The sequence below is a fragment of the Furipterus horrens genome, unplaced genomic scaffold (genome assembly GCF_987537825.1).
Source record: "Furipterus horrens unplaced genomic scaffold, mFurHor1.1.pri manual_scaffold_4, whole genome shotgun sequence".
NCBI classification, from domain to species: Eukaryota; Metazoa; Chordata; class Mammalia; order Chiroptera; family Furipteridae; genus Furipterus; species Furipterus horrens.
In genome coordinates, this window is record NW_028327174.1 from 104,568,806 (window position 1) to 104,640,894 (window position 72,089).

Sequence of the window (72,089 nt, forward strand, 5' to 3'; positions counted from 1 at the left end):
AGCTGATAACCCTCCAATTGATCCCCATACCTATGATTCTGTTTCTATTCTGGTTTGCTTAGTTGGATTCTGTTTTTATTCTTTAGGTTCAATTGTTGACACTTGTGAGTTTGTTGTCATTTTAGTGTTCATAGTTTTGATCTTCTTTTTCTTAAGTAAGTCGCTTTGACATTTCATATAATAGTGGCTTGGTGATAATGAACTTCTTTAGCTTCATCTTGTCTGAGAAGCACTTCATCTGCCCCTTCATACCAAATGATAGCTTTGCTGGATAGAGTAATCTTGGTTGTAGGTTGCTTTTCATCACATTGAATACTGCTTGCCAGTCCCTTCCTGCCTGCAAACTGTTCTCTGAGAAATCAGCTGATAGTCCTATAGGCACTCCCCGGCAGGCAACTCTCTGCCTCTCTCTTCCTGCCCGCAGAACTCTGTCTTTATCTTTCACCTTTGGCATCTCAATCATGATGCATCCTTGTATGGTCCCCTCTGGGTCCAGCTCACCCGGGACGTTCCATGCTTCCTAGACCTGTATATTCATCTCCTTTGCAAAATTTGGGGAGTTTTCCTCATTTTTTCTCAATTCTCGCTTCCCCCTTCTGTACTGGTTGATGGTTTTTTTCTTCCTTATGTTCCAAATCATTGATTTGAACCCTGGTTTCTTTCCCTTCACCATTGGTTTTGTGTGGATTTTCCTTTGTTTCACTTAGCATAGCCTTCACTTCTTCTCTTACGCGTTTGCCATACTCCAGCATATATGTCAAGCCTGTGAGCATCTTTATCAATAGTGTTTGAATTCTGTGTCTCTTAGGTTGGCTATCTCCTCATCGCTTAGTTTTCCCACTGGAACCTTGATCCATTCCCCCTTTTGGGCCATACTTCTCTGTCTTCTTATTCTGACAGGCTTCTGTGTTTGTTTGCCTATGCATCCCAGGTAGAGCTGTCGCTCTTGTTACATTGTAAGGGCGGAGCCTTAGGGATTCGTCTGTACAGGGTGACCTGTTTAACCACGTTGTGGTGTTGTATGTGGGGGAAGGTCCGAGAGGGAACAATGCCACCAGTCCAGCACTTGCTCCTTTTCCAATCACCTCTCCCTCTTCCGCACTGGACTGGCGCCCCTCTAGCTGCTGTCCTGGCCATCATTTCCAGAGCAGGTGGGTCTGCGGACATTCTAGGACTGTGGGGGCCCTTTAAACAAGTGGACTCTGCTAGACCTGAAGTTTCCGCCTCCACCCCAATCCCCACTGGTCTGCACAGTCAGAAGCAATGAGGCTTGATTTTCCCAGGTGCTGGGACTTTGAGTTGTGAGGACTGTTGAGGAGCTGGGATCGCTCTCCAGGTGTCCCTCCTTTTTAAAGCATGTGACTGTGCTTTCTGCTGGCCTGCCGCTGTTGCTGCCACAGCTGCCACCGCCACACCACGTCTTCTCCACCCTGGCTCTGCCCCTCCTACCTGTCTGGATGAGTATTTCTTCTTTATATCTTTGTTCGCTAGACTTCCGTGTATTTTGATTTTCTGGAACTTCTGGTTACTTCTAGTTTTGAGGTAGTTTTATTCCTTCTTAGTTGTGGAGGAAGATGCATCATGTCTGTTTACGCCTCCATCTTGGCCGGAAGTCCTATTTTTTTTTTTTCTTAATGAGTCTGGTTAAACGTTTGTCAATCTTTTTTATCTTTCCAGTGAACTATCTCTTAAATTTATTGATCTTTTGTATTGTTTTATTTTTTAGACTCTACTTTGTTTATTTCTGCTCTGACTTTTATTATTTTTTTCTAATGCTAACTCTGGGTTTTGTTTGTTGTTCTCTTTCTAGTTCCTTTACATGTCAATTTAGGTTATTTATTTAGGTTTTTCTTGTTTCTTGAAGTAGGCTTGTACTGCTATAAAATTCCCTCTTAAAAATCCTTATTATTATTTTTTTGTTTGTTTCATGGATATTGGGTTGCATTTTCATTTCTTTCAAAACATGTTTTGATTTCTTCCTTGATCTCATTGTTAAACTCTTCAGTGTTTAGTATCATGCTATTTAGCCTTCATATCTTTGTTTGTTTTTCAGGTTGTGTGTGTGTGTGTGATTGATATATTGTTTCATATCATTATGGTCAGAGAAGATGTTTGATATGATTTCAGTCTTCTTAAGTTTATTGAGGCTTATCCTAACATGTGGTCTATCCTAAAAAAATAATTCATATACACTTGAAATGAATGTATATTCTTCTGCTTTGAATGAAATATTCTGAAGAAATCAATTAAATCCCTCTGATCTAGCATGTCATTTAAGGTTGCAATTTCTTTGTGGATTTTCTGCCTAAAAATATATATATATATTCATTGGTGTCAATGGGGTGTTAAATCTCCCACTATGACTATATTACTCTCAATCTCTCCCCTTACATTCATCAAGATTTGCTTTATTTATTTAGGTGTTCCTATATTGGGTACATACATGACTAAAAGGGTTATGTCCACTTGTTGGATTGCTCCCTTTATCATTATGTAGTGTCCTTCTTCATCTTACATCAGAGCCTTTGTTGGAAAATCTATTCTGTCTGATATAGGTATTGCTACCTCAGTTGTTTTTTTCATTTCTAGTTTCATTAAATATCTTTTTCCAATTTTTTAACTTTTAGTCTGTGTGTGTCTTTCATTCTGAGGTGGATCTCTTGTACATTACATATAGATGGGTGTTATTTTCTTCTCTTGAGCTACTCCATGTGCTTTGATTGGAGTATTGAAGCTATTTATCTTTAAGGTGATTTTTGATAGGTGTATATTTATTGCCATTTTATTCTTTAAAATTGTATTCCTCTTTTTTTTTCTTACTTTTTCTAAAAAAGCCCTTGTAACATTCCTTGTAATATAGGTTTTGTCATAATTAACATCTTTAGATTTTTCTTGTTGAAGAGCTTTTTATCTCCCCTTCAATTTTAAGTGATAATCTTGCTGGATAGAGTAGCCTTGGTTGTATGTCCATGCTATTCATCACTTTGAATGTTTCAAGCCAATTTTTTCTGGCCTAAAATGTTTCTTTTGAGAAATCAGATGAAAAGTCTTATGCAAGCAACCTTCTAGGTAACTGTCTTTCTCTTGCTACTTTAACCTTTGCCATTTTAATTATGATGTGTCTGGGTGTGGGCCCCTGTAGGTTCATCGAATTTGGGTCTCTATGCACTCCCTGGACTGGTATGTCATTTCCCTTCACTAGGTTAGGGACATTTTCAGTCATTTTTTATTTAAATAGTTTTCTGATTTCTTATTCTCTTCTCTTTCTGGAACCCTTTTGATGCAGATATTTTTATACTTCTTGTTGTTCCAAAGGTCCCTTAACTATCCTCACTATTTTTTTAAATGTGTTTTATTGATTATACTGTTACAGTTGTCCCAATTTCTTTTCCCTCTGCTCGCCTCCACCCAGTGACATCCCTCTCTCCAGTTGTCCTCCCCTTTTAGTCCATGTCCATTGGTTGTGTATATAGTTATTCTCAACCTCTTCCTTTGCACTCCATTCCCTCCTACTATGCTTCCTAATTCCTGTACCATCTCCCTCCCTTTCACCCTTCCCCCTCCCTGCTGACCTTCCCCCAATATCTTCCCCATACCTATAATTCTTTTTCCCACTCTTGTTACCTACTTAGTTTGCCTTTGTTTTGATCCCCTATCGTCTGTTGTTGGTTGTTGCGATCCTGTTTTCATTTTAATGTTCATAATTTTGATCCCCCTTCTTCTAAACCAGTCCCTTTAACATATCATATAATAGTGGTTTGAATCTAATGAACTCCTTCAGTTTTACTTTGTCCTGGAAGCACTTTCTCTGCCCTTCTATTCTGAATGACAGCTTCACTGGATAGAGTATTCATGGGTGTAGGTTTTTGATTTTCATTCCTTTGAATATTTCTTGCCAGTCCCTTCTTGCCTGCAGGGTCTCCTTTGAGAAATCAGCTGACAGTCTAATTGGGACCCCTTTGTACATAATTCTTTACTTCTCTCTTGCTGCTTTTAAGATTCTCTCTTTATCTTTAATTTTTGACAATTTGATTATAATGTGTCTTGGAGTGTTTCTCCCTGGGTCCAGTTTTTCTGGAACTCTCTGTGCTTCCTGGACCTGTAAGTCTATTTCCTTCCCCAAGTTCAGGAAGTTCTGCTTCATTATTTTTCCACATAATTTTTCAATTTCTAGTTCTTCTTCTTCGTCCTCTGGTAATCCTCTAATTCGAATGTTCATTTGCTTATAGCTGTGCCAGAGGTTTCTGAGACTCTCCTCGTATTTCTCACTTTTCATTTCCTCTTTCTGCACTGGTTGACTGTTTGTTCCTTCCCTATGTTCTGATTTGTTGATTTGATCTCTGGTTTTCATTTCCTCACCACTTGTCTCATATATTTTTCGTTCATTTCAGTATGACTAGCTTTCTTTCCTTCTCCATCTTGTTCCAAATCTTTTGTTAATTCTGTAAGCTGCCTTATGACTATAGCTCTGAAATGAGCCTCAGAAAGTTTTCCTATTTGCTCATCAGCTAGGTCCCTCATCTGCTGCCTGGTGAGCTGCATCACTGGTCTGCTTCATCCTGACATTTTTCTGTTTACCTTTGCTTTCTGGGAGGGCTGTAGTGAGCAGAGCCACATGCAATCGTCACTACCCGATGACCGGCAACCAGCGACCTATTTCACTGGTCTGTGGCGCTTTGTGTGGGGGCAGGGGTCCAAGATGGATTCCTGCTGTTACTCTCTGCTACCAGGAGTCTCTTCCTCCATCTCTACACCCTCTGGGCCTCTCCGTCCGAGGCAATAGAGGTTTGCTTCTTCCGCATTGGAATCGCGAGCTGACGGGTCTCGACTGCAGCCAGGATTGCTCCCGTGGTGTTCCTCACAGACCCACAGCTATCCCTTCTGCTAGCACAGACAGCACCGCCCAACTCTTTTGCTCCAGTCACCCCTCCTACCCGTCCAGACGAGCACTGCTGGTTTATAACTTCATACATTGGGCTTCCATGTAGTTTTATTTTCTGGAATTTCTAGTTATGTTTGGTTTTGAGGTAGTTTTATTCTTTCTTAGTTGTTGAGGGAGACAGAGTGTGTCAGTCTAAGCCTCCATCTTGGCCGGAAGTCTATCCTCACTTTTTTAAAGATTTTTTTTTTTCTTTCTGCTGCTCTGATTGTGTGTTCTCTGCTACCTTGTCTTCCAAATATTTGGCTCGGTCCTCTGCTTCATCTAACTTAGTCTTTATTCCTTCTAGTATATTCTTCACTTCAGATATTGTATTGTTCATTTCTGATTGGTTATTTTTTTATGGTTTCCATGTCCTTTTTCATGCTTACTATCTCTTTGTTTAAGTTCTCACTGATTTTATCTATTCTTCCCTTAAGTTCCTTGGGCATTATTATAATCACTGTTTTGAACTCTATAGATTGTTTGTCTCCATTTTACTGAAGTCTTTTTTCCTAAAGATTTACCTAGAGTTACTTTAATTTAGGGCTTCTTTCTTTTACTCCCATTTGGGCTACCTCTCTGTGTTTGTTTCTGCTACATCTTTCTAGCTTCATAGGGTGACCTTATGTAGTAGGTGTCCTGTGTGGCTCAATGGTACAGTCTGCCTGATCGCTTGAGCTAGGTGCTGCAGGAATGTTCTTTGTGTGGGTTATGTGAGTCCCTTTGTTGTGGTTTTATCCTTCAAAAAAGTGGCAGCTACTTTCTCTCTGTTTCCCTCTCCTCCCCCCACTTTTCCTCTCTCTCAAGAATTTTTTGAATGGAACACAGAAAAGAGGTTGGGTGAAAAAGGGGGAGGGCTTAAGAAGTGTAAATTGAGAGTTCCAAAATAACCACAGGAATGTAAAGTACAGCAATGGAATGTCGTCAATAATATTATAATATCTATGTATGGTGCTAGGTGGATACTTGAATTATCAGGAAGATTACTTTGTAAATTATATAGTTGTCTAATCACTGTGATGTGCACCTGAGACTAATATAAAATAATATATGTCAACTGAAATTAAAAAATAACAATTTAAAATACAATATACAGATGATGTATCATCGAATGTACACTTGAAGCGTACCTATATTTTTATTTGCTAATATTGCCCCAGAAAATTTAACTAAAAATAAATGAATAAAAATAAAATTAAAAAATATGCTGACTTCTGGGACTACGATAATCTAAAAATGTATTATCCTTCTGCTTACTCCAATATTCTCTTTATAAGTATAAACACATTTTTTACTTTGCGATGTTTATTTCTTCCATGTCAAATGATAAAATTTAATGATAAATCAATGGGGAAAAAGTCATGGATGATTCCAAATCTTCAGTTGAAGAATTACAATAACATAAAATGCTGACTTGAGAGAAAATGAAATGGCTATGGAATAAAAGAGTTAAAAATATCAACTACAACTTCATAGCCATTTATAGAAAAAGGATTGTAGCAGCTATCCATATCATCTTCTTTACTTGTTACACATTTATATTTGTGTCCATTAACTAATTTCCTTTTTACTTTATTTTATTTTTATTTTTTGGTGTGGTTTAAATATTTTATTATTTATACTATTACAGTTGTTCCAATTTTCGCCTTTGTGCCCACCTACCCAGCCCACCTCCCACTTCCATAGCCAATCCTCATGCTGTTGTTCGTGTCCAGAGGTCCTTCATGTATGTTCTTTGACTAACACCTTTACCTTCTTTCAGTTAGCCACTGCCTTCCCCTCCCTTCTTACAGCTGTCAGTCTGTTTTATGTTTCAATGCCTCTGTTTTTATTTTGTTCATTAGATTCCTCTTACAAGTGAGATCATATGGTATTTGTCTTTCACTAACTGGCTTATTTCACTTAGTAAATATTATCCAGTTCCACCCATGCTGCCACAAACAGTAGGAGTTCCTTCTTTCTTCTGCTGTGCCATATTCAATTGTGTAAATGTACCACACCTTCTATACCCACTCATGTGCTGATGGACATTTAGGCTGTTTCCAGCACTTGGCTATTGTAAATACTGCTGCTATGAACATAGGGGTGCATAAATTCTTTTGGATTGGGATTTTCGGATTCTTAGGGTACATTCCCAGCAGGGAATCCCTGGGTCACTGGATCAAAAGGCAGTTCCACCTTTTTTTTTTTTAAAGAGATCCTTATTGTTTTATAAGTGGCTGCACCAGTCTAAATTCCCACCAACAGTGCATTTGGGTTCCCTTTCCTTCATATGCTCACTAGCACTTGTTGTTTGCTGATTTATTGATAATATTATTTTTGGGGGTGTGAGGTGACATCTCTTTGTGGTTTTCATCTGCATCTCTTTAATGGTTAGCGAAGTTGAGATTTTTTTTTTTCATTTTTAACTTGAATTAAAAAATATAGCGTTAGAATCTGGAAAATGGTAATATATATAGTCAATATGTTCCCTAAACTGAAATGTGAGGGAATTATACCTGGAAAAGTAGGTAAAAGGGGAATGTTATTCACCTGTGTCAGAAGAAGAATAGACTTTGGACCCTAGGGAAACAGAAGTTTATCAATTTCTACATTCATCATGAGAATCAAAACTTCAATTATTTCCAGCTTGGATTTCATCACGTTAGGGCAGAACAGTGCTACTCTGTGACTCCTAATCAGAGCCTAGTAAAGATTTGGATACTGTCTCACATAAATCCTGGGTAAACTAATTGAGGAAAAAATCTCTTGGTAAAAAGCTAAAGATGCCTCCATGACTGTTTCAAACTTTGATTTGATTTTTGTTTTCACACTTCACCTATTACTTGATATGTGACATAAAAAAATTACAAAAGAAATCCAAATTATTTTCTTTTAACACTGTTTTAGTTTTATAGATTCAGGGAGGAATTTTATAATATCTGAAAGCAGCTACTTTAATTTTCTGTTTTGGAACCGGTCCCTCTGTAGGGATAATTTACAGAGAATATTATACTATACAAAAAGTATTCCATAAAATATTTTTAAAAATGCCCTGAATAGCATGGCTTAGTTTGTTGAGTTGGTTGGGTGTTGCACTGCAAAGTGAACAGTGTCCAGTTTGATTCCTAGTCAGGGCGTATGCCTGGGTTGCAGGCTTGCTTCATAGTTGGGGGCATGGGAGACGCAACCCATTGATGTTTCTGTCTCACGTGGATGTTTCTTTCCATCACTTCTCTCACCCTTCTCTTCCCTCTATATAAATAAACAGGATCTTTTAAAAAAGATATTGCATTTCAAAGGTAAAATGTAAAGCAGGGGTTGGCATATTGTTTCTGTAAATATTTTACTTTGTTGGTCAGAGGTTTCTGTTGTAATTACTCAACTCTGCCTTTGTGACATACAGAATACTATAAACAATATGTAAATAAATGGGTACAGCTGTTTTCCAATAAAACTTTATTTATAAAAATGGGACATAGACAAAATGGTAGATTATAATGAAATGAAAACATAAATGGCAAATCTAAAATTACAGTGCAGTTGGTGAACACATTTTTGCATATTCCAGAAAATTAAATACATATAATTTTTAATAGATAAAACAATAACACAAAATGATGGTAAAAATCAGGAAAAATCACATTACACTTACTTTTTTGAAGGGAACATAAAATGCATCATTACTGTGGAAATGTCTTCATAAGTCATAGTACTATCATACGACCTAGCAATAGGAGTCCTGAGCATTTATCCCAAAGAATGCTGAAATTTTCATGACAAAAAATGCTTACAACAGCATTATTCATTGTACAAAAAAATAAATAAATAAAATAAAATCTGGAAACAATTTAGCTGTCTTCCGACTTTAAATAGTTAAACAAACTGTAGCATGTCTATACTATGAATTACTATTTAGAGTTGATACAGACAACAGCCTGGAGTAAATTCCAGAATATTTTGGTGTAGAAAAAAGGCCACCTTAAAGAAGTTTTCAAAAGATTAAATATTGAGTAATTCCACGTAAGCTTGAAATTACAAGCTTATAAAACGGTTAGTGTTTGTAAGATTTTAATGAGGAGGCGAGGAAAAATTATGGTGTAAAAATTCATCTGTGTCTTGACTATATCAATATCAGCATCTAATTTTGATATTGTACTATAGTTTTGTAAGATGCAGTCATTGGGAAAAACTTGGTAAAGGGAACACAAAAACTTCCTGTATAATTTCTTACAACTACATATAAACTTTCACTTCTCTCAAAATAAAAATGAAGGAAAGTACCAACATTACTGGATTTTGAGAATAAGAGATTGTTTCTAGCAGAATTGCTTTACAAAATATATTAAAGAAACTTCTTTAGGCCAAAATCTAGTGATAACAGAAAGTAATTTAAACCCACATGAAAATGAAAAGCACTTGTAAAAGTAATGAGAAGGTGATTTAAAAAGACAGTATAATTGCATGTTTCTTCTTTTTTTTCTCAATTAATTTAAAAACAATTGTATAAAATAGTGTGTATATAAATATATAAAAGCACAAAGGAGGTAGGTGGGAACAAAGCTATATTAGAGTAAGGAAGTGACACCAGATAATTAGCTTGAATTCACAGAAACATTGTTAAAGAACTAGAAATGTTAAATAAGAAATTAGTATTATCAAATCTGCAAATATTTATTTTCTAACTTTTTCCTCTGAGCTTCTTCAAAAGATGTAACATTACACAAGGTAATAATTATGGCAGAGTTTTGGGGGTTTGTAATATATATAGATGTAAATGTATAACAAAATTAGCACAAAAAGGAGAAAAGGGAATAAATCTGTAAATGAATAAAATTTATATAGCCTGTTGGAATTAATTTATTATAATTTGATAAGTTAAGGTAAATATTGTGTGCTCTAGAGCAGCGGTTCCCAACCTTTTAGGCACCAGGGACTGAATTTCAGTTGGAAGAGGAAGGCGGGGTGCGGGAGGGAGACAGGAGGCAGAGGTCTTGCTTAGGGTCTGGTACTTAACAGGCCGCAGACCAGTACAGGTCCTCAACCCCAGAAGTTTGTGGACCTCTGCTCTAGAGCAATCACTAAAAAATTAATACAAACAATATTGGGAGAAATCATGAAATGAACTAAAATGCTACACTAAGAAGTATTGTTTCAATGAAATAAAAAACAATAAAAAAAGAAGTGAGGAAGATAAAAGACGAGAAATAAAAAAATGTCAAATAGAAGATATAAATCTGATTGTATCAATAATAGCATGAAATGTGAGTGAATTAAACAATGTAATCAAAGGTGGAGACTGACAGACTGGATGGAAAAGCAAGGTCCAATTATATTTTGTCTGCTAGGGACATATTTTAGATTTAAAGACACAAGGAAGTTGAAAGAAAAGAAATGGGGAAAATGTTCATGCAAACAATGACCATATCAAAGTTGGAGCAGCTATACTAATATCACTCTAAATAGATATCAAATAAAAAATGTATTTCTAGAAATTAAGAAGGACATTTTATGATAGTATACATGTCAATTCATGAGATATGTACAATAATAAGAAACATACATAAACTAAAAAAATAGCTCCCCGCACATATACATGAAGCAAAACTGAGAAAATGAAAGCAGAAATATCCAGATAAACAACAGAAATCTTTACTAACCCACTTTCAATAGCACATATAACAGAGAAGATGAGTAAGTTATAGAAAAATTGGCAATACTAAAGAAACAAACATAAAACACTTCACCCCAAAGCAAGACAAAACACTCTTCTCAAGAGTACGAACATTTGGAACATTTTCCATTAGATACCATATTTTAAGTAATAGATAAGCCTTAATACATTTAAAATAAAAAAAAATTAGAGAAGTATGTACTTCAAACAAATAAAATTAATTAGAAACAAAGAACAGAAGAAACACTGGAACATTCACAGAAGAGTTAAAATTCAACAACCAAAAGATCAAAAAATAATAGAATTTAAAAAATACTCTCAGGTGATTGAAAACAAACATATGACAAACCAAACCTCTGAGATACAGAAGTGTTGAGAGAGAAATTCATATTATTAAACATCTACATTTGAAAAAAATCATTTCAAGTCTATAAACTTTTATCTTTTATCTTAAGAAACTAAATTCAAAACAGAGAAAGAAGAAAATATTTTTAAAAGTAAGACATAAATAAATATGAGAGATATTAGAAGAGCAATTAAACAAATTAAAAAAAAACCCATAAAAATTTAGAAGGAGTAAAATCTTTTTGTATATGACATGATCTTGAACATAGAAAATCCTTGCAAATCCAATAACTATTAGAACTAATAAGTTCAGAAAGCTGTCGGTATATGAGTATGCAAAAACCAATCATATTTCTATACACTATCAATAAATAATCTAAAAATAAAATTAAGAAATCAATCCCTTTTACAATAGCATAAACATAAAATGTTTACAAATAAATTAAGCAAAAAAGAAAAAAATTTTCACACTGGAAACAGTGAAATATTACTGAAGATATTAAATACTACTTAAATATAATAAAAGATATTAAATGTTCATTATTCAGAAGATAATATTCTTAAGATGGCAATAGTCCTGAAATTCAACTATAGATTTGAGACAATGCCTATCAAATTTTATATGATTTATTTTTTTAGAATTGACAATATGATTCTGAATTTTATGTCAAAATCCAAAGGACAAAGAATAGTGGAACATTCCTGAGAACAGAGAACAATTTTGGGGGACTCACATCTACCGATTTTAAAATTTACTCTAAAAATACAGTACTATAAAGAACAAGTGACAATAAAGAAGATAATTTTTACTTCACCATAATGAAAAACATTTTGCTTTAAATTAGAAAATAAAGAAAATGAAACACAGCCTAGTTAATGGTAGAAAACATTTGCAAATAATATATATGACAAAGAACTTGTAGCCAAAATAAATAAATTTTACAACTCAGCCATAACAATACAAATAACCCAAAAAAAGTGGGCAAACATATAGTCATTTTTCCAAAGAAGATAAAAGAATGGCAAGTAAGTACATACAAATATAATTAAACATCATTAGCGAATAGAGTAATGTAAACCGTCACCACAATGAGATATTGCTTCACACCCAAATAGGAAGTCTGTCATAAAAAACACACATAGTGATAAGTATTGAAAATCATATGGAGAATTTAGAACTTCATTCATTGTTGATGGGAATGGGAAATGGTGCAGTCACTTATATGTACAAGATTAATGAAAACATGCATCCATGAAAAAACGTATTCACAAATATTCATAGCAGCATTATTTATAATAGTCTAAAATTTGAAACAACCCAAAGTTTATCACTGGTAAATGGATAAGTAAGGTGTATCCACACAATGGAATGTTACTCAGCAGTAAACATAAATAAAATAGTGACCTATGCTACAGCATGGATAAAAATTGAAAATATTATTCTAAGTGAAAGAAACAAGTCACAAAAAGCCATATATTGCATAATTCCATTTATACAAAACATCCAGAATCAACAAATCTATAGAGACAGTTATTGTCTGTGGTTAGGTGGTAGAGAGGGGAGGATTGGGGACACATTGGGAATGACTGCTAATAGGTACAGAGTTTCTTTTTTGGAGTAACACAAATGTTCTAAATTGAATGTAATGATGCTTGTACATCTTTGTGAATGTACAAAAAATGAAACTGTACATTTAAAATGAGTGAGTTTTATGTTATGCAAATTATATTTCATTAAAACTATTTAAAAACTGATATACCTCTTCACTCTAATTAATATTATTAAAATGATAAATGTCTGACAAGATCAAGTGTTAGGATATGAAACAATTGGAGCTCTGATATATTTTGTTGGAATCCTAAAATTCTACAGAAACTTTTGCACACTGTTTAGTATTTTCACATGAGTTAAACACTCAACTACCATAGAAAATGGGTGATTACAGTTTCTATAAATTCAACCAAGAGAAACAAAAATATATATTCATACAAGAGTGGTAAGCTAATGTTTATAGCAACTTTATTTATTACCTGTAGATTTAGAATAAACACAAATGTCTATCAAAAAGTCAATATATAAGCTAATGTATTATGCAAAAATTACTGTGACAAATTATTGTGCTATAACAAAATGTCACAAAGTTAGGGTGCTTTGGTAAGTGGCGTTGTCGGGGTCACATGTTTGCACTAACCAAAGCCTGGCACCATTGGCATCACAAAGTGAACACAACACAGCAGCAATACACCACCTGCTCTGCTCTGGCTACCTCAACCTCCTTACCAGTGCTGGTCAAGTCTGAAAGTCATGCTATTGAGGAAACTCCTGATCTTCCTTTGCTGGTTGAAGATGAAATGGAAGGTTACAAGAAGACCAAGTAGGCTGTGTTACTTCTTCAAGAATTTAAGGCCTGGAATGATAGGGAAAAGGTCTATGCCTCTTAGCAAAAGAGAGCTGGTGATGGCAAAATAAAAAAACATCTTTGAATACAATGCAGGGGGCATTGTGTCACCTATTATGAGGACAACAGTATTAGCAAAGACTTCAGAAATACCCCTCGGATTACTCTGCTTAGTATAAGCAGACTAAACATTTCGAAACGCTCCTGGTGGATAGATGGGCTATTTCTGCACTTGACTTGAAAGTGCTTTTCACAAGTTAGGTAATCTATTGGTATGGCACTTGCTGGAAAGCTGCCTCCCTCAAGAGTAACTACAACCTTCTCAAGCATGAGATGCTCAGTATAGACCTTAGCAAAATCTTGAAAACCTCAGAGATCCAAAGAGCCCGTTCTCGGCTTTGAAAGCCAGCACTGTTTCAGTGCTGCATCTCTCTGACTTTTCTTTCATAGTCACATACTTCTGTACATTTTTGGAGTTTTACAATAAGTATTTCAAGTTTAATAAATAAGTAAAATAGATTTTTTAATCCAAAATATCCATTTCAAAGAAAATATTTTCTTATGATTAGAATCTGAGATGCATGCATTTATATATGTATTCATTTTATAATGTTGCATAGAGAAATTAGAAACAGCCAACTATCCAAACACAGGAGTAGAATTAGATTGTTTGGATATAACCATGCATTGCTATCAGTTATTGAAATGTTTTTATGCTAATAGCAGTTCATAACACAGGAAAATGTAATATAAATTAAAATAGCAGCATATTTATTGATATAATTTTTAAACACATATATTTCTAAACCAGAAAAAGATACAAAATTGACAGCCATATTTCTTCAACTATTAATGACATTTATTGTTTATGTCTTTCTATATTTTATAAATCAAATAAAAATGTGTTTTGCCTTTATGCAAAAAAACAAAAAGTATATGCTTGGTACACAACAGATATTAAATAAATCATGATTAAATGAAAATAAAATTAAGCAAAATGTTTAAAGTAGTGTATAATAATATGACCGGCTCTGTTTAGGCTTGCAATAATGAATAGAGTTAAGTTGCTTCATATCTGTGCATTAAATTACACTATGTAAAACTGTCAGTTTTATAGGTACAAAATAGTCAAGTATTAGACATTTCTTATTTCTGCCTAATACATTGAAAATAATATTTTAACAGATAAATTATGGAGATAAATATGCATATGGAACACTTAACACAAGAAAGTATCCATTTGTCTCAAAGCAGTCATAGTTAAATTTTCATGTAAGAAGAATTAAAATGACTTTACTAGAGATATTTCCCTTGTTGATCAATTTTTTTCAATTTTTAGCGTAGACTCAGATTTCATTTTTCTATAGCAACAATATAGGAGGTGATAATATCTGCAGTGCAGCTCACAAAAGCCTATTTAACCACAATGTAACTGAAATATAGTAGTAATTTTTCCACATAAAATCGTGTTCATAATAATGTTGCTATGGAGAGTTGAATGTAGTTTATTTCTAATGGAAACATTAGGAAACATGGCTCCCATGGGACTAGAGCCCATCTTCTCTTTGTTCATTTCAGAATAGATAAAACTGCTTTAAACGGTGTGTGGCCCCACAAGAGCATCTTTTGCTTTAAGTATTCATGTCATGGGTGTGGCAATGCATATCATTACAGCTTTCAGCCTGTGGCCTGAGGAGATGAGAAGTAGGCCAGGCATCTGACATCCTGGGCTGTGTCCTGTTTCAGCCCCAAATTTGCTTAGTGCCTTTAGTCAGACCACTAAGGTGTTGTGTGATCAAATGTCCATGTCTGAGAAAAATATATTGCCTAACAATGTATTCATTGTGGTTGTTAGTAAATATGATACAGTTAATTAAATATTATTTACATTATGTAAGTTTTTCTGTGGTTTTATAATAAAGACTCAGATTAGGCAACTGATTTAACTATGTGACTCTAAAGTGCAATTGCATACTATAAGTAAAAGCAACAAAAAAATGCTCCCTACATATGATTTTTTGTTGTTGGGTTCTGTGTGTGCTTGCTTATTTTGTGTGATTATTTAGAAGAGGGTATTGAGGACAAAGAAGGGCAGAATAACCGTGGGGAAGTACATGGAAACATAAATACACCCTACAGTGAAGGAGAATATACCATCTTATAAATAAGGAATAGATAGTTCTCTAGCGGCATATCAGAATACTGATTGTGATTGTCAGTAACTATGCAATGTAGTAGATAATTAAATTAACACTGGACATGAACTTTTTAAACTTCAGAAATTATATTTATTATATATATGTTATACATACATGGTATGTAATATATATTTACTGATTTAGTGTATCTATTTGCTTTATTTTTATAGTAAAGCAAAATAAAATAAAGAAAGTTTAACTGTAGTGACAGAACATGCTCAGTAGTATAAAAACTATACAAATTATTTAGCCATAAATTAGTCACACATTCATTAATGTAGCACTTGTACCACTGGCAAAAAAAATTCTAGTATTTAATTTTTAAGTTTTCTTTTCTCTTTATAGTGTAGTCATGAGCCAAATATGACAAAGAGAAGGAAAACTCTGACTCCAAAAAACCTCCGCTGCCTTGCAGCATACCTCTTCAGGGGAAAGGCTAAGGGAGTAAACCCCGACAGAAAATCCGGAGCCGGAGTCCCTAAGGCGGTTTGACGTTGTAGTCAAGACCGGCAACTCCTGCGGCGCACCTGAAGCCAAGCTGTATTGACTCCGTCTTTCCCTTGGACCCTTCAGCTGCGAAGATGGGGGGGTCTGCTGCATGGGCAACAGCAGACCCTCCATATCACCCTGCCCAGGCTCTGTAGCTTCAGCTTCACTGGAGAGGACACTCCAGCGTCATCGCAAGATGTCGATTCAACACGGGAGGAGACAGATACCGTGTCACTCCCGAGTCGGACTGCACAGCCATTCTCGGCGGTGCAGATAGACTCTTTTTTTTTTTTTTTTTGCTTTAAATGGTTTTATTAAAAACTGTACCAATTGATGAAGGGAACACACACACACGCACGCACGCACGCACGCACGCATGTGAAGAACAGAAAGCCAAATATATTCTGTACAGATTAAAAAACAATAGGTCCCAATTCCCCTCCCTCTTTCCCTGTCTCTCTCCCAGAGGCAGGGTGCCTAGAACCCAGGGAAACTGCTCTGGGGTGAACAAAATGCTACATTCTCACTGGGTCTCCCTTGACAGCCCTGTGGACGCAGGGATGGGGCCCTGCTGGGCAATCCTCGCAGAGCAGGGAGAGGTGCTGGCCACCTCTGCAGAGAGGGGCCATGTGAACCTGGGAGCCTGCACGGGCTCCGAACACCTTCAGCTGCTGTTCTCTGGAAGCGCTGGGCTTTCCCTTCCATCCCCTCACGGCTCTAAGTCCTCACTAGCCCTAAGGTGCCTGCCCACTGCCCAGTGTCCCCAAGAGGTTTCATGGACTGATAAGTTAATCTTTTCCTGGGACAATTCTGGCTTAGGTGGCCTGCCACCAAGGGTCCCTGCCTATACACAGAGGGGTCCTAGGCTTCCTACAGCCTGGGCTGCAGCACTGATTCACAGAAGCCCTGGGAGCAGTGGCAATTTAAGTCTTCCTGCTTCTGCTGCTCTCTACTCTCCCACCCTCCTCTTCATCAAGTCCCCCCCAAAAGACAAGCTTTCCTGGGGCAATGTAGTCCTTGCTGACTAGGACAGTTAAGTGGCTCCCCAGCCCCATTCCCAGAAGACTTCAGGCAGATGGAAGCCCTAGATGGACCATCCCAATCAACACCCTCCCTGCCATACCCAGTCAGGAGCCACCCTGGGACAGGGCTTGGCCACTGGGGACATGAGACAATACAGCTGGGCCCCTCAGACACTGTGAACATGTCTGCCACATAAGCTCTGGAAACAGACCTACTCCTCTAGGGGGTTGGGGAGGTCACCGGGAGGTGATCTTTTTCTGCCTCAGATTGAGCAAGAGAAGGCCATGGGGACAGCTCTCCAGCAGCCCAGACTTTGAAGCAGGCAAAGGCAGAGGCCAGGCCAGGTCCTCCAACTGGCGGGGGAAGTCAGATGTCTGGCCTCGGTGTTCCCTCCCCAGTTCTGTCCACAGGCTTCCAGATACCCCTACTCTGGGGTTCTGAATTGGAAAGGCTGTTTTAACCCTGAATAGCAGGCTCTCCTTCCTCCAGGGCACTTCTACAATGGGGAGGGAGGTTAGTTTCCAGTCCCTCTCCCACCCCCAACTGTCAGCAAACCACAAAAGCTCCACAAGTCTTCAGCTGGTTACAGGTCAGGACCCAGGTCAGACTCTCCCTCCCTCTAAATCTGATTCTCCACCCCCTCACTGGAGACAGCCAAGCCTCTGGGGGTGGGGGGTGGGAAGAGGGGGCCTGGGGGGAGGGACATGTCTCCTGAGGCTGGGCTTGAGGAATGTTCAGACCAGCTCACCAGGCACAGGGGGAAGGGCCGGGGTCTAGATCACTAGGCCAATTAAAAACAGCCAGCCAGGAGGAACCTCTCTCCCTCCTGGGGCTATTCTGCTTCTGTGAGTTACCTCCTGGGTTTGCTGGGGGAAGGGAAAGCAGGGAGGTTTTACATTTGCCCTGCCTTGCTTAGGATAGTTGAGTTAGTTCTTGGCTTCACAAGAGATGGAGACAGTGCAGTCACACCATCTTCCACCTGGCCCCAGGCTCCATATTCAGATGGGCTTGTCGAACTCTGGGCTCAGTTCTCAGGACAGGCCCTCCTGGGCCTGGTGGGGTCCCTGAAGTGGATGGCTTTGCCTCAGCACCAAAGTATAGAGCATTTATTTGCTCTCTCACTCAGCTCATGTTGAAAGTCTGCCAAGAGGGGTTAAAACTGGTTGGCAGAAATGATCCTGGTTTTCTTGTGTGTTCCAGTCACGCATATACCAGCAGCCTGCCTGTCACAGCCTTGGTCCAGGAGAAGGGAAAACACCACACGTCCTCTGCACATCATAACTGGTACGGAGACACACAGAGAAGGCTGGATTTCACAACGGTCAGTGTGTTCCAGAGCCAGTGCTCATGCCTGTTCTCTGGGTTCCTTCTTGTAGCAAGAATGCATCTTCTTAGCAGACAAACCATGGTACACACCCTGAGAATATAATTCTGGCCAAGAAGAGGTAATACCTCCAGAACATCTAAGTAGAATGAAGCAAAGGCTTTTGCAGTTTGAGGTCCTTCTCTTCAGGGCCACTATGAGCCCATATGGCACCTTCAGGCGAATTAGGAAAGGTACCAGTTTTTCTGGGCAGACGTAGGCCTATACAAGGGCATACAACTTTGGGAGCAGTGCACGGGCTGGATTTTAGCCTCTATTACCTTCCTCTGCAGATGCCCTTGTGCAGTGAAAAACTTGACTGACATCCAGATCAATGCTTCTTCCTTCAACAGTACTGAAGACCTCCTCTTTGCAAAATTAGAGGCACTTGGACTTGTTTAGATTTGAGAGTCTACTCTGGACTTCTCCAATTTCCTTGGTAGCCTGGGGTCTTCTCTGCCTAGGAAAACCATCTTTTCTTTGGGCCTGCTTCCTTCTTTAGCACCAATGTTATCTTTTCTTCCATATGCAAAAATTATCATTTAATTTCTAAGAGTCTGGTTAACAGGGTCTGTTAACCAGATTCACTGTTTTATTTTATTTTTTTCAGATTCCCTGTGTCTGCTATCAGAGCTGGCAGACTAGCTGCTTTAAATTCTCTCCATTAGCACCGCAGCAGGGAGAGAAGGGAAGTTCAGAGGCAGCTGTGATCCTGCTGAGTTCCAGAGCATGTCCTTTGGGCCTAGCTGGAAGCTGAAGGCAGGCAGGCAACGTTTACCCAGCTTTGACGATTCTGCACTCTAATCATTATCTATAGTTCTAAAAGACACACTTCAGCTGACAAAGTCACTGTGCAGGCTTCTTCCTGTGTCATACTAGGTGTGAAAAAGGAATGGGGATAAGGAGGAGGAGGTATGTAGTTTCCAAGGAAACCAAGGGCTCTGGGTTCCTCTAGGACTGACTCTTACAGATGGGATGGTCCCATTTCCCAGTCCCATTGCAATCCTGCCCCTTCATGCCCTAGAGCGCTGATACTGGGGGTGGAATGCAGTCTGTTGCTGGATCTTAGGAAAAAAGAGCTGACAAAGGCACAAGCTGCTGGTGACAGCACGTTGTTTGGCTATTTGGCTCATCCATGGCTGACACCCAGCCAGTTCCAGAAAGCCAGAGGTGGCAGTGGTTCTGTACCTCAGGACCAAATCCTGGGGCCTCCAAGTGGGACCAAGTCAGATTTGAGGCCTATGGAGAAGTTTGGTTCATTTTGTGGCATCTTTGAAGGGTCCTTGGAGAAACCCAACCCTCCCTGAGGTCTGCTGGAGATGACAGGGGCTGGGCAAGAATCCCTGAGCCCTTGGGGCAGGCACTGGCTGGGCCACATGAGGACCCAGATATAGGCAGACTGGCTTAGCGAAGTTGCCATGCTCCGCTGGAAAGCCCCTGGCCAAGGCCCTGGCGGGTTAAAGCAGTGTGACTGTCCAGATCTCAGCCCCATCCATGGTGGACAGCTGACAGGTTTGGTGGAACCAGGAGGGTAATCCAGTCTCCTATTGCTTAACAGCGTTCCTGTGGGTAAACTACAGTCCAGTCGTCAGAGAACATGACTACCCGGTCATCTTCGACAACTTCTGACGGAAGAATCTACTTGCTGGAGCCCTTGGGAGGAACCACCATCAGAGACACATCAGCCTCTACTTCAACAGTGTTTGACAAAGGCCCCATTCCTGGTCAAGGCCCTGAACAGGGAAAAAGGTCCCACTTGGGTATGTCTTATGTACACACAGAGATAAATTTTTTAAGATAAAAACAACAAAAATCAACTTCACAAGACACAGTGTCAGTCCTCGCCGGTGTCCTTCCTGTGGTGCCCCATTCGAAGAGGGCCGCCCAGCCTCACCTGGGACCTGCGCCGTTCCTGTTCTCATCTCCATTCAGGGCAAGGTTGTGTAGGAAGAGGAGGATCTGCCACCACACGCGATTTCGGTTCTGCTGGTGTTGCTGCATATGAAGCCGATGAAATTGGTCTGCAATACACTGAAGCTTTCTGGCAATCTGTATCTCTGCTCGATGTTGCCACTGTCCTTCAGGGGGCTGCTCACCAAGGGGCAAGCCTGCAGGGAAACTGGCAGGGAGAGGGAACCGGTAGCCAGCATTGCCTGGGTGACTCCAGGAGAGAGTCTCAGCCTCCGAGTCGTGATGCCAGGGCTCCGCGCCAGGGTCCAGCGTGACGAGCACTCGGGGGCTTGGCGCCCAGACTCAATTGGGAAGGAGGGAAAAGCCCAGCGGGCTGTTGCGGGAGGCGGGAGGCGCGAGTGGGGACGGCAGCGTCAGCGGGCGAGCGGGCGCGGGAAGAGGCCACTCTGCACCGCGCGGTATTGTTTCCAAAATCCAGATAGACTCTTAAGAAGCTACACCATCGTCTCTCAAGACAGACGGCTGCTGACAACGATATATATATATACACACACACACATTTAATTTTTTCATCCATTTCTTTTCTAACTGCCTTATGTGGCACTTGTTTCTATTTAGATGGTTATTTTTGTTATCAAAAGACAGCATAGTATATTGGTTAAGAGTCTCTCTTTAACACTAGATTCCTTGGGTTAAATGCCAGCCCTGCCATTCCTACCTGTGGGACTTTGAGAAAGATGCTTTGTATCTCAGAGGACTGGGTTCTTCATTTGTACTATTGGAAATGGAATAGAATTGCTGACAGGATTAAATGAGTTTTGTACTTTGTACAGTTCTTGGAACATTTTGTTATTTTAATAAATGTCAATTATTATTATTATTTTTCATCTTCTGCTAAGTGCTCTCTGAATATTATCCCCAAGTTTGTTTCCACTGGTTTTGGGTGGGCATAATAATAATGTTAACAAAATAGCAGAAAGCAATGTTTATTGAATACTTATAATGTGTCATGCATTTTACTAAAGGCTTTAAACAAAATGTCCATTGATAGTCACAATAGCTTTGCAAAGTGGTTTGATTAAAAAAGAAAATCTTGTAAAGATAACATTGCTAAGAAAAAGGTGCTAAAATTTTATTAAATCTGTGCATAATACTTATTCCAGCAGATGTCTAAGTAATGTCTATTGGGTTCCCACTCTCATGTATTCTACATTTTAAGTGAGCCTCACCACACTCTGGATAATTCATTTATACTTTCCTTACCCTGTGACTGGACTATAAGATCCTATAATGCACTTTATATTTCACTGTATAGTATTTAAGCTATAAGTAATTTATGTAAGCAACTTCATGGCTCCAGATTTTGTCCAACTGCACTCTCCTTAAAACTTTCTGACATGTGGCAAGGAGAAGATTTTTAACTATATGATAGAATGGAAAATTAACAGAAAATTCAAAATAATTTAATTACTACAATTTAAGGGTGTAATATCAAATTAAAACTATGTGAGTGCATTGTTTAAGGGAGAGAACATTTTATACAAAGTTAAGGTTGAAACTTGGTTATAGTAAAGGATTATTCAGCCTACATAAGATGTGTATGTAGATGTTTGTAGTTTGTGTGAAGGTGAACTTATATAGGCACAAGCATTTTATTTCAGTGATGTTGGGCATGACATGTATTGTCTAGTTCATAGAGTTTACTTCTTTCTCCATTTGCCACGAACATATATGCAGCTTGACTAATTGCCACCTCTGTATTAGCTTGTTGATATTTTTGAGACTTTGAGTTCTAACCCACACATTTCATAAAGCATAATTACTTTCTTATCCATTTCTCTCCCCCTCCAATTCCAAGTAGGATGTGAACTATTTCAGACATTCAGTATTTTTAACCTCCAAGGTTTCTGACCTCAATATTTTTAGATATAAATAGGAAATCTGAAACACATAAATAAGACTTACTGTAAGGGCCACCCCTGTATCTGACAACTCACAGAATACCAGTTATCAATATATTATTTTTATTAATAAAAGCATAATATCTGTAATATAGCATTCAGTTCCTTCCACTTCAATCTAAGTTTGCATTCATTATATCCTTACATAAATTAAGGGATTTTATTTTTTTAAGTTATCTTTATAGTTGCAAAATACAAATGGATGTTCATTTGTTTTGCATTAAAGAACATGAAAAGGAAAAATGGGAAATGGATTCAACATATATTGTTATACGACACAAAAATCTTTGTCTCTAGTCTAGCTAGGGCACACACAAAACTGTTGGGACAATATAAGCATTTGCAAAATTTCTTTAGCTCCTGTTGAATGAGGCACTTGCCAAGGTGCTAAGAGACCACAGCATGTACCAGCAGGGCACCTGGATTTGTGGGTCTTGAATGTGCTGTTTGCTTGTGATTTCAATGATCAAATCTGAGATTCTATAACAACTCATCAAATCTGGCAGAAATAACAATGAAGGGATAATTCCTTTTTTAAAAACCATAACTTTCCATTCTGCCTGGCCTATGAACCTCTCAGATCATTGCCTCCCTCCCTCTCCACTTTCTAGTCCCTCCCTTCTCACAGGGGTGACTCCACAGGCAAATCTAAGCTCTGTGTTTATTTCTTCCTACCTCTTTTTTTCCCTATTGAAACCATATCTCTGATCCTCTACCATCCACCTTTCATCTCTAGGTCTCTGTTTCCTCTCCCCCACCAAGGTGTACTTGTGCCAAGTAGCCATCTGCTTGCCAGAAACTCCTAGACTGGTAAATTTTGCTGTTCTTTGTTACATACGAGTTGTGGCACAGGCCCTCCTACTCAGAGGAAGGTCACTGTCTCTTCATTGCTGTCCATTCAGAGGCTGACCCTCTGTGTGCATGTGGTCGAGAGGCAAGGACGCGACTTCCAGTAACAAAGCCAGAGGGAAGAGTGTTTTGGAACAGAAAGTTTCCCTCAGCTTGAGCACATTCTTCAAATTGATGCCTTTTCAAATTTTTTAAAACAAATATGTTCACATAATTATTGTAAAGATGCACTAAATATTATCACAGAAAAAAATGTAAAGGGTGTCCCGTAGATAGATGGTAGTTAACCTTCCATCTAAAATGGGGCCTCTTTCCATGATAGTTTTTCTGTCAGTCATCACCCACCACCAGAGACCCCTTCCACAGACTCATCATCTCCTCCTCATAGGCTGGCACCCTTAAGTCTCAGAGACCTGTATGTTCTGTATGCCTCCCCCACCTGATTTAAGAACCTGACTCTTGTATTTGATATTGGAATGAATTAATTTTTTAAATTAATTTCTAAAATTTTCAAAATAAGACAAGAAAAAAACAACAAAAATACAATGCATTTATATGTGTTTTCTTTTTTTCTAAGCTGCTGAAGTATTTTTGAAGTATTTTTTTTATCTTCACTACCTTGTGCAATAGGTCTGGGAGATAATATGTCCCTTTGTATTGATGAGAAAACTGAGGAACATGGTGGTGAATGAATTTATCTAAGGTACCACCATCATTAGAATCCAATCTCAGGACTTCAATTTCAGGTCTCTGGCAAACACAGTAAGTTGGATACCAAGTTATGTTGGGATTAACATAAGTTAATGGGTCTTAAATTATGAAAAATATTAAAAGAGTCTAAAAGAAACCAGGCCACAGGCAAGTGAATATTTTAGCACTTTTCTATTATTATTTTCATTATTATTAATGACCCCCTGGTGGTATATTTTAGGATATTTATGAGCCATGACCTTGGAAGCCACACCATTATGCAATTATTAAGTGTCAGAAGAATGAATGGCCTTTAGAAAGTAACAGCAAGGCTGAAATTAACTCCCAGCCAGAATATGCAGTTGACAACAGCTGATGGATGAGAGAGAGCTCAGAAAAGATGTGGTTGCAAAGGAAATCACAAGTCTCTGCTCCCTGCATCTCCCAAATCAACTTAACTTGCCTCAGATTAGCATCTGTGTTTTTCCCATCACTTGGACTCTGGTGGTAGAAGGAAGGAAAGGCCTTCTCTTTTTTCTTTAAATTACCGCTGAGCCAGAGTAGGATACTGATTTGTAGATCCCCGTGTTAAGTGAAAATCAATCCTTTGTCCTGGGAAGAGATTTTACAGTCAGTTGGAGCTTCAGAAGGCTCTGCTGTCTTCTGGTTTTGTCAACATGATCTATATGTAGGTTAGAAACATAGTAGTCTAACCAATATAATAAAAAACTTGGGAAGGAAAAATATAGGTCAAGAAAAACATCCTTTAACACAGAGTTTTTGTGTTTTTTTGGTTTTTTTGTTTTTTTGTTTTTTTGTTAAGTCAAGAAGACAATTCCTGGAAGGGGTGGGGACTGGTGTATCAAAATGAGCTTTGACCTTTGACTTGAGCGGCATTTTCCCTCGCTGGGCTCTTTTAAATGGAACCTCTGCCACTCTCGGGTAATTCTGAGCCCCAGAGTCCTTGAAGAGAAACCGAGAACTCTAGTCTCCAGCTCTTGGCACTTGGGCTGGAACTCCATTTCCACGTGCGTTGTCAGATCTCGGCTGGATCTAATCTCTTTTGCAAAGCCAAAAACTCCAGGGAGAGAGGCTTCAGAACTTGCAACATCAGACTCACAAAGGGACTGTGATGCTGTAAGCACTGGCCAGTTCACAAACACAGCCTGAAAACAGTCAGCCAGAAAATCTCAACCATATCATCACGAAGATGATGATCACCTTCTCAGTGGGCCACTTATTTCTCCTTCTTTGGGGTGACTCTCTAAAATCTGTGTATGGAGGAAGTTGGAGGTGGGCAGACATGTAAGGTCTAATTCATCAAAGCACGTTTCTTCCACAGGGTTGGGGGATAGAGGGAGAGATGGGATGGGAGAGAGGAGGTGGGAGAGCAGCAAAGCAAGACAAGTTTTCAAATTAGCAGAGTCGCCTATGGCAATGCTGTAAGAAACTCATCTTGTGGCTCAGTGACGTGGCTGCTTGATGAGTAGTAGAGGTGATTGCCAAACATTAAAGGAGAAAGCAGTGCTGTAAGCCGGGCACAGAGCAAGGATTAAAAGATGAAAACAATGCCCTTCGAGGGCTGCTGCTCCAAGTGCTTTGACCCCTATTTTGCTGTGGGGAGTCATTGTCCCCACTCTCAATAGCTCTCTCTGATACACTGCAGTCAGAATCGCAGATCAGAGAGGAGTCCTAGGTAGGAAAGTGGGTCTTCAGCAAACTTGCCTTGGGTCTCAATTCCAGAGAGAATCTGTGGAATATAAGAGAAACTGAGAGGAGTTCCAGGGTGAGAAATAAAAAATGGCAGGTGGTGAACAGGAGCATTCAGCTTCATCTGCACCCTATACCCCACTGGGCTTCCTTCTTTAAGAGCTTCTCCATGTTCTATTCTTGGCCCCCTCTCTTTTTACTATACTTTGAGAAACCTCAGCAAACTCTCTTTTCCCCCTTTTCTTTTATTACTAATCTCTTCTTTCTAGTTTGAATGGTTGGAGTTTTTCTATTCATTGTTTTAAGTCACCCTAAGTCCATTTTTCTAAGTAGTAGGAGTAAATAAATAAATACACACGTAAGTAAATAAATGAGGCCAGCCTTAATCCCAAGCACTCCCCTGGTTTAACTGTCTCTGTGAAAAGGATCCCAATCCTGAGTCTTCGGTCCTAAGACTTTTGTGCCACAGCCCAGTTCACTGGCTCAGCGCTCTGGCTGTAGAGCTGCAGATGTGAACAAAACCAATTTCATCTCTGTGTCCCAGATTTCTTTCATGCTGTGACCTTTTATCACCCTCACTGTCCTCAGCAAACATATCGGAGCCTTCTGGTCGATCATTATCCATGTTCCACAAAATACAGCCATAAATACTTTTCCTTAGTAATGTGGGATGGCGTGATGACCAAGATAAAAAGCTTATAAGAATATAGATTATAAACTATCATTCATCACAAGACCACCAGGAGGTATGGCTTCTAGCACATACTACATCCTTTGTCCTTTTGTCTTGTCAACCATTAGTACCTGAGTCATATTATTTTTAAAAAGTACTATAACAAGAATCTGTTAACAGAAAATAATTTGCACAAAACTGCTGGGTCATCTGTCTGCTCTGACCCTACATTCCTGTAGATAAATTACCCTATAATGAATTCTGCTATATTCCATGGAGTTCCCTGAATCATTTTTTGGTCTGAAGATACCTTCTTGTTCTGGTGGCCATTATGCCTTTGCTCCATCTTCAGACACTGGTCAACATTGCTCTCTGATTCCCCTGTGTGTGATCATGCTGGGACCCCAGGGCCATTATCCACCCATCCATCCCATATCTGCTCCTGTCCCTGTACTCCTCACTTATAGACTATGATTACTATCTAACCAGTCAGCCACTGAAAAGTCCAAACCACCTATGATTTCTGTTTCTCTTGCCCCTAAATACTCACACATTTGTGAAATACCATAACCCTGGTGCTACAATAGTTCTTGAGTTTATTCCCTTTTCTATCTTTCTACAAGCACTCCCTGAATCCCCAAACCCCCACCCTCTCCCTTGGGTTTTGCAGCAACCTCCCTTCCCAGCCTGTCTTATTTTCCCAACTCCAATACTGACCTTACAGGGTGACCATTTAATTTATCATCCAAACCAGAACACTTTTGAGTGAAACAGGACTATTCATAACTACCTCAGGACAACAGGGATAATCCAGGTCTGTGGTCACATGGATTCTACACCCTTCTGACAAACTTACCTTCCTCAGGCTGAACTCTGATATTGTACAGCCTGGAATAAAAACCTTCACTAACTAACTGCTGCTTATCAAATAGATTCGGCACTTCTTCACACAGCATTCAAGGCTCTGGCTCAAGCTTGTCATCCCACCATGATTTCCCTCTACTCTTCTTCGTTCCCCACCACTCCCACCAGACTCAGGAACCTATGTTCTACACTTCCCCAATGTTCAGCCTTTGTCTTCACCTTTGATATCCTCCTGTCCCAATATCCAAACCTTGTCTAATTTTCAAGGTCCACCTTAAAGGTTACCTTTTCTCTAAAGCCATTTCTACATCAACATGGCAGGCTCTGGAATCAAGCTGCCTAGGTTAAGGTCCTTTCACAAGGACAAGAGTGTGCCATTAGACATCTTACCTCTGTCTTGGTTTACGCATTTGTAAAAGCTCATAGAGTCACTCTGAAAATTAAGTAAATACTGAAAAGTGCCCATCTCACAGAGTACCTGATAAATGTGGGTTGTCATGATAACTTGGAAATACATCTTTCTCATATACATCCACAGCCCTGCTTTTTTATGCAGCTTCAGTAGGGCTTCTCACATTCTACTCTGCACTCCAATTCTTCCCAGGATGAAGTAATGTTTGTAATAACAGCACATAAACGAAAACAACAGAAACAGTACTTCACTGGTCCACTCCATCTGACAAGTAGGCCCCGCAGGCAGCCCGTGTTAGTCTGAAAGAGCAGAATTTTGGTGGCAGGGTGCCCTCATGGATCTTACAGTATTGGGTGGAAGGGGTCAGTGAGTAAAACAGTCCCTCAGCGAACACACACCAGGAATGATGCGAAGGACCAGCGCTGTTGGGACTGGAAGCCGGAGCAGAGGAAGGTGGGAGGAGGAAAGGGCTGGATGTGGGAGGAACCCGGGAATCTCTCCACACAGGGAAGTGTTGTTTAAAAACCCTGGACTGGGAAGACCCAGGTCATGTTCAAGGATCTGAAATGTGGCCAATGAGAAACAGTGCCCAGAGCACAAGACAACATGGAGTGAGATGAAGCTGGAGACCCAGGGCTGGGCCACACAGACCAAGCGTGATGGGCCATGTTGAAGAAATATTAATGTACCCTGAGAGCCATGGGGAATCAGTGAAGCACTATGAGCAGGGAGATAATATCTGTCTTTTGAAAGGGCTTCTCTGGTAACAGTGTAGAGAATGGAGGGTATGTGCTGCTTTAGGAGAGGGAGTTAAAGAAAGGTAACCATCTCTCATTCTCATGGGACTAGGGAAAGGAGCAGTTAGGATGCAGATTTCCACAAATTTGTTGGACCATAAAACTCTGATCTGAGGGCAGGGGGGTAGGGAAATCCCTGCCTTAACTCTCTGTATGTGCTGCTCCTTTTCTCTGTCAATGTAGGATGGTTGAACTAATAATGAAAACAAAGAGGGCAGGCCCTGAGTGGCAGCCCCTCACCCCACCGCTGCTGATCACCTCTCAGTTCTGTTTTTTTTTCACTGACACCCCACACCCTCCCCTTTGGCAACCATTAGCTTGTTCTCTGTATCTATGGGTCCATTTCTGTTTTGTTTTGCTTATTTGTTTTATTTTTATTTTTAGATATAAAATAAAATTATATGGTTATTTGTCTTTCTCTGTCTGACTTGCTTCACCTAGCATAATAACCTCTAGGTCCACCCATGGTGTTGCAAATGGCAAGATTTCATTTTTTTATGGCCCAGTAATATTCTAATATATACCACATCTTGATTTTTATTTTCTTGCAGTCATTTATTTTCAGCTCCTAAATTACTGTTTCCTGGAACACCAGTTTGGGAAACACTGATTAGACTTAAACTAGGATCTGTGCTACTTGGATGTTTATGTACATGAAACATATCGTTGAAATAACACAGGTTCCTGTGGGACAACTTAGTCACTGAAATGTCCTGCAGTCCTTAGCAGGTGCCTTCCTTGTAGCATTTGTAAATGCTCAGCCTGTTGACAGTGTAATCACTGTTGTTTATTATTAGTAGCAGTAGAAGTTACTATTTAATGATGACTTGCTACAGGTGCTTGACACTAAATGCTTCACATATTTTATCTCATTTTTCTCCTTATAACAGTCCCTCTGAATTTAGTGGCTCTTGCAGGTGAAAGTACATTTTCATGTGGTGTTAACAAAGACATAGTGAAGCCATCCAACATTAATCTTAAATTCTTAGCAGTTAATTTTACTAGTTTTATTTTTCTTTTCTCTTAAAAGAAGAAAAAGAACAACCAGGAGGGTGTGTTTTAAAGCCTTCAGTAAAAGTTCTGTGTAGTATTCTCTGCCCTGTCAGGTGTGGATTTTTGGTAATGTAATTATAATTATGACAAACTTAAATGGCTAATTTTAGAAAATGTTTTATTCTACAAAGCAGGAGTGGAATGACAGCTTGTTCACAATGATTGAATATGCAAAGGTCTCTTATTTGAGAACCAGCAACTGGAAGATTGAATGATCAGGTACTAACAGCCCTCTGGCCACCTGGCCAGCAGAGGCTCTGAGTGAAGCTGTCCTCAGCAGAGTCTGCAGCCACACTCCCACGCACCCACTGCCCTTGCAGAGCCCTGGGAGACCGGCCTCTGCCGGGAAGGCCCTGTGCCCAGTGACACGTCTGCCTTCAGGAGTCCCACTCCATCACTCCAAACCACAACGGAGAAAAGCACCTTGTGGATAATGTAACCCCAAACTCTGGCCCAAATCACCCACAAAAGTGCAAGAGTTCTCTTGAGAAGCAGAGAAAGATTGAGATTGTTCCAGATGAATAGATGTTTTCACCTTCATTTTTACCTTCACTAGATGAGAAGTGATACCAGTCCAATCTGTGTGAAATTATTGAAAAAAGTACAGACAGATAAAGATTAAAATAGCAGTTTTATGATGGCTGGTAATGGCTGCATTGGAGAACGTGGCCACGCTAGGCTTTCTGACTGCACCCCTATAAAAGAGAACTTACCCCTCAAAACTGTCCAGCTCTGACAGAGCAGAATCTGCCTAGATAAGCTTTCAGAAAGACAGATGAAAAGGAACTGAGCTTGCTTCTCTTCTAAGAGGGAGGGAGAGGAGGGATACAGAGAAGGCAGAAGTCTTCTTTCTGGTCTTCTAATTTCTGGAAATTGGAGTAAAAATCCTAGTCCTTCTACCGAAATATAAGGAGTGGAGACTGCATTTCCCACACACTCAGCCACCATCATTATAACCACAGCAATATGGGCTAATCCTCCCCACAGATTATCACAGATGAAGACCAGGTTTACATCAACCCTGGGAGGGCAGTGCTAATGTGGTCCCCACTTCACTGGAGAGAAAAGTTGGGCTTCATGAGGTTAGTTGACTTGTTTATATTTATCTAGTTAATAAGTCGATGCTCAGATCCAAGTCTAACCCTGAAGACCATTTCTAGCCACTTAGCTGTACTGCCTTACAATGGTGCCAGTAAGTAAATCCAAAGGTCTGATCATTTTTTAAATATATTTTATTGATTATGTTGTTACAGTAGTTCCAATTTTTTTTCCCGTTTGCTCCCATCTGCCCAGTACCCTCTTTCCCTCCAGCAATCTCACCCCCCTTAGTTCATGTCCATGGGTTGTGCATATAAGTTCTTTGGCTTCACCCTTTCCTATATTATTCTTCACTTCCCCCTGTCTATTTTGTACCAATCAATTATGCTTCTTAATCCCTGCACCATATTGCCATTTCTCTCCCTCCACACTTCCAGCTGATAACCCTCCAAATGATCTCCATACTTATGATTCTGTTTGTATTCTGGTTTACTTAGTTGGATTTATTTTTTATTTTTTATTTTTATTTTTAGATTCAGTTGTTGATAGTTGTGAGTTTGTTGTCATTTTAATGTTCATAGTTTTGATCTTCTTTTTCTTAAGGGCTTGGTGATGGTGAATTCCTTTAGCTTTACCTTGTCTGGAAAGCACTTCATCTGCCCTTCCATTCTAAATGATAGCTTTGCTGGATAGAGTAATCCTGGTTGCAGGTTGCCGTTTATCACATTGAATACTCCCTTCTTGCCTGCAAATTGTTCTCTGAGAAATCAACTGATAGTCCTATAGGCATCCCCCTGTAGGCAACTCTCCACCTCTCTCTTGCTGCCCCCAGGACTCTGTTTTTATCTTTCACCTTTGGCATCTCAGTCATGATGCATCCTGGTGTGGCCCCCTCTGGGTCCAGCTTGTCCCGGACCCTCTGTGCTTCCCAGACCTGTATGTCCATCTCCTTCGCAAAATTTGTGACGTTTTCCTCATTTTTTTCAATTCTTGCTTCCGCATTCTGCACTGGTTGACTGTTTTTTCCTTCCTTATGTTCCAAATCATTGATTTGAACCCTGGTTTCCTTCCCTTCACCATTGGTCTCGTGTGGATTTTCCTTCGTTTCACTTAGCATAGCCTTCACTTACTCTTATGCGTTTGCCATACTCAGTCATATCTGTCAAGCCTGTGAGCATATTTATCACCAGTATTTTGAATTCTGCATCTGTTAGGTTGTTTATCTCCTCATCTGTTAGGTTGGCTATCTCCTTGTCACTTAGTTCTCCCACTGGAACCTTGATCCATTTCCCCTTTTGGGCCATACTTCTCTGTCTCCTCACTCTGACAGGCTCCTGTGTTTGTTTGCCTCCATGTCCCAGGTACAGCTGCTGCTCCTGTTAAGTTGTAAGTGGCAGAGTCTTAAGGATTTGTCAGTACAGGGTGACCTGTTTCACCATGTTGTGGCGCTGTATGTGGGGAAGGGGTCTGAGAAGGGAAAATGCCGCCTGCCCAGAACTCGCTCCTTTTCCAGGCACCTCTTCCACTTCTGCACCAGACTACTGCCTCTCTAGCTGTTATCCTGGCCATTGTTCCCAGAGTGGGTGGGTCTGTGGACCCTCTAGGACCATGGGGGCCCTTTAAACAAACAGAGTCTGCTGAGGCCAGCAGTTTCTGCCTCCACCCCAACATCCACTGGTCTGCACAGTCAGAAGCAATGATGCTTGATTTTCCCCGGTCCTGGGACCATGGGCTTCCAGGTCTGGTGAGGAGCTGGGAATGCTCCCCAGGTGTCCCTCCTGACTTTAAAAAGTGTAATTGCGCCTTCTGCTGGCCTGCCGCTGCTGCCCCCACACCGCATCATCTCTGCCCCAGCTCCGCCCCTCCTACCTGTCTGGATGAGTATTTCTTCTTTATGTCTTTGTTTGCTGGACTTCCATGCAGTCTGATTTTCTGGAACTTCTGGTTGTTACTAGTTTTGAGGTAGTTGTATTTCTTCTTAGTTGTGGAGGGAGATGCCGCGTGTCTGTCTATGCCTCTATCTTGGCCGGAAGCCGAGAAATATAATTGGTGTGATCATTTTTAAAGAAATCTTTTCTGTCTGCCAATATAGGCCATATGTTAAAGTTATCTACAGGTTAGTTCCAGGGGCCAGAAAAGCCTTTCAGTGGCTTGGCCCTGTGTTAGGGGACATTTCAAAGCTGTGTCACTGGTTTTCTAGACACTACCTCTGAGAGTACAATGTGTGTTGTCTGACGCTCTGCTGTTCCAGCTGTCCCAGGCACTACTGACGTGACCTTCAGGTCTGGAAGGAGAGCCAAAGGCTGCAGATATTAGTTGCAATAGCTTGATATAAATCCCATGTTTGGTACACTTGAAATGTCTCAGTTATTTCTAGCATCTGTCACTTCCTCAATATAATTTGCTTCTCCATGAATTTTATTTTCTTCATATAAAGAAATACTCTTTGCAGACAAATACTCCCTCTCTCCCATTTTTTCAGATTTGACTCAAACTCTGAAACTCTTATGACCACATTTGGCACTAGAAAAGAGAAAATAATGATCCTCTCTAAATTAACCCTATTATAAAAAGGCAATTAACCAATCTGCCATGGTGAGTCAGAGTGCTGACCATTATGAATAAAGAATAGTACATTCCTGTTAACACACACACACACACACACACACACACACACACACACACACACACAATCCTTTCTTCTCTAAATAGCTATATTTTTCCCAATTAATGTTTAAACAGTGATAAGGATTTGGATCCCAGGGTATCACTGATTACTACGGTGATGCTTAAGACATCCTGAAATACAATGATTTTTTCCCCAAAGCTCTGTAATACCCAGGGCAGCACAACATTAACTTCCCCAGAGGAGAGGGCATGTATAATATGCAGATTCCCAGGAAAATGGGATACTGCTTTCATACTTTACAAATCACATTCACACACCTCAGAAACAAGCATTGTGTACAAAAATGTTGTCATATTGACCCTTTTCTCACAATTATGCTTGGTGCAATTTCAATCTCATTGGAGCCATTTATGCAAATGAGATGGAAAAACAGCCAACCACGTTACCCTTAAGGAGGAGATGATGCAGCACAGGTACGTGCGTGCTTGCTTATGCACAGATAAAGGAGTGGCCAGAGCTGCCATTTCTCTGCTGTACACCAGGAACAGCTGTTAGCCTGGCCTTGTCTGCTTTCCTACAGCACAAAGGGCCACCCCAAACCTTGGACCCAGTCCCAACATTCAAGGCACATGAACTGGGAATCAACAAAACCAAGAGGAATAAAAGATCAAAGCCAGGCATCTCTGTAAGTGATAAGAGCCTACCCTGACTGTCCCAAAGTGCCCAAGAAGTTCATTATTTTATCCTGCTCCTCTGAATACTCCTTGAAATATAATGAAGTTCCAAATAATCAGGGGTGAGACTATCACCACACTGACATGCGTGAGTCCTATCACTCTCTGTCCAGCCCTCATTGAAAAATCATGAATAAAGATCTCTCAGGCGACAAACAAAGGAGATTCAGTTTTCAAACAAATCACTTCTCAAACAGTTCTCTGAAACAAATTAAGTTCTAGAACTGTGCTTCCACTGTAGATGAAATCTATAATGTATCTACAATGATGCAATGGTATCATTGTTTTCATAATTTTTGTTATTATTACTAATATTACACTATAAAATCTTCTAGATGAATAAAATATATATGAGCTCTGCCTTCTAGGACATGTCATTTAGCAAATAAGATAACACAAATACACAGATAACTCCCTCTTTCTCCTAAATGAGGTTCACTTGAGCCACCTTCCTAGCTTCAATGCCTATCCCAAGATTTCTGCCAGTCCCAGTGGGTAATTGGTGCAGTCATGTCTGGCTCCAGAGCCTTGCTTTGTGGCCTATGCTGACTCAGTTTGGTACCACTGTGGTAGAAATGTGAAACTAGCCCCTTCTTATATCTTCACACATACACAAACTCAAATATGCACATGACCCCACACCAAAAATAATTCTAGTTAGAGTCGAATTTACTGAAGGTTTACAAAGGAGAGGTTTAGCACTAGCAATGCATTCCACTTCAAAGTGAACTGTAGGTTCAGGTTAGACATTAGATTTCCCTGTTTTTAAGATATCTCTTAGCCAACCAAGCATCCAAGCTCTTTGAGTAGCCACTTCACCCCTGAGTCAACACAACCATAGCATACATCTGGCTGGCTTCTTTCTACCTGTGTGCTCACACACACACACACACACACACACACACACACACACTCCTCTCTTTCAATTTTTCTTCTCAAAAACACACAGATGTTCATCTCATTGTCTACTTCAGAGGAGTATAACCATCACCTTTGTTCTCTTGGCTCCTGCTGAAGCCAGCACCATCTTTTCCCACAAGTACCTTATCAGTGCATCAGTGTGTCTTCTTCCCTAAGTCATTCCAGTAAGAGCTGTTGAAATAATCAACTAAACACCTGGCTACAGCTATATTATTAAAAGGTTGAAATAATAAGCCCAAGGAGGTGAAGTAAAATTTTTACATAGAAAGAAAAGAGTTACTTCCAGTTATAGATATCAGCAAAATCTTAAGTAAGGAGGTTAGATTTAAGAAGGGCCTTCCAGGCAAAGGGGACAACATGAGCAAAGAAGAGCTACAGGTATGTCTGGGAAAGATGCTTGTTCCAGCACCAGGACGAAAGGGTAGAAATGGGGGTGGGCAGATTTTGAAAGCATGCTGAAGCCAGAGTGTGAGGGGTTTAAAGGGATTTCTATTTCATTCTGTAGGAAGTGGAAAGCTATATTTGAGCAGGAAATTATTTTATAATTCTGTTGTAGAGATGAGACATATAGACTATCAATTATCAGCACAGAAGCAACTCTCCTCAAAAGCAAAAGGATGAGTATACAGGATGAAAAAAGACTATAGAGTTCAGGTTCAAGGTTTCTCCTGTCCATTTCCTGGACTCTTTGAGAAGATCCTTTACTGTGATGTTACCAGAAGGTAGAAAGTAAAGAGAAGGAAGAGCACTCACTCATGCCTGCTGCTAGAAAGACAGGGAACTGACAAACTGGCCAGAGATCCATAAACCTGAACACAGCCACAGGATATCAGAGCCAACAACTCTGGTATTTGTTAATTAAGATTTTACCATTGATAGTTTTTTTCCAATTTGGAATAGAGAAGATCTCCTCCTCACTGGGAACAAAATGTGTGTGAGCTCTGCCTTTCAGGAGTATGTCACTTAGGAAATACAGTAAGACAAGTGCACAAAAGAATACCTCCTGCATCTTAAGTGAGATTAGTTTGAGCCACTTTCCAGGGGAGAATACATAAAAAGAGTGTAGCCTGGCTATTTGTACACATACCATTTCTATGTAGACTTTGGAGTTGGACAGATTTGGGGTTAAACTTACTTCTGCGATTTCATAGCCATGTGACCTTGAACAAATCAAGTAACCTCTTTGTGAGGACCAAACAAAATACAATTGTAGCCTAGATTAAGTGTGTGAGCCTCTGTTAAACAGATTCAAAAAAATAGCATATGAAAAGTGTCTGGCACATATTAAATGCTCAATCTAGAAAAACTATCATCATCATCATCATCATCATCATAATCATCATCATCATCATCATCATCTTTATCATCTTAGTCCAAGATGGCAGGGGAGTTGTGCTGAAATACCATGCCTCTCTGTAACAGGGTTGGGGGAGGCCCTCCCCAAATTTCCTACAGCCCCTGGTTTTGGGGCTGGGAGGAGGAGATAGTACAGCTTTTAAGGTACTTTGCATATCTATGGCAGGCTGGTAGCTAGGGCAGGTAAAAGAGCAGATGATATTGTTTAAAATAATTTGCACATCAATGACAAAGAGGCAGCTGAGTTTTTCCTAAAGGAGGGAGCCAGAAGGAAAGGAGATAGCCAGAAGGAAAAGAGCCAGAAAGAAGGGGACCATGCTGTTGGAAAGGATGAAGAAGGGTCCCGCTGTCCACCATGAAGTCTAATGTGAAAGAAAGACCATGCAGTTTGAAAGGATGTAGAAGGGCACCATCTGCAGTGAGGAGAAGCACAATGGGAGGAGGATGGTGGAGAATCATGATGGATCAGCATGTCATAGCAGCCATGTGAGAAGTAGCCATTTAGTTTGTAGTCAGGATTTAGCTATGCAACCTGGGCTAGTAGGAAAGCAGGCATGCTGCTGCTCGGATCATGCCTGCTCTAGCTGACTCTGAAGCCACCAAAGACTCCATCTTGCAGACTCAGACTCTATCTGGACTCTCAGAACTTGGGACATGCAGAGAGGACACTCTTAGGACTGTTTTTCCATGGATTTCACATGCTTTTCTGGATTATTATACAGATGCTGAAGACAATGTATGGCAGATCCTGAAGGAGAGAGCTGACAGATAAGGAATGAAGAACTATTGGGCTTGGCTTTGGTTTATAGCTTTTTGGGGAGCAAGGGAAGTGTTGGGTGTCAAAGTGAGAACAGAGATCTGAAGTGCTCACAGACCCCCAAGACTGGAATATTGTAAATAAAGACACATTTTCCTCAACATGAATTGTTGGGTCTTAACACCAAGGCACCACACGAACGAGCCCTGCTTTGCTCTGTAACATCTCTCCTATTGTACTTCCTAATCATCAGGATCCAAACACTCATCACCTCAGAGCGCTGCCTCTTCTTGGCCTTGTCAATGAAGAGAGATGCTGAAGCCCACCAGTATCTAATATGGAAGAAGGTACCCTTCTTCAATGCCTATCCCAAGGGCAGATGGTGCCTATCTACATCCTTTCAAACCACATGACCTTTCTTTCACATTAGACCACCTCTGCTAACTTTCCCTGACAGCAGAACCCTTCTGTCAAGTCACTGCCTCATGCCCGCCTCCTTGCCCCACAGCCTTCATTCATAGTCAACTCCAGGTTTTAGCCAAATCCCAATTCTGCTGTAAACGAACTGGGCCAGATGCTGAGAGACAGAGGAAGGCAGTAGAGACCCAGGCCTGCACAAGGGGACTGCAAATTCACGATGACAGGGTCATTCATCCTTTGCTTCTAAATCTGGGTACAAAATAAGAACCCTGTGCTTGCTGTTGTTATTGTTTACATTTTTATTTAAATGTCTGTTAAACTTAACTAGTAAATTAATATGATCACCTCAGTACAACCTTGTACCTCCAATGTGGAACTCCTTTGTAACACTGGAGCATAATGAAAAGGATAAGTCAGATAAGCAAAGCGTAAACTAAATGTGCTTTTAAATAGGCTTTTACTGGTATATGTTAGGGGCATGATTTGGTCAGGAAGTACTGTAGCTAATGAGCCAAATATTGGAAGCAGAACAAACTCTAGTAAGCTTAGTGGAGCCAAACCTCAGAGATCATGAAAGAACTGGGGGAGCAAGATCAAATTCAAAATGATTAAATAGACCCATAAACTAAACAAATAAGCAGTAAACATAAGCATTGAATAAATAAATCCATAGAGTGCAGCTATTTATGACTGCACACTCATTTTGCTTCCCACACACCAAAAGCCGCTGTTTCTCACTGCTTCCTTAACTCAGCAGGTGCTGCGGACTTGCACAGCTGGAAACTCAGAGACTTCTCCAGTTCTGATTAGAACGGCCCTTCTGTTTTTGTGCAGAGCACCACACAATACAACATTCTTTCAAATGGTCAAAGACCCTAAGCTCCCAGAACAAATTTTATCATTCAGTTCTTTGGTATCACAGATAATGGCAATAAGGTTCTTGGATGTCTTGCCCTGATCCAAAACAGGTAAAAATGAGAGTTCCTGAAATGTTAATCCATGAAGGAATAAGTCACAAAACATAAATGGTGTTGTCATCCTCCTCAGCATCACTTTGAGGGGCTTTATAACAAGGGCTTGGCCCATGACAGGCTCTGGAGAGGGCAATGAACCAGGAGTCAGGATTCCTAGATCACACTAAATTATCTTGGGCAAATTGTTTCATCTCTCTGGGCTTTGTTTCTGTGGCTGAAAAATGACAGGATTTGGGCTGGTGACTCTGTCTTCCTCCCGAGTTTTGATTGTCTGCATTGTGTAAAGCCTAAGAAGTTAGTTCCCCTGAGAAACTTGTACCAGGAGGAGTAGATATTGTCACCATCTGTATTTCCTGTGACTTCCTTTTTGTTCTCCGCAACTTGGAAATTTCTGAGACTGATTTGCTGCTGCAGGAACCATGAGAAAGGAAGGGAACACTCATGGGAGTTTTAAACAAGGACATCTAAAAGCTTAAAAATAAAAATGTAAGAAAAATATATATACATATAATGAGCCCAGGATAGCACAGCCATGGACCTTCTAATGAGATAACTGTGTTTGAAAACAATGGAGTAAAACCACATTTAGAATGGAGGAAAACATGCAGGAACAATAAGGGGAGGATGCTTCTATTTCCCTAATCTCTGGGTAGTGCTACTATCAGGAAAGAATAATAAGAAACAAAACTTAGCAAAAAATAAAAAATAAATATCAAAACTAGTCTTACTCTATGAATACTGTGAATTAAATTGCTTTAATGTCTTTTCACAAATTCCAAAACACATGATTCTGCAGGTGAGAAATTGTGACAAAAGTCAAATTGGTGCTTAAATATTGGCCTTAAAATATTTTGAAATATAATCATCTAGAGGAATAGCAAGAGTTCATTTGAAATGATACTGGAAATAAATAATATGAAGACCTTCCCTGGTGAATATCAAGACATTATTCATATTTTCTTCACAGTCTAGCTTTAAATAAGACTTATATTCAGTAGTTAATTGTCACCGTGGTACATCTGCTTTTCAGTGTGAGCAGGTTTGTTATATATAACAAAGGCACCATGATTATGCCACTTGACATAACTCCTAGCATCCTTCTTTTCACCAATGTTTATAGTGTACTGACTAAGAGTACAAGAAGTCAGGTAGACCAGGTTTGAGTTATAGCTTTCCCACTTACTAGCTGAGAGCTAAGTGACTTTGGACAATGTACTTTAATTCTTGGAACTTCAGTTCCTGTATTTGTTAAGCAGATTATAATAATGCCCTCCCTCCTCATGAAGTTTTTGAGAAAACACTTAAAACACCACCAAAAATATAATGCATGCTCAAAATATTGTTTTTATCTTGTTATATAGTGCTGGTTATTGGTTTTATAACCTACATGTACATAGTCCTGGGATATTTAAAAAAGTGTGTTAAAAATTTGTTTGCATATTCATTTGTTGGTGAGTTTCAGGTAATTTAGAGAAGTTTAAATATATGGCCCTAATGTGAATTCAGAGTAGAGGTGGTTGGGCAAACCTGTCATAAATTGCTATAGCCAGGATATCTCTTTCATCAAGGTAGAAGATGGTAGTAACAGCAAGCCATCATTCCAGCTGCAATACTATAAAAAATGAAAAGACCTTCCCATGTGAACTGAGATAGTTAGCTATTTTCATCCTTGAGAACTTATGCTAAGTGAAGTGTGAGCTGAGGACTGGCTTGACTTAGACAGGGGAACACTGCTGGGGGCAAGAAAAACCAGGAATCTTTTGATAGTTTCATGCATTGCCATGACAGAGGAAATGCAGAGGAGCCCCAAATGCATGACCACTTTTGCCATAAGGCATTTACCAAGTGCTGAGGCAGCAAGAGGTTGGGGTGGGCTGGAAAGACAGAATAAAATCTCTGTCTACAATCCTTAGGCAGCAAAATTCCACTAGAGGGAGTTCTCTGTAAAAAGTACACCATAGACCTTGAGACATCTATGAGAAGTGGACTGGGTTTAACCAAAGCTGCTACCCAGCCCTTACATAGAAATCTGATTAGATTGAGGTGAGTAACACTTCAATCTAGCTAGCAAACAAAGGAAAGGGCAAGAACTCCCTGGCAATAATTTTGCCACTTTTATTTATACTGTGTATGTGACACCCAATCAAAAATTACAAAGCAGTTCAACACCAGGCATGAGAAAAAGTGGCTCATAATCAAGAGAAAAAAGAGACAAAATAATTAGGCCCACCACATATGATCCATATATTGGAGTTAGCAGACAAAAACTTTAAAATAACTATGATAAATATAATAAATTTTATTATTATATTTATTATTTCTCCCATGAAAATGGGAGAAAGATAGGGAAAAAATTTTTTTAAAGATAACCCAGAATTACAATCTATAAAAAAATCAAAATGGAAATTCTAGAACTGAACAAATAAAATATCTGAAATTAAGAGCTCATGGATGAGTTTGACAGTAGACCAGAAGTTGAAGGCAGAATTAGTGAAATCAAAAATAGGTCAATAAAAATTTCCAGACTGAAGCCCTGAAGCTAAAAAAAGGAGGGATCCATGGCTGGGTGGCTCAGTTGGTTGGAGTGTCATCCCATGTACCAAAAGGTTGCAGGTTTGATCTCTGGTCAGGGCACATATCTAGTTGTGGGTTAGATCTCTGGTCAGGGTTCATTGGGAGGCAACCGGGCAGGGCACATACAGGAGGCAACCAATCAATGTTTCTCTCTCACATAGATCTTTCTCTGTCTCTGTCTTTGTTTCTGTCTCTTTCTCTCTCCCTTCCTTTCTCTCTAAAAGTCAATAAACATCCTCAGGTGAGGACTTTTTAAAAAGGGAGTAGAGAGAGAAAAATGGAAATGACAGAACAGAATATAACATGCATGTGGGACACAGTCAAAACATATATAACTGGAGTTGGAGAAGAGTCAGAGAGAGATAATGAAACACAAAGAACAGTGGCAACAAACAATTGCTTAACATCATAAGATTTTCTTTGTTGTTAATGTTAATCACATAAGATACATTCATTTTTAATGTTAAAACAACCTTGTATGCACACAGATCCCTTCCCTTATAAAGCCTATATCCTAATGAATTGCGACAAAAATAAAGACAATAAGTATAATTAATATTACTAGTATGTTAGAAAAATGACAACTGTTATGGGGAAAACAGTAGAGTGGAGGCAGGTTTGTGAGGTTAAACAGTATAGTCTGAGTGTCGTGCAGGCCTTGTTGAGAAGTGGCATTAGAGCAAAGGCTTGAAAAGTGTGAGTTTGGCATGCATATGTATATTAGTAGAAGAGCAGCCCAAACAGCAAGTGCAAAGGCCCTGAGGTGAAACACATCTAATGTGCTCAAGGTGCAGCAAGAAAGCCAGTGTGGCAGGAGGGGCAATGTAGCAGGACATGAGGACCTAGAAGAAACGGAGGGACCCATATGCTATCTCAGGACTTGGGCTTTTACTCTCAATTGGAAGTAATGTATCAACATGTTTATATCTCAAAAAAACTGTTAGGTGAAAAGCACAAGATGCAAAATAATGACTGTACAGCATAATGCCATTCCTATAAATTTTTAAACAAGCAAACAATACTACTCACTGTTTTTAAAAGATCTTAAAGTACAAAGTAGACTCTGGGAATTAGGTGGGAAGTGAAGAATCAGGAAGGAAGTCAAGGAGGATTTCTCTTTGTCCATTCTGGCTATATTAACAGAGAACCACAGACCGGTGGCTTATAAACAACAGGAATTTATTTCTCACCGTTCTGGAGACTTGAGAAATCCAACATCAAGGCAATGGTAAACCTGGCAGAACTTCCTAGTTCATAGCTGGATCCTTCTCACTGTGCCCTCACATGTTAAAAGAAACATGGGATCTCTCTGCAGCCTCTTTTATAGGAGCACTAATCCTATCTGTGAGGGTTATAACCCAATCACCTCCCAAGACCTCACCTCCTAATACCATCATCTTTAGGGGTTAGAATTCAACATATGAATTTGTGGGGGACATATCCAGATCATAGCAGAATTTAATAATACCTGTTATATTTTTCACAAGAAGATATTTTATACTACTCACATGTATCCAAAAATATAAATATAAATATTTGTATGAGCACACACACACACATGCAGTTTTTAAAAATCTGTGCATGAGACATTCTTATTTTTTGTACAATTTTTAAATGTTTTTACTATCTAACATTTAAATAAGAAAAATAAAAACTTAAACCTATTTCAATATGTATACCAGTCATATACCACCCTCCTGGATTTCTCTCATTGTTCCTATCAATGATGGAGGCTGTCTTGTGTAATTTTGATTCACTTGTCCATTTCATTGGCCACATGCTCTATCACTGTGGCATCCAGAAATCTGATAAATAGGACTTCTATTCCATTATACAAACATTGATTAAAATGTTGATCAACAGACACCAAAGGCAGAAATTTGTGGCCCTTCTCTATAGCCTGCTCTCCATACTTACCACTATGAGCTCTTTAGGACTTCTGTTTGCTTATAAAAGTTAAAAAATGACTCTATCTTCATATGACTATAGGTTGTATAGAAAATAATGTGTACTGCATTTTGAAACAACTTGACATTCATACATAATGTGGCAGTGATATGACCCTTCTCACAGTGTCTCTGCTTGAGAAAGATTTATGAGTGTCATTGGAGAAAATTGAATCCACCTTTCTTCTCTTTAGAAATAATTCTGGCTTACATAACAAACCATGTCCTCTCTCTTTCCACCCTACTCCTTTGCTGTCCTCAGGAATATTTTCAGAAGAACAGAAGGTTTATGTCTCTCCATTTCTAGGGCTTCAGCTGCTTCTGCTTATTCACCACCTGAAGTCTTAATTCTCTGTTTGTAACACCACAATTGGCTACTGGAGAGATAATTTTGACATAATCATGCCAGAATTATTACTTGAGGACAGACATCCCAGGGAAGTGAATGAAATATAACAATGGGTTCTAAATCACATACCAAAAAGAAAAACAGAAATGGGATCATTTTTGGCCAAATTATTTGTTTTAGCTTTACTATACTTAAAAGTAAAATTCACAGGCTTGTTTTACCTCCTATTGGGCTTTAAAAACTCATGTCCAGTGTTGTTATTGCAGTCAGAATTCTGACAAGGGACGCAAACTTGGTCACTTCAAAAATGTCATCACTAAAAATTGGTTGAGTTGAGCTGCAGTAAATGTACTGGAAACATCAGCAGTAGTTTAGCACTTCAGCACAATTCAGAAATAAGTTTTACACCTAAATTTCACCTCCACACTCTCGAAGGTAGGCAATTTGTTGCCAGTTCAGTCAACATAAGAACACATTCATTCACATAAGTGAGTGAGCCACCGTTGAACATCAAGTAAAGTTCAAAACAGCCCACACTCAAATTAAACAGAAGAAATAAACCACACAATGTCTCTGCTGGGTGTTGGCAAACACAGATGGGCTGGTACAGAGCCAGGAGCAGCCTAAAAAGTTGTTTAACTTTAGCTGTGCCTACCTCAGGGGTTGTGATGGTGTGAGATTTACTGCCCCTTTTCCACACTGGCTTCTTTTCTTTAGAAACACTCAAACCATTCTTCAGGCCAATCTGCTGTTAAAAAGTAAGAAATGATGCAAAAGTTTGGGGATATAGCCTAACCACATACCAATGCTAAGAAAACGGAATTACTATTGAAATAACTGTGATGGGCACAGCCTAATGTGACTCCCAGTCACACTCTTCTGCAGCCCCTTCCATTCAAGGTGGCTGGGTCCTGTATGCTTCTAACCTATAGAATATGGCAAAGGTGATGCCACTCCTGGGATTATACTACAATATATCTATTAGACTCCATTTCCCCAGACTGGAGAGAAAAACTGTCCTGTTGGCCTTGAAGAAGCAAGTATGATGTGAACCATCCATGGAGAGGAGCATGTGGCTGGGAGCTGCAGGTGGTGCCTAGGACCTGAGAGCCTCAGACCTACAACCACAAGCAACTGAATTCTTCCAACAGCCATGAGAGATCATTAAAAAAACCCAAACTCCAGAAAGGAATGCAGCCCAGCCAATACCATAATTGTAGCCTTGTGAGACAGTGCACAGAAGAATCAGATAAATTGTGCCCAGACTCCCAACCCATAGTAACTTGGAGATAATAAGTGTGTGTTTTTGAGCTGCTAAATTTATGGTTGTTTATTTTTTTATTAAAATGCTGAGTTTACTTCACATGTATATTTTGTCTCCCCACCATTTCCATTTGTCTGACCACCACTACTATTACATCCTATCACAACATTTCACACATACTTAAAACCAAGCAAAGGGTGGAGTTCCATATTTAAAAACTAAACAGGCATTTTGGACAACACATTCTTGGCAATGGAACCTGGACAACATTTATCAAACACGGTAGGGAAAATTCTTACTCTGCATTATAAAATGGCAGCAAGATATCAACTGTTACAGAAATGAAATAAGATTGAAAATTTTAACAAACTGTTTAAACTATTTTCTCAAAGAGGCTTCCTCCACTGCCAGAGATCTCAGCCTCCTGGTCAGTCATCCGGAAGCAATTCTTCACATAATTAGGCTTCTGCTTTGGGAAGTGAACCACCTTTTTCTATACTTGTTTGCATTTTTGCTTTTATGTCTACTACAGAACTAGGTCATTTTGGTGTTTTAGAAATTTTTTCCTGTTTTTTGAAGGATTCTTGACCTTTTGATCTTGGTGTTGATTGTTTTGAGTTTTTCATTCTGGTTTAATTTTTGCACATTTTTGGCTGGAGTATCTTGTATAGGTTTCTTCACTGGAGCTTATTCTTCAGCTTCCTCATCCTCAAAATCATCATCATCATCATCTTCATCATCATGTCCTCGTCATTATCTTCATCATCTTCATCGGCAGCAAGTTTTACTTTTTTCTGTGGAGCCTTGCTACCACTTCCATGTGAAGAACACTTCCTAGACATACTTAGGAGTTTCACATCATCATCCTCTTCATTTTCTGACTACTCATCTGCCTCCACAGATACTAAGTGCTGTCCTCTAATCTGCACAGGCCTTGAACCACACTTCAACCATAAGACCACAGGTGGCATTATTTCAAAGCCACTGAGGGAAACCTTTGGCTGTACAGACACTTTCAAAGTTGCCAGTATTACTTTAATTGGGTTGCCTTCATAATTTATTGCCTCTGCTCCAACAATGTGCAATTCATCCTTTGCACCAGCTCCTAAACTGACCATTCATAAAGATAATTGGTGCTCATTTTCATCATTTTCCACCTTAAAGTGATAATCTTTGTCACCTTTGAGTTCGCAATCAAAAAGGTAGTTCTGGGGCCTCAGAGGGCTTATGCCCATGTCCATCAAAGCTTCTGTGGGGTGGTAGCAGGCACTTAGCTGAGAGGGAAGGCAGGCAGAGATAGACAACCACAGTTGTTTTTGAATGCCGTAATAGAAAACCAATATAGTGACCAGCAACGTATTCACAGTGGCAAACAGCCTCATGGCCACTAGAAATCACGGACTGGTGCCACCGACAGGCCAGAAATCTACAGGAATTTATTCTTCAGATACAGTCTAAGTTGTGCAAATCAAAAGAAGACAGCGGAAGTTGCCCTCTTCCTGAGAGGAATGTTTCTAGAAGGTAGGAAGAGGAACCAGCAGACCTGCACCCCAACACCTCTCTATCAGTGAGGATTCACTTGGATGCAAGCAAAGAAAGCATGATTCAAAGTGGCTTAACAAGAAAGAGCATTCAGTAATGGGAAAACATAAATGTAGAGAACAGTCTTTCTTGAGTCTGACAAGGACTAATTCAGTTGCTCAGTGATGTCACCAAAGTTCAGTTTTTCTTTGTTTTTAACTCCACTCTCCCTGCCATGGTGTCACATATATCCAAAGGCTGGCTCCTCCAGCCCTGTCACCTCAGGATGACTGCCAACAGTGCCCAGTGCTGCATGCCTTCTCTTTCACATCCAACAGGAAAGAGAGCTTTTGTCCAAGTATTCGCAGCAAGTTCCTGAGATTCACAGTGACTGGACTGGCCTGGCTCACATGCCCATCTTATAAGCCAGTCCTTATAAGCAGCCATGGGAGTAGAATGCATATTTGGCTGTGCTGAGGTAATGTGTTCCATCTAACAAGCTGGGCATGGTGGAAGCACATAAAACCTAAAAGGAAATCCCAACTGTTTGGAAAGGGGGTGTGGGTCATGGATCCAGGGAAGCTACTAACAAATGTCTACTAAACCCCTGATTCAAAGGAGTAAAGTTAGCACTGCCCTGTTACTTAGAAAGGAAGAGGACATTGGAAATTTATCAGTAACCCTAAGCCATAGGACCTTCTCATTTCAGCCAATAAACAGCACTAGGGCTTCGGCAGTAGCTGTGTGGGAAGGCCTCAGACTTTGTTCCTGATAAAAAGTCTCAGCAAGCAGATGACTGGGCCTGACTGGGGGCTGACCCATCCTGCGTTTGTCTAATGGCACAAAGCGCAAGTACTTGTAGTGGCTGCAGCTGTGACTCCAGACCCTTCTCCGTGCCCCTCAGGCATCCAAGTCAGCTGGCAAACCCTCTGACCATTTAATTGCATTTCTCTCATTTCTTCTTTCAAAAAAAATTCTGTTTGAGATATTTTGTCATAAATCCACACACTATCAGAGCTCAGTCCAACACTTCCCTGGCCATAAATCAACACGAAGCAACGTAAATATATCCCTCTATGTGAATAGCAAACAGAATAATTACAAAACCCAGTAAAATAGTCTAGAGTTAATAAGAATAAAGTTAAAAATTCTGGAGACTTCCGGCCAAGATGGAGATGTAGAAAGCATGCTGCATCTCCCTCCACAACTAAGAAGGAATACAACTACCTCAAAACTAGAGAAGACCAGAAGTTCCAGAAAATCAAACTGCATGGAAGTCCAGAAAACAAAGATATAAAGAAGAAATACTCATCCAGACAGGTAGGAGGGATGGATCCAGGACTGAGAGGATGTGGTGTGGTGGCTGCAGCAGCAGCAGCAGCAACAGCAGCGGGAGCAGTGACAAGCTGGCAGAAAGCACAGTCACATGTTTTAAAGAGTCAGGAGGGACACCTGGGGAGCATTCCCAGCTCCTCACCGGACCTTGAAGTTCACTGTCTCAGCACCGGGGAAAATCAAGTCTCATTGCTTCTGTCTGTGCTGACCAGTGATGGTTGGGGTGAGGGCAGAAACTGCTGGTCTCTCAGCAGTGTCCGATTGTTTAAAGGGCCCCCATGGTCCTAGAATGTCTGTAGACCCACCCACTCTGGGAATGATGGCCAGGGCAGCAACGAGAGGAGCGCCAGTCTGGTGCAGAAGTGGGAGAGGCACCTAGAAAAGGGGCGAGTGCTGGGCAGGCAACATTGTTCCCTCTGAGACCCGTCCCCCACATACAGAGCCACAACGTGGTGAGACAGGTCACCCTATACTGATGAATCCCTAAGGTTGTGCCCATTACAACATAACAGGAGCAGCAGCTCTACTGGGATGTGGAGGCAAACAAACATAGGAGCTTGTCAGAATGAGGAGATAGAGAAATATGGCCCAAAAGGGGAAACAGATCAAGGTTCCAGTGGGAGAACTAAGCGACGAGGAGATAGACAACCTAACAGATGCAGCATTCAAAACACTGGTGATAAAGATGTTCACAGGCTTGACAGGTATGCTTGAGTATGGCAAATGCATAAGAGAAGAAGTGAAGGCTATGCTAAGTGAAACAAAGGAAAATCCACACAAGACCAATGGTGAAGGGAAGGAAACCAGGGTTCAAATCAATGATTTGGAACATAAGGAAGAAAAAAAAAAGTCAACCAGTGCAGAATGCGGAAGCAAGAATTGAAAAAAATGAGGAAAACTTCCCAAATTTTGTGAAGGAGATGGACATACAGGTTTGGGAAGCAGGGAGAGTCTTGGGTAAGCTGGATCCAGAGGGGACCACACCAGGATGCATCATGATTGAGATGCCAAAGGTGAAAGATATAAACAGAGTCATAGGGGCAGCAAGAGAGAGTTGCCTACAGGGTGGGGGTGCCTATAGGACTATCAGCTGATTTCTCAGAGGACCCTTGGCAAGCAAAAAGGGACCGGCAAGCAGTATTCAATGTGATGAAAGGCAACCTGCAACCAGGATTAGTCTATCCTGCAAGGCTATCATTTAGAATGGAAGGGAAGATTAAATTCTTTCCAGACAAGGTAAATCTGAAGGAGCTCATCATCACCAAGCCCTTATTATATGAAACGTCAAGAAGACTTACTTAAGAAAAAGAAGATCAAAACTATGAACATTAAAATGACAACAAACTCACAACTATCAACAACTGAATCTAAAAAATAAAAACAAAATCCAACTAAGCAAACCAGAATAGGAAGAGAGTCATAAGTACGGGGATCATTTGGAGGGTTATCAGCTGGGCAGAGGGAGGGGGAGAAATAGGGAATTGGTGCAGGGATTAAGAAGCATAATCGGTTGGTACAAAATAGACAGGAAATAATATAGAAAAGGGTGAAACCAAAGAACTTATATGCACAACCCATGGACATGAACTAAGGGGGGTGTAATTGCTGGAGGGAAGGGGGTTACTGGGCAGAGGGGAACAAAGGGGTAAAAATTGGAACTACTGTAGCAACATAATCAATAAAATATACTTTAAAAAATTCTAAGATGGCTCAGCAGAACTTTCTTTGAAATAGAGTTATTTGAAGACATCAAAAAATTAAAAATTATCTGATTCATGAATCTTGGACTTCAGTTTTTAGACCACAAGTGTAAGTTGAGTTCATCATATATCTCAGTTCGTAATACGGTAAGTAATGTATATTTCAACATGATTCAAGAACTTAAAGAAATAAAACTCTACAAGCACAATGATAAATAGCATCCAACATTAGCCTACTTCAGGGCAACTGTAGAGTCACAGACAGTGTGGGGAACAGGACACTGCTCGCCCTGTCCAAAACAGGGAGTCTGTCCTCAGATCTAGTCCTTTTATATGAGTACATGAGAAGGGACCCCCAAAAAGAACCCGGAATTATCTTCTGGAGGGTGGGCCTCTTGTAGTATAGGCTTCCCCCACTAAGTGAATGTTCTAGGAACCCATCTGCATCAGTGTACCAGCTGGCACTGTTGTGAGAGGCTGCATTTGGCTTCAGTGAATTTTTTTGTAGACTCTTTCAACGTGTTTGCCCATTTCGTGATGGGTCATTTATGAGCACCTCTGCCCACACTGCACTGAGTGTTCAGCAGTTTTTGACCAAAAACAGCATGACCCCCATCTCCCACCCTTTCTATTCACCCAATCTCACCCCAAGCAACTTTTCCTGTTTTCCCAGATTAAAAAAAAAAAGTCCTCAAAGGGAAACGTTCTTCTGATGACAGAAGCACTACAAGGCATCAAAATCAACGAGGTCAAAAACTGTTTTTGAGCAGTGGAAAAATCATCTCAATAGGTGTATTACATCAAGTGGAGAGTACTTTGAAGGTGACTGAAGTTTAAACATGTAAGAACAAATACACAGTTTTTTATAGATAAATTCCATTGTTGGGGGGGTCCCCCCTCAAAGATATGAAAATGTGGGTATAGGAACATAACATTGCTAGATCAGTCAAGTTTTTTTTTTTAAGCTTGCAATCTAAATCTTTCTGTAAAATCTCCTAAATTTTTATGTTGAATTAATTTTTTTTAAGCTGGAGGGCCAATCAGAATTGCACAGTTTGCTGCCAGAGATCTGGATATTCGTGGTACAAAAAGAGTTGCTCAGGCTTTAGACTTTGCATAGGGCACATGTTAGATGGCTTTCTCCTGAACCAAAACTTCTCTCGATCGAGCAACCTAGACAGGAGGTAAAAGACATGAGGAGAGCTGCCTGCTCTGCAGGATTGGAGAGGAACTTTGTGTGTCCCACTGAGCAATCAGGAACCACCTTGGCCTTCAATAAGTTTGCCCCAGGATCTCGAAGGGAAGCTGGCCCCAGAAATCCTTTTCTTCCAGGGTGCCCCTTCCCCATCCAGAAATCCTTTCCTTTCTATTTCTCCTTACAGGCTGCAATTTTTTTCCTGATAATCCTTTGTGATGTTTTTGTAGACTCTTAGTTTTATTATTTAAGTTACAAACAGAGGTTGGAAATTTTTGGATTGAAATCAAGTATCCTGTTACAATTACCCCCAGGGAGAGACAGTTTTATAATTGCAAGTGTGTGAGGGGAACTTCATTCCACAAGCCAAAAGCTAAAATACCTTTTTTCTCTTCCTTTCTGAAGTGAAAATGTTATTTCTAGACAGCTTTGGTAAGAGCTCAGACTCTCTTATGCTGGCCCCATGCTGGCAAAATGGAGACATGCCCTTGATGTTGTTGGTGGGCTAGTGGCAGTGATGGTGGCCACAATGGTGAAGGGAGGAGGGCAGGTCATTTTTCAATGTTCTAAGTAAATAATATTCAGACAAGGCTAATATGGGGAATGAAAGACTAATGCAAAGCTTATCACAAGACTGATACCTGTAAGTTAAACCTTTCTTTTTTCCCTAAGATGGGTCTCAAATTTTTAACAGGTGTAAGAATCACCTGAAGGCTTATTAAAACACAGACTTCTGGCTGCACCCCCAGAGTTTCAGATTCGGGAGGTGAGGAGGGACCAGAACTGACCTTCAATTAAATTCCCAAGTGATGTTGATGCTGCTGGTCCAGGTACTCTGCTTTGAGAACCACTGACCTAAAAAAACCTTCATAACTGGTATGTAATGATTCCAAGTGATGAAAACTTCAGTGAATTAGACTTAATAAGAATTCATTTGAATTTGTTTTTATAAAGAGTCTGTAGAAATACTCTTTTAATACTGCATGCATTCTTGGCAATGTATGCAATATCTCCACCTAGACACTTAACAAAAGTTCCTCAGGATACCATTCTAATAAGAATGCCAGTAAATACAAATGCCTCCCATTTTATTTTAATCATGTGAAAATTAATGCACAAATTTGTTCCCGAGCACAATGATTAGTTCCTCTATCATTCACTGCTTATCAAACAACCCACAAATTAAATAGATCCACACAAATTGTTTTAAGATGTGAGCAAAGTAAAGTCAAAAGAAATGATTCTCATAACCTTTCAACAGAATAGAAACCTAGAAGAGTCTCACTGAACTCTCGGTGCCTATTACTGAACACCTGAAAGGAGGTAAAAATCCACATTTGCATCATTTCTATATTGGATCAGCCATTGTTCAGTAGGAACAGATCACCTGACTTTTTCTGAGGTGATGTTAGATCCTGAGCTTGCTTCCCTTTAGGCTTTTTCATAAACATGTAACTGAAGTCTCTATGGAGGGGAGAGACCAGCTCCTCATTTCAACTTGCATCAGGTTTGGGCGGGTCTGTTGTTACAGGTGTGGAACCTGTCCTGCTAGGGGCCCGCGCCTGGCAGCAGGCTTTGTGGTACTGCTGACTGCTTTGCCAGAACCCACCTGGACAATGTCATCTTCAGAGGCAGACCACCCACAGGTACTAGAGGTGACCTTCAGCTGCTCCATGAGTTTTCTCCCTGCACTTTCCGTTTGTTCGGGTCCTGCCGCTACCAGCTTCTCTGGGCCCTGTCTTGCTGGCTTCTCCAGGTCTAGAAGAATGCGCGACTCATTAACCTGTACAGTTTAATTTCCAGCACACTGAGATAGCTTCCCAACAGTGTGGGTGGTGTTTGCCAGGTTCTTAAAATTTAGAAGGTCAAAGGCTGGTGAATTTTCTTTATAATGATCATCTACTGATTTCGTCTTTTAGCGGATGGGAAGGAGAAAAGTTAGTCTTAATTCTTTTGGTACTGACTCCTTATCATATTCATAGAGGTCATCACTTAGGGCTTCCCAGGACCCTCAGCCATTATCTTCTTTAACCTCTGCACCAGGCATGTGAGGGAGGTACTTGGATACCTCTTAACAAAATGGTCTGGAGGCTAACAGAGGGGAAATGGCTTGTCCTAGGTCACAGGCTAGCTGGCAGCGAGGTGAGGAGGGGAGACAGCAAGCAGGTTATCCAGAGCTTCCCAAAACCCTGCTGTACTTAAAGTTTCTCTGGTACTGCAGTGAGCTATGTTAGTGGTTACTACTGCCTTGGTTCCAATATTTAAGACACAGGCCAATAAATCATACTTAATGGCCCATAAGTTCTATTGGACATAATAACCTCCTACAGGCCACCACAGTCTGGAGTCAGGATGACTTGAAAGGAAATCCAAAGCCATGTCCTAACCCCTTAAAGGAGAAGAAAAGCACAAGGACAGAGAGGAAACCCAAGAACTAAGATTTTGACAGCTATTCTGCAGGGTCCTATGTAAACAGACTGAATCCCTGTAAGGGTGTGGCTGCTTAGGACTTGGAAGATGCTATAAAGGAGATTTAAAAATCCGCTGTGTGTGTACGTGTGTGGAAGTGCCTGTGATTTAGCTCGGCCACCTGTTTGTTGAGAGAATGAGAAACTGACCCTTCCAGTTAGGACCTGAAAAGAAATCTGATGTATCTGTTTTTGTCAAGGGTCAAGATGGGCTTTTTCATTCTTCTCCAGCAAAGCTGGTATCAGCCCTGAAAGCAGCAGCCAGAAATTGTCAATCTAAAAACAAACCCAGTTTGTGAAACAGTAAGTTTTCTAATGGGTATCACCTTTGTTACAGAAACAGGAGAGTCCAAAAATCCCCGGAGTTTGTGGCTGGGGGATGGGGAGAAGGAAGCAGCTTTCAGAATGCCTCCACATGCCTGAGGCTGGTGGCCAGTGTCTTTCATTATGTAAATTGCTTTAATGCATCCAAAGCCTCAGGTGGATGGGAGGAGTCTTGAACCAGGGGACGGTATGGAAAGCACACAGAGCCTACGTGGGGTTCTGTGAATGGTCAGAACTGTTGGCAACACCCACTGCATGAGAGGACGCAGTCAGGGATATATAGGCAGCTGCGAACACTTTAGAGGGGGCACGCTCTGGGGCTGTCTCCCTCGCTGGTGGGTGTTTGCAGAGGTGCTCTGGAGAAGGAGAGGAGATCCACGCGGTTTACAGAAAGAAGACAGTTTGCAAGGAGACTGAGAATCCCGGCGGTTTTGTATTGAGAGCTGGAGGGCACCACAGCACAGAAAGGACCTCCCCAATCAGATTGAGTGATTGGCAGTCGCTGGTAAAGCTGAACTGTGCCTAGGAAGTAGGGAAACGGTGTTTCTGACCTCCCTAAAACTGGCTAGGTTTGGTAGAGGGGAGGCAAGGATATGTGTAACTGTTAAATAAACAATTTTTCTTTTCACTCAAATATAATATTCAGAGTTGTAATTTTGGCGGTGGGCAATTGGACCCCTAACTAAAGAGCCCCTGGGTTTGTTTTCAATTGGAAAAGCCCATGGGGTTCTGTAACACCTTCTCCTCAGGTGCCCCAAATAAGGGTACCTTGTGCGTTTTTTATTCTACATGTACAGCTCTGTATACTTGAGTCCTTAGCTCAAAATATTAAAGCAAACCTGGCATTAAGAATTGCAGATTTATTTTGCAAATAAGAGCTGAATTAATTTTAGTTGGTATCTCAGTAGTTTCTCAACCAACTCTCAATCTAAAATACAGTAACTGTTAGTTTCATTTGGCCTTCAACCAGATGAGAACTAGGGAGTAAAAGTAAGAGAATGGAAAGTCCCCAAGATCAATGTCACAGCATTATCATGACAATGTCATAACATTGGGCTCCTCCTCTTTGCTGATAAGAGTAAATCAAAGAGCCTATTAATTTTCTCAACACAGGGTTTTTGAACTTGTATGCTTGAAATAGATTAGAAGAAACAAATTAAAGGGGAGAGGAGCCGCCTAGTCCAGTACACAAACTATAATGAGAAGCAGTGAATACAAACTACGGAGAACATCAGTGTGAGGTCACTTAGTGTGGGGTAAGTAATCATATGCTATAAAAATCTGTAACAAGTATCGCATTCCTCACAGAACTACATTAAAGGTAGATTATACTAATTGTATTTCAGGTAGTGCTATGAGTGATAATCAACATAAGAAGGCCAGGTCATCAAGAAAAGATGCATTGGTGTTCAGTGTTCTCTATTACCAAGCTGAGGAGGTAAATAATACACTGTAGAAAAAGTTCTACTAAAAAGTGTTGTCAGTACTATTAAAATTTTATAGCACTAAAAAAGGAAATTATTAGCTATCCTCAAATTTTGGCTATCCAAATGTATTCATTCTTAAAGGGTTCCAGCTTGCTGAGCTTCATTGTTGAATTGCTAAAATTATGTTATGTGAAGAATGTGTGGTCAATACTAATGTTCCATTCATAAACAAGCCATGCACAGGCTGAAACCACCTTCCACATTGCCCGTGGTCAGGGAAGATATTTTCCCACACATAACTACTTTCTTCATATGGGAAACTATAAAATAATGGAACAGCAATAAGTCATTTCCATGTCAGCACGAGTCAGATTGTCAAGGGGTAGAATCAGCTTTGTGTGAGCAAGAGAAGAGCGTAATTAACTAGGAGGTAAGCTTGCGTTAGTGAATCCGAGAAAATGCCCATAATCACAAGATGTAGGGCAGCTGGGTGACATCCAAATTTTTCTATTCAGACTCACAAGTTGATTTTCCAAACTTTGGGATAGTTAAAATCTAGAATGTCTTTTGCCAAATACTTTACATTAATAATTTTGCAACCATGTGTCCTTCTGTAATTTAAACCTTGAGGGAAGGAGCCTTATTTCCCTTGTCCTTACATCCTTATATTCCTGAAATATACCAAAGTACGTATACCTACATACAAATATACATACATAAGTAAAGTAATTAAAATTTAATGCATATCTAATTCTGTTAAAAGGGAATAATCAGAAGATGATGAGCTATCTGGCTTCCAAGAAGACTCTAGGTCACTAAAAATTTTTTAAGTCTTTTTGTTTAAACCTGGAAGAGATCAAGTTAACAGCAAACAAATTTCCACATACAGGCTATTCAAATGAGAAGGCTGGACTCACTTATGGGAATTATCTTTCAAATATAAGGGATGCTAACGTAAACTGAGCTATTCCTATCTCCTATGATGAATTACAACTTTCCTGTGCAATTTCAGACTCCTTTATTCTCACCTCAGTGTCTCTCATTTGTGACAGATTCCACACTCTGAACTTCATCACTAAAGATACAGCAACCTGTCTATAATTATCCTCTGGAAAAGGATGAGGACATCCTAGAGAAAGAGTGGCACTTGGATGCAGAAGCTGAACAACCCCAGAGTGGTCCAGAGAACAGCAACTGGGACTGTGTCCCCTGGAAGCTTCCAGCCACACAGTCTCTTAGCTGCATGGGGAAGACAGAGTCATCCCACCCAGAGCAGCAGCCCAAAGCCTCAGGGCTCTTCTCTGCAGCCCCTGAGGAGCCTGTCATAGAAGCACTGTGAGAACCAGGAGAGTCTTCTCCACTTTGACCGGCAAGCCCCTGGCAGAATTTCCACCTCTCCCACTCCGAGGAGGTTAAGGAGCAGTGGTTGTGGGACAAGTCCCTCCCTGCCTCAGCAAGAGGCCGTGGGAGGGTCTCCCTGGGAAGGCTGGAAGGAGTCTGCAGGCTCCCCATATTTGCTTTCCAAGAGTCTACCTGGAAGCCCCCAAAATTCTTGACACTCCTTATTGCCCAGATTCTACTCAGGGTTGCCTCTGGATCCCACAAGGGTCTTCAATGCCACTGACTCATTTAAGCCCCAAGCTGGGCCCACAGATGAGGCTGCACTTCCAGTGTCTCTGCCTGTCCATGAGGGGTTTCTTCCCCAGGCCTCTCTTACAGGGAGAGGGTGCCAGTCAGCACCCAGCCCTGCTGCACGGCCCCTCAGGCCTCAGGTCACACAGCTCTAAGCCTCGTGCCTCTCAATCAGTGGACCACCAAGTAAAATAGGCCTCGGAGTTTCCACATTACCCCAGGGGGCCTTGTGTTGGGAGACATCACAGGAATCACAGCTGAGGAGACACACACTCTTTTGGACGCACTGACTTTCAAGTAAAAGGGTGCAGCCGTTTGGGGAAGAAAAGGAATGGAGTTCTAGCTCACTTCCATCTTTCCACTTTACGAAAGGGCCCACCAAGGTCAGCTTAGAAGATGGTCTGTCGGGCACTGAGTAATAAAGGTGGCCCTCTTGCAGGTACACACAATTCAAAGGTGACATTGTGTGGCTGGTTTAAAAGGAAAGAAAGCAAATTATTCAGGAGAAGAAAAACCAGAAACATTTTAATCAGTCAAGTTAATTGTCTCTCCTTTCAAGATGTCTGCTTTGGGATTTTGGGTGGATGTAAGCAAAACTAAAACATATATTTTTAAATTTTATTTCAGGGAGAAGAAGTACATCAGTCCAGGTATGTATGGATTTATTTGTTTATTTATTTATTTGTGACATCTGTTGACTGTTTACTTTTACATCTACTTTCTGTTCTGACTAAGCAAACCAGATGGCTTATTAATCGAGGCACATTCTTTTTTTTTAGGCCAGGTTCTTTCCAGCCTCCAACTGCCTTCTGCTTGAGAATGCTTGGTTGTTGTCTTTTTTTTTTTTTAAGTATATTTTATTGATTATATTGTTACAATAGTTCCAATTTTTTCCCCTTTGCTCCCCTTCACCCAACACCCCCCCTCCACCAGCAATCTCCCCCCAAGTCCATGCCCATGGGTCGTACATATAAGCTCTCCCGCTTCACCCTTTCATATATTCTTCTTCTTCTTTTTTTTAATAAATAAATGATTAATTAATTATTTTAACAATAAAAAATAACAATCCCTCCCTCTCAGACTTAAGACCCTTTATAATCTTATAAAGGACAATGGGCAAAGATCTCGAGCTCCTCTAGCTGCTTCAAGCTGGACATGGTTGTTGCCCTACCTACCCTTGGGTCCAGAAATCCCTAATAAGAGTGGGGGTGTGGAGGGGAGGGTGGCCTTCCCACATGGGGAGGGATCGTGCAGACTCCAGGTCAGTTGGCTGTCCCCGGACAACGGCGTGCTTGGTTTAACAGGCTGGCATCCTTGTTGTATTCTGGGGGCAACAGATTTGACAACAGGGTTAAAAGGCATCATTCAATCCAAACCACTAGATGACAAAAGGCAGGGATTAATTTTTCAATGTCCCACATTAGGGAAAAAAAGGGCTTCTTTGGAGGAAGGTGTGCCAGGTACATCTCACCTGTCAAAAACGCTTTTGCCCATTATACTTAGTTAGGGCTGAGGGAAATATTTTAGGTTTCCCCCCTCTCAGACCTCTGGGCCCTTTCTGTCCAAACCATTAGGATAGAAAAGAGAAACCAGTTTTAAAGTGAAGCCCACAGACCACCCCATACTTCACCAACCCAGCCACTTAGTTCAGCCAAACCATTGAGTCTCAGGAGGCAGCGCTGCAGACAGAGGCACTTTTTTTTTTATAGTCTCCAAGTCACTCTTCACATTTATAAGTAGGAGCACAGCATTTTGTTGTGGCTTTGAGGGAAAGGTATGACAGCCACATGCGTTTGTGGTTTTCATTTTGACTTATCAATGAATTGGCCCTGTGGCTTCATCAACATCCAGTTAATAATAGGTTTTGTCAGGTAAAGAAAATGGGAAGGACAGAAATATTCAATAGCTTTTTAAAGAGAAATTTGGAAGACAATAACAAAAGTAACAAGATGTGCTATTCAAATCTAGGACAACCTCTAAAATGACTGTTATGACAAACTTGCCTTTATCTAGAATGCAGGTGGAATGTGTCACCTCAGAAACTAGCCCTGAACTTGCAGCCTGGTCCTCAGGTTGTGCAGTGGAATTGTCATCCCTCTCAGGAAGGAAGAGCTTCCCTGGCTGCAAGGAAATGAGCCACGCCAAAGTTTATCCACCCAGTCTGTGGGGTTGAGGGGAAATCCCTCATTTAATTAGGAGAGTCACAGAGGAATACTCAAGGGATTAGCCATTGTTTTATTAATGGCCCTCAATCCCTAGCCAAGAGTTTGCATTCAAAATAGGAAAGATGAGTTTCATCTCTGCAGTCTTTGTTGATTTTAACCCCAGTTGACCAAAATATATGAACAAAGGTAGAGGATATTTACAAAGCCATAGGAAAAAGCACCTTATTGTGTTAGTGTACCAGTTAGCTATTGCTACCTAACAAACCATCTCAAATCTCAGTGAATTAAAACAACAACCACTTATTGTTTCTTATAAATCCATGTGTCTTCTGAGAATCAGTTGAGTTACACTGTACTCAGCTGGGTAGTTCCACTCCAGATGTCCCACACCCTTTTCATGAGACCAGAGGTCTCCCCTAAGCATGTTTCTTTTTATTAAGGTGAAGGGAAAGGTGCAAAGGGACAGGCAGAATCATTCAAGGACCCTTGGAGCCTAGGATCTGTATCTTGCCTAATTCTATTGGCCAAAGCAACTTGCATGGCTGAACTCAGAGGCAGTAAATTATGTGTCAACAACATTGGGGGAGCATTGAAATGTTACAAGGCAAATAGTATGGATACAAGTGTTGGCAAAAAATGGGGTCATTCATGTAACTCTTCCACAGGTGCAAACAAGAATAAAACTCTGAAATGACACCTAATTCAGATGTGTTAGAGAAAAAGAGAGTAGTCTGAGAAAAAGATGATGATGATTACAGTCAATCATACAGAGTCTAGCAGAATATTTAGGGATTTGTCCCTTAGTCAAAGAGCAGCATGAAACCATTGAATGGATTGATGTGATCAGATGGATATAGGGTAGGTATGAGATTTAGATGAGAGTAGACTCCAGCAGAACAATTAGAATATTCAGGTAGGAGAAGTTGGTAGGTTAGGCTCTGATGAAGGCAGTGGAGTTAGAGGTTACATTGAGCTATTTAAAAGCTACAATCACCTAGACTTAGTGAACTGTAGACTATAAGATGTAGTCTTGACTTCGAGTCTGGACATGTTGAGTAAGAAGAGCTATGGAACCCAATCTACTGGCAGTTCTGAAATTAGCTCAGTACTATGACTTTGATTACAGATTTTTCTTTGTGAACTTATTTCTCACTGTCATTTCCTCTCTCCCTCCATAATATTTCAGTGAACTCATGATCTTTCTAAACTTTCTTCTCCTACCACCAAAATATACCTCCTGGAAAAGAATCTTTACAATGCATTCTTACTAAAATGTGAAGGACTTTAAGCTTAAGAGATACCTACATTTACCTTTCCAAGCAGAGCAGTGTATTCCTTCCTTTTGGGTTTCCCTACACCTTATAAATGCCTCACAATAGCATTAAAACACTGTATTGCATTTCTTTTATATTCATCTGCTTCCAGAATCAAGATCTTCCTAAGGCCAGAGGCCACTTATTTATCCTTAAATCTCTAGCACCCAGTACCCAGCTAAAAATCTGTCTCCACAAACATTCATTGAGGGAAGGGATAGAGGGAAAGAGGAAGACAGGCCACCTGGTAGACTTCTTGGTTTACAGTATTACTTGTCTCTCCCACATGTATTCCATTTTGAGAGAAGAAGACTTGAAGCCAAACAATAAAGCTGTGATGGTGGGATTTTAACGACTGTCTGTGGCTGTTTTTATGGCCAGGGTTAGGAAGACCATGCTGGCACCCCTTAAAATCTATATTCACAAATGGTTGTCTGTCACACCCAATTTTCCTGTCACCCCTGAAGTTGAGAAGGGAAACCTATACACTCTGTCTATGAGAATAAAGACTAACCTTCCAATGTTCGAAAGGAAATAAGAAAAAATGCTAAATGTGTCCTAATTAGCAACTAGGGCAACATTAACATGAAAACTAAATGACAAGGTATTTGAAAGTCTATTGCCAGAAAGAAACCAGACAGAAATATTGAATGACAGTAAAACATCCCCCAAAGCCAGCTGGAGTTACCCTTAGTGGGCAGCATAGCATGGTGTTAAGAGCTACTGGAATCAAACTCTGGGTTTGAATACTATCTCTACTTCTCTCTGGCAATGTGACCTTGGGCAAGTTCTCTTAACAACTTGAAACCTCGAAGTCATCATCCATGAAGTGAAGGTACAAATAGCACCTATCTGATACAACTTTTGATATGATTAAATATCATCATTAAAATGTTAGGTTTTTTTTTTTTAAAGAAACCATTCATTTATTTATTTCATTTGTTTACTCATTAAATACTTCCTATATGCAAGTCATTGATTCATTCTTTCTAAAATATTCTACCACACATTGTTCACAGGAAACGAATTCAATGTGCCTGAAAATTAGATTCAATACAATATTATATCTTCTGCAGACACTTGTTTAAAACCTGTTACATACCTTGCACTGTCTGTAAACTCTAGGAAACATCAGAGAGAGAGAAGACTCTGTCCCAGCTCTCATGGAATTTAAGAGCCCATTAGAAGGGTGTTGTTAACCAGAGACTAATAGATGGTATACTGTTGTTGTTGTTGTTGTTTGTTTAATTTCTGCACTCTGTAAAGTCATATTTTATTGTATTACTTTCTCCCCCCCACACCCACATTTTTATTGAGATATAATTGACATATAACATTGTGTGAGTTCAAGGTACACAACATGATGATTTTATATATATATGTAAAACAAAATGGTCACCATCATAAATTTAGTTAATATAATTACTTCCCAGAGTTATACCCTTTTCCCCTTGTGACCAAATACATGGAAGATTGTTAATCAGCCAGAAGAGAAGACTGCAGCCTGAGGGAGTCAGCGAAACCTTTCGGAGCTGGGCATGGCTGGAGAGTAGGTTGTGGCCTGGCCGCTTCCTTTCACACCAGGAACCATGTGTTATTCTTCAGCAGTGGCATCAGCTCCTCCAGATGTGAGCTCCAGGAAGTCAGGGGTTGTGTCTGCTTGGTTTATCATTGTAATCCTAGTGCCTAGAACACTGCCTGGCACAAAATAGGTATTTAGTAAATGTTTAAGGAAGAAAAAAAGGAAGTCAATTAGTTTGTTAGATTGGGATAAGTCTGGTATGTTCCCTTTTTGTTTTGAATGCTTTGTCCTCCAGATACTTATTTGTCTCAGTCCAGTTCCTTTCAACCTCTCCCACCATTCTAATCTGTTTTGTACTTATCTCTTGAGTGTACCTTGGGTTGGTGCACATTTATACAACTATTGTTTGATCCCTCTGGGCAGTATTTTGATCCTTGTCCAGAAAGACAAGTTAGCCTAGAAAGACATTGAGAGTTCTAGATGGGTTCCAGCAACTACCCTGCTCTGAACATGTATGTTTGATAAATATTACTTATGGAGCCTAAGCTGTCACGACGTGGGGTGTTTTCTACACTGATGAGACTCCAAAGACTGTTTTTGTTCCATGTTCAAATTGAGGCCTCTTTTCATTTAATATGTACCCATCTAATAAGGTGTTTGATATGATAACCAAAAAACAGTATGCTGGGAACATGATCCATTTGTTTACTCCACATCCATAAAGTGACTGCTCTGTGCATGGCCCTAGGCAGTGAGCTAGACGTGCCCCATCTCTTCTGCCTTTTCAGTTGGATTTGCAGAAAATGTAATACCTGGGTAGAAAGTTGAACTGAAAAATATGGTCAAAGATGCAAAGGGAAGTTTCCAACAACCTTCTGAATCTCATAATGGAAAAATATAACCCAGAGTTAACCATGAGAGCTACTGTTTCATAATTGGCAGTCTAGTTGTCATTTCTCTGTTGATTGTTTTAAAAAGATATATTTTTAAACATTGTTACTGATTCTTAATGTATTCTTACTGTGTAATCAACCCATAGTTAAAAGCAAACATTTCAAATTGCATATGGCAAAACAATATGATTCTTAAAATAGAACATGTATCTGTTAGAGTCACACAATTGCTGGAATGACACCTGCTGATTTTACTATCAGACAGGGACCATAGCATCTAGAGAAGGAAGCCTGATAGGCCTTCCCAATGGGGGTGGGGGGGTGGAGAAAGGAAGGAAGGGAGGAAGAAAAAAAGAAAGAAAGAAAGAAAGAAAGAAAGAAAGAAAGAAAGAAAGAAAGAAAACACTGGGCAAAATTCATAACAGAGGAAAGAATAAAACTGTGCCTTATCCAAATTGCAGTACCTTCAGTAAGATTTTTCCTCCATTAAGATATACTTATATCCCAGGCTGATGTGGCTCAGTGGATAGAGTGCCAGCCTGCGAACCAAAGGGTTGCTGGTTCAATTCCCAGTCAGGACATATACCTGGGTTGCAGGCCAGTCCCTAGTTGGGGGTGTGAAAGGGGCAATCACACATGGTATTTCTCTCCCTCTCTTTCTCCCTCCCTTCCCCTTGCTCTAAAAATAAATAAGTTTATTTTTAAAAGATACACATAACTATAGGGCAGTTGCTACCCCCACCCCATATTCTCTAGCATTTATTATTTTTTCTTAAAATTTGCACCTGGGAATTAAAGGCCAGTAGTCCTTGGTTTAGCCCACTGTATAAAAGGAATCTTTTTAAAAATGCAAATAATGCATTAGTCTTATTCCTAAAGGAGAAACTTTAATTATTTGTTTTCAAACATTTCTGCCAAAATAAAGGTCACCACTTAATTATTGCCCCCACCCACTGGCCACTGGTAGGAAAATGAGAGCGATACTCCTAAGTCCTTGATTTATAGATTGTGAGGAATGAAAAGGGTCTCATTCGCAGTTGTTTTCCACATAAGAAAACAGAGGCGCAGAGAAGCAACATGTTAAATTCACACATGAAGGTCAAAGTTGGGAATCAGAGATCATAAACTGAATGCCCTTGCCACTCAACTGCATTGCCCTACTGTATTAGCTTCGTGTTGCTGCTATAATAAATGACCACCAAATGGGTGGCTTAAAACAACAGAAATTTATGCTCTCACTGTTCTAGAAGCCAAAAGTCCAAACTCAAGGTGTTGGCAGAGCCATGCTTCCTCTGAAGGTTCTAGAGGCGGACCTGTCCTTGATTCTTCATTCAGGTGTTCGTTGGCTGTGACTGCATCACTTTTATCTATGCCTCTCTCTTCAGATGGCATTCTCTCTCCTCTGTACCTTTTCTCTAGGTGTCTGAGAAACGCATGTCACTGGATGTAGGGCCCATTCAGGTAATCGAGAAAAGTAGCCTCTTGAGATCTTTCATTTAGTTATATCTACAAAGACCCTTTTTACAATAAGATCACATCGACAAATTCCAGGAGTAAAGATGGGGATATATCTTTTGGGTGACCTCTATGCAACCCATTGTACCCCTTATTTTACCTAAAATAGTAACCCTCATTATATTATGTTTTTAAAAATCCTCACCCAAAGATATGTATGATTTTTAGAGAAAGAGGAAGGGGCACAGAGAGGGAGAGGAAAACATCAATGTAAGAGAAGAACATCGATCTGTTGCCTCTTGTACAGACCTCAACTGGGGCTCACACCCACAACCTAGGCATGTACCCTGACTCAGAATTGAACCCACAACCTTTTTGGTGTACATGATAATGCTCCAACCAACTGAGCAATTCTGCCAGTGTCATCATTATATCAATTTTTAAAAACACTTTGAGCATATGATTATTTATTCATATTCCAAAATGGAAAAGCAAACTCATTTGAGAAGTGTGTATACATCATTCTGTAGGTCAACATACCTATTTATTCAACAAGCTTATTTAAATATCTGCTCTATGTCAAGTTCTATGTTAATGCTTAGATTCTCTAATATTTAAGACACAGCATGAGCTTTCAGTAAAGTCACTATAAAAACATGAAGTCAGTGGAGGGGCAGGAAGGGAAGAGAGTTGGCTCTTCATGAGCAGATCAGGAGAGCACTCCTGGAGAAAGGGAGTCTAAACTGGAATTTAGAGATGATGAGTTTGCCAGGCAAGCAAAGTAGAGATAGGCAGGCACATGGGAACTACCTGAGCCAAGGTGTGGAGGCATGAAGTGCATGGTCAGTTTAAAGAATAGTGAGCAGCCAGCTATTACTGGAGAGCTCGTTCTGCAGGAGTTTGTGTCAGGAAATGACAGTGATGACTCTGGGTGATGCAGTCTGGTTATGGTTGCATTTACACAACCAATGTTTATTGAACTCTTGCTAAACACAGGGATTTAGACCAGAAGCTAGGAGTTTAGGGTAAGAGGGGAGATAAGACATGATCTGCAAAACTACCTTATAAAGTAAGATACCTTCCATGAGGGAGGACAACAGTAGAGGAGTATTTCACTCATTGGTGTTTATCTACAACAATGGATTGAGTACTAATGGGCACCCACCAGCATGGATAACAAGATGTGCTTCTTGCGCTGAAGGAGCTGGCAGTCTAGTGGAGTAAACCGACATGTAAGTAGAATGTAATATCATAATATATTCAGTACCTTTTTTTCTTTTTCCATTTACAAATTTTTTAAGGAGTCAGATTTGTATATTTGAATTTTGAGTTCTGGCTTTTTAATTAACAACATGATCTTAGATGGATTTCTTAACTATCTCTTTAAGCCTCAGTTTCCTCCCCTCTATAGTAGTCAGTAATTTGCACATCAGAGGATGTTTGTGAACATCATTATAAAGCATGTAAACCACTTGCCAGGATGTTTAGTAAAAGTGGGTCCTCAGTAAGTACCAGTTGATTTTAAATTAGAATAATATTCACCGAGACCAATCTATTCAAAGTGTATGCATTTGAGGTCCGCTGGGGACACGTTTCCTCCAGCCAGCGTGCGAGAGCGGGCTCATTGTTGAGTGTTGACTCATGGGTGTGCGGCCTGCTCAGCAGTGGGAGAGAATTCTCTGAATTCTCGGAATTGCTGCCATCCCAGCCCACACCATGGACCTTCCGATCTTCAGCAGAGGACAGAATAAGAAGACGTACCAGAAGGGAGACAAGATTATTCCAACAACCATGGGAGTAGTTCCTTCCGATCTGACCAGCCTGAGGACACGCAACTCAGGGTTAGTGAAAGTGTGGCCGTGTTGGGGTTTCAGAACGCAGGGGCTGAGGGAGGTGGCTGGCAAGCCTGAGGGCTCTGAGTCTGTGTCAGGCACCGAGTTATATAACCACCTGGGTCCAGTTTTCTACTAAAGCAAAGAACCAGAATAGCCAAATAGCATCAAGCCAAAAAAAAAAGCATTTCTCAAGATGCTTGTTTAGTTGTCCTTTCCCAAATAGAGGACAGTGTAATGCTACACTGCACTTACACAGTGACAATGGGTTGCCAGCCATAACTCCATCATTTTGTGTCTATTATTAGTTCAGTTCCCAGCTTAATATCCCTCTGAGGAAATTAGGTATCAAAAAATTCCTTTCCCACCCTACCCCACACACACACCATTTTATTTATTTATTTATTTTGAGAGAGATAAATAAAAATTCTGAGTTTATTGCAATGATTGCGTCCAGTGGATATTCAATCTAGAACTGGCATGATGATATGCGTGCATGCCATTTTTTATAAGGAGCAGTTTTAATATTTGGAATAGCAAAAATAAGATACCAAGTTGGAATCACCAATACCTCTCCCTCCTGGAAATCTAAATTTGAAGTCATTTTGAATTCATTGCAACTACTTATATTAATATCATTAATCCAACGATCTGAGCAAGCCGAGTTGACACAGACATGGGGTCGTTTTCCTGAGGTCCCAGAAATCTAGTCCACTGCCAGGCCTGGGCAACACAGGGACAGGTTTTTTGCATCAATTCCTGTCTCTTCATGTTACTATGTGCAAATGTTCTTTCTTATGGTTTTCCTAGGTCCCCATATAGTTGCAATAGCAATTTTGATATTTTTATTAACCCATGCCATCTTGTAATGAACATAAAAATGTCATGTCCACAGAGATTCTGTTATGTCCTTCCAGAGACATGCCCACCTTTCCAGAATGAGCATCCTGGGTTTTGAACACCAAAACAACAAAGCTGAGAGCATAGCGCAAGTTCTGTGTAAGCCAGTTGTCTTAGCTCTGCTCCATATATGCAAAATTGAACTCTAAAACCTGGCCTATGTGCTCCCAAATGGATTCCTTATGTCAGAAGTTGCCCTAGTCACAGGAGAAATGGATAGGGGTAATTTAACCATCTTTAATGGAGGACGGAGGACTCAAATTGCATTTTGCTATTGTATATGCATATGATTATTTACTCATGTTTCAAAATGGAAAAGCAGATTCCTTTGAGTAATGTGTATATATCATTCTGTAGGTCAACATACCTATTTATTCAACAAGCTTATTTAAATATCTGCTCTATGTCAAATTCAAGGTTAATGTTTAGATTTATGATATTTAAGACACAGCATGAGCTTTCAATAAAATCATAAAAACATGAAGTGGGGGGAGGAGTGGGAGCAAAAGGGAGTTGGCTCTTCATGAGCAGATCAGGAGAGCACTCCTGGAGAAAGGGAGTCTAAACTGGAATTTAGAGATGATGAGTTTGCCAGGCAAACAAAGTAGAGATAGGCAGGCACATGGGAACTACCTGAGCCAAGGTGTGGAGGCATGAAGTGCATGGTCAGTTTAAAGAATAGTGAGCAGCCAGCTATTACTGGAGAGCTCGTTCTGCAGGAGTTTGTGTCAGGAAATGACAGTGATGACTCTGGGTGATGCAGTCTGGTTATGGTTGCATTTACACAACCAATGTTTATTGAACTCTTGCTAAACACAGGGATTTAGACCAGAAGCTAGGAGTTTAGGGTAAGAGGGGAGATAAGACATGATCTGCAAAACTACCTTATAAAGTAAGATACTTTCCATGAGGGAGGACAACAGTAGAGGAGTATTTCACTCATTGGTGTTTATCTACAACAATGGATTGAGTACAAAATGAGCACCCACCAGCATAGATAACAAGATGTGCTTCTTGCATTGAAGGATCTGGCAGTCTAGTGGAGTAAACCAAGATGTAAGTAGAATATTATATCATAATATATTCAGTAATCAACATAATAGCATTTATTAACAGACTACTAAGTACCTGACACTGATCTAAGTGCTTTGAATTGATTAGCTTTGTCCATCCTCACAGAATAAGTATGTATGATTATTGTCTACATTTCACAAATGGCAGTCAGAGAGGTTATTAACTTACTTAATCAAGGTTAATTAGCTGAGGTTAAAAATTCAGGCAACTGACTCCTCATTTTTAACCATCACTCCAGAGAACTATAGAAGCATGGAAGAGAAACATATAAGCTAGTGAAGAGGCAGCTGGGGAAGACTAAACCTCCCACTCCACTGGTAGTTATGTTCTCTCTGAGGTCTCCAGAGATTGCTTATAGAGTTGTAGAAAGCTACCAAACTCATTATACTTAACAAGATTGTGTAACACCTAGAGTTAAAGCTTAAAAGAGTAAACATTTTCCTCAAAGTTCATCTTAAGTTACATTTCTCATTTAAATTATTGAAACTTTGCTAATCCCCTCTATCCCCATAAATACCAAATTTCACTGTATGTTTCTAGGGTCTTTAACAACAAAAGTATGAAGTTTATAGGAAAGCTTCTAATATTTGGGGGGGGTACTTTTTTCTGGTGGGCTCTCAGCATATTGTGTTATATAATACCTTTTGAATAGCACTGTGAAAATTCCTGCCTGGATTTGTATACTGGTAATGCATAATGTATCAGTTGCAAAGTTCTGTATCCAAGACAATGAAACTAGAGTTATATTTCCCACTCAAATTACTGTAACTTTTTCAACTCCCACCTAATTTAATCACTATGAGTATTGGGTTGGCAAATAGCAAAAAAAGGGAGAGTTGTAAGAAGTTGAGCTGTAATTCTAATGATCTTATGAAACCTCATCATAAATAGGTGGCAAAAAAGCCACAAGAGTGCAGAGTGCCAAAAAGTGACCTTATTCTTGGAGAAGGAAGTCCAGGATGAAGTTTCAGTTATGATAGCACTTGCCTGAATGTAACAGAACCCAACTAGAACAGCCGAAGCAAATAAAAGGCATTCCTCTTGTACATAATCAAAGCTCAGGCCAGGGCAGATGTCAGCAACCTCCCAGGCTCCTTCTGTTTTCCTGTTCTGAGGTTATCTTTGCAAGATTATTGGTATACTTTCAGGTATCAAGCCATATTCAAGACAATAAGAATGGCAAAGGGCAAAAGGTAAAAGAAAAAATTCCGGTGCTCTTCCCACTTTGAACAAGTTTCCCAGAACCCACATCCTGAAATTTCTGTTTAAATTTCATTGGCCATATTTGGGTCACATACCTCTGTTAGTTGCAAGGGAGTCAGGAAAAATCACTGTATTACCTCAGCACATGCCACTCATCCCAAGCAAAGCAGGGTTTTGACAGTAAGACAAATGGAGAGCATGCACATTGGTTTGGCAGCTAGCAATGTCTGAAAATTTAACCTAAAGTTTTCTAATTACATAAAAGAGAGGAAGAGAGAGATGAGCAAGAAAGGGCAATCAAAACAGATTATAAAACCCCAGGGAATATAGTTTGTTGAATAAATCCAAGGCAATTTTATAAGTACTTTTCTTTTAAGTTACTCATATAATCTATGGCTCTAAATCTTATGGAACGAATAGGGGTTAGAAAGTTTTGGAGAGGGTAAAGTGAAGCAAAGCATTCCCAGCTAAGGCATCAAAGTGTGAAACCTTTTGTGTGGAGATTACAATCCATTCCCTATTTCCAGAGAATAAATTGCAAAGTAAGGAATATTGGGGGCCAGATTATAGAAGGCTTCTGTATATGCTTTCAAATGGTATTTATCTGGTACAGAATGGAGAGCCACTGAAGTGTCTGAGGCCAGGAGGGACTAAGTCAGACTTGCATTTTGGATAACTTCTATTTACAGGCTGGATGCAGGGTAGAATCAAGAAGATAAAGCTACAAGTGAAGTAATAAGTTAAGAGGCAACTGTATTAAGGCAGATGGAAGATGCTGAGGGCCTGAACTAGTGAGGATGAAGAACAGTGCACAAATATGAGAAAGTAATTCTTTGAGCAATCAGGGAGACTCCTTGGAGGAAGCAGCCTTTTATTACTAAAACTTAACTTTCTTTTATGCCTACAGCATCTACCTGCAGAGTCTCAGAAGCCCTATTTCATATATTTTGGGGAAGTTTATGGGACATAGGCTATATTCATTAATAGAAATTCCTAAGCAATTTGTTCTGCTATTCATAACTATAATGATCCAGAAATGCTTTTGACAAAAGGCTGAAAATTGGAAATAACTCTTAAAATCTAAAGGTAGGAAGACTCTATATAAAGGTACTTGTGTGCTCAAAATCAGTTGTTCTCCAGCTCTGGTGAGTGTCTAGGGAGCTGGGAAAACTACAGATTCAGAGACCCACCTTCAGACTGTCTGGATCAGAATCTCGAGGGCAGGACTTAGGGCTGGTGTTACAATAAATTCCACAAGATATTCTAATATATACCAGGCTGTGGTCAACAGTATGATAGGCCGGGCAGGGCATAACCAGGACCCTGACATCAGACATATTGACAAGAAAGAGGGCATGAGATCCAAGAATGTACAATTGTAAGGCCAGAGATGGAAGTACAGGCAGAAAGGCCCTCACTCGTGCAGAAAGTCAGAAGCATGGAGCTTGGCTACAAAGCCTGGAGGCAGCAGGCAGGTGGGAAAGTGGCAGCTGCAGAGGAAGAGCTGTACTGGGAGATTAGCAAGGCTTCAGGGATGGCCGCTTTGTGGGGAGGGGTAGTGGATCAAATCATAATATCCAAAGTATAACAGATCCAGACTCAACTTCCAAGGCAATTTCATAGCTGTGCTTTGGTTGGTAAAACTGAGACAAAATTTCTCTGTATATAAAGTAACCTATACACTAAGCTATTTGTTGATTTAAGAAGAGAATGAAGAGATTTCACTGGTCAATAAGTAGAAAGAATTGCATCTCTCATCCCTCAGAATGGACTAAAGGAATATCTGAACAGCTCTGATGAGGAAGCTATGAAGATCCCTACAATTCGATGCTATCAGGCACATTCCCACAGGGGCAGATCCCTTACCCCTTTGCTCCTTAGAGATCTCTGAGCATATGCCAGTGGCTTTAGAGCTGCCCCCACTGTCTGATGTGTCAACCATTTATTTTGTGACTATGCAACAGACAGGAATTTCATGAAATGGCATAGAGGAAAGGAGAAGGTGAATAGGCCTGTTTGCTAAGCTTAACCAACCACAGTTCTCATTTCTCTTTGGGAAAAATAAAGCACTGGCTTTGAACAACCAGCCTTGGCTCTCTAGGGATGCTGGCAGCCATACCATGCATCCTGCTCCCTCTGAGGCCCTGTGGACAATTTGCAAAGACTCTTGTATGTGAGGGTTTCCCTCCTACTGTTCTTCTGACTCAGAACATGTCGGGCATGTCTGTGCTGACATTTTTGAGAGAGCTGTTCTGTTTTGCATTAGTCAGAACCATAAATGGTCGATAAAGCTCAAAAAAGGTGTGGAGGGTGTGTGTCATCCTGGCCCTCCTGAGCCTGGAGCCTGGGGTAGCTTCCAAATCCTTCCTTTAAAAAAAGAGGCATTAATCAGGCATGTAGCAGTCACTCCCGGACAGGTAGAGGTGGTCTGAATGATGACCTGCCTGCGCGTCGGCTCTAAGCTCTTTTCTTCTGCCTTCTGAGCACAGGTTCTGTGAGCACAGACGGAGTTCAGTGGTGCTTAACTTACCTGGACTTGACGTGTTCCCCGGGGACCTTCTGGTGTCTGACGGAGCTGCCCATTACCTGTGCCACCTTCTTCTGCTGTGGAATTCAGGTGCCATCATTCAGCATACTTATATTGCACAGCCGCTGTGGAAAGGATATTGTAATAGGCAGGGGACATTTTCAAAATATTTAATGACTAGTACAACATGTGCACTGACAAGTTAAAACAGATCTCTCACCAAACTAGGAAAGGCATCAGTAGTGAATGACTGGAACCAGTTGAGTATCATTCTGGTATTGGCTATTCCACTTACAGAGGTGGACCAGGTATGGGTCTTCTCTCAAAAAGTGCTTTGTCAAATAATTTGCCCCAGGTCCAGGACACATATACCAGTGACAGTCGCCATCAGGGAGCTGAATGCTCTCTCTGGGCTGGTGGGCAGCTTCCCTATCATTGCTGTACTTCCACACACTTACCCCACTCCTGGGTCTCAGCCTCACACTGATACCTTCCCACCAGGCTGGCACCCTGTGGAGACAGATCCTGGAGACAGCAGATTACTGTGAGAGGAGATTAGAGACAGAATTAGAAGATTTACCCTTCAGGTAAATTTTGAATTTAGTTGGGAAAGAAACAAACACTTCCCCATGATTCTGAGGGCAGCCTTGAGAACTAAAAGGAGACTTAAGGATTGTCCATTTTGGCAGTTGTTAAACTGGTTTTATGCTTAACAGAGCCCTTTTGATTTAAGACTCCTCACTTAGAAATCCAGTATATAAAACAGATCCAGGCCAATTTGCAATGCTTAAAAGCGGAGTAGGTCCCAAAGCCTCACCTACAAGGCACCCCCAGGAGTCCAGGACATTGGGCAATTCAGTTGGATAAACATCCAGCTCATTCCTCATTCACTCATGTGCCAAGCGAGACCCAGAAAGGAGAAGCGACCCAGCCGTGGTATCAGCTGGTCTATGTCAGAGGCACAGAACCTAGGCTCCTGCCTGCCTGGTCTGTGCGATCTCCACCAGCCTACAGCAACCACCCCTGACATAAAGCCCAGAAGCCAGAAGCCACCAGTAAAGACATCATACCTAACATTTGTATAGTTCTTCACTCTTTATGGATCCCTGTCACATCTACTGTCTTATGACACAACCATCCAAATGAAACTCTGTTCTCTTATGATACAATCACACAAATGAACAAGCCAGGGATTAAGTGATCTACTCAAGGACCAGCGCCTAGAAATTAGAGCTAGCTCTAAACACAGTGTAACTTTAACAGAAGTTAGTACTTGTTCCATGATACTTTGAAAATGCTTTAAACTGGTTAGCAACTAAAGCAGTGTTTC

At 40.3% G+C, this 72,089-nt stretch overlaps 1 pseudogene; it reads right to left on the reverse strand.

Moving 5' to 3' along the window:
- Window positions 1–44,651: 44,651 nt before the first annotated feature.
- Window positions 44,652–45,514, reverse strand: LOC150012600 (nucleophosmin pseudogene; annotated as a pseudogene).
- Between the last annotated feature and the right edge of the window lie 26,575 nt (window positions 45,515–72,089).